Here is a 72089-nt window from a genome sequence, read left to right as displayed (position 1 = left end):
AATAGGGCACTATAGTGAGGGCGAAAGCTAAGTTATTTGTGCTTTAGGGCGAATTGAGACCGAAAGGAGATATTTACTGCTCCTTAGACTATATTTGCACTAACCTGAGACCTAGATTACTTGACCGAATGATCATGGTGAACCGTCTGTCTTAGCTGCTTCCTTTATCTATTTAATCCTTTTTCTCCGCCTTATTCTCTTCCTTACTTCCATTAGTTTAGAACAATCAATCAATTAAAATCCCCCAATTTGGTTACCGTGACGAACTTAGACAAAGCTGACATTTTCCCATCTCCCTGTGGAGATCGACCCGACTTCCGTCCCTAGCTATATTACTTAGAGCCAGTTGGTTATTTTTGATAGGTATACGACTGACCTGTCAATCGGCATACAAACTCACTAAACCATAGTAGTACTCCTCATAAGATGAAAATAAAACATAGGAGCAAAACCGATCTTATTCAATCAGATTTTTTTTTTCAATTTTGTCTCTTTCTTTTTCTTTTTCTTTTTCTTTTCTTTTCGGTTTTTTTCTCATTTTTCTGTTTTTCTTTTCGAATTCTGTTTTTCTTTTCAACCTATTTTTTCTCATTTCATCCTCCTTCTCTTCATAAATTACCAACTCCAAATCAATACAATACAAATGATATGTTCATTTTATATATACTTTTACCCCTCATTTTAGCTCGGTTTCTATTGATTATCATAGTTTAATTAGTATATTTTTGAGCTAATTTTGTGTTCTAGGTGTATTGTTGTGTTTGTTACGGTTTTGTAGGAATCTAAGCATTTAGAGGCTTTTTCCTATGATTTTGTACACCAAGTTCACTAAGCTAAACAAGGCCAAATATTGGACTAAGTGTGTGAAGATTGCTTGGGTTTTGCATGGAGATTAGTGGATTGAAGTAAGGAATTACAAATGAAGCCAAATGCAAAGTCAAGCCCAAAATGAAGGTCCATATCAAGGTGCAAGCATTGGATGCCAAGAGAGCTTAGGATGCTAGGAATTTAGAGCATTACCGGGTGATTAAGGAGCATTAAAAACGAAGCATAGAGATTCCTCATGTAATTAAATAAGAATTAAGACGATTGACCGAGGAACACACGACCCCGATCGGGGCCGCCCAACCCCGATCGGGGCCGCCCAACCCCGATCGGGGCTGCATGCTCATTCAACTCTTACGTTTTCTCTTCCTCTCTTATAAATAGGAGAGGTATTCCTAGGTTTTGGATATCCCATTTTTACGTCCAAGTTTACTACAATAAGCCTCAAGCATTATAAGTTTTCTCTCATTAGTTTTCATTTCAAGTTTAAGTTGTTTAAGCATTTCTTAGTTAATCTTTCAACATTTTGTATTTCAAGAGATTCTCAAGCATTTGTTATTCAATCTTTTGGTTATTAGTTGGTTGTTCTTTCATACAAGTCCTCCTTTATAAGGTATTTCTTATTACAAGTTTACAATTTATATCATTGCTTTAGTTATCACATAGTTATTATAGTCAAGTATTTCATATTTACTTAGCTTTGTTCTTTTCGTATGTTTTATCACCTAATTAGTATAATTCATATAATCATGTTCAACATTCCTTACAATTTAGTTTACATTTTACATCTTAGTATGAGTAGCTAAATTCTCTAGTCTAAAGGCTAGGGGAGCCATGCAAAATCAAACATATAATATGATTAAATAAAGTTCATAATAATATTGATCAATTGCTTCCGTCACATGTTTGCTTTGTTACGCTTAATCTTTGATTATCGGCCGTAGTCGTAGATCAAAACTTATTTATTCGTTCTAAAGTCGAGAGGCACGGAATTGAATTAGACTAAGCATGTGTGGTAGGACGACCTAGTCATGGACGAGAGTTTTTCTTGGACCCGGTCTATGGTTGATACTAATACCGTAAGGTGGGAATCTTTAAGCCTAAGTAATTGACAAGATTATTAGTATCAAGTTTATCATGTTCATATGTTTACCTTTGCATGAGTGACCCGAACCCTTTAGACTATCTTTTATCATATTATTTACATTGCAATTTTCATTAATCATCAAACCAAACCCAAATCGTAATCGACCTTGATAAAAATCCACCCATAGCATTTCACGACGTAATTCCCGTTTCCTTGTGTTCGACCCCTATTACTACATTAATTTGTTTCTAGGGAAATTATCTTTGCATAGGTACGCGATAACCTATCAAATTTTGGCGCCGTTGCCGGGGAAACGGTTTTATTGCTTTTCGAATTATCGATTTTTATCTTGTTTTCCTTTGTCTTGGGGAACACTTGTTCCTTAAGACCGTTACTTATCACTTCTCTAGAAATTGTTGTCTTATGCCCAGGGCCTCTCGTATTGGAGAATTGCTTTCACCGGATTCCGATCCTGAGAAAACATTTAGGAGAAGACGACGTTTTTGGAGGGAAGTGAAAGACGCCACTTCTCCCGTACAAGTTGAAAGTGCTAGAAAGTCTTACTTAGACGATATAGAAGCCCTTGAAGAGGAGGAGGTTTCAAGTTCATCATCTCCACCACCATCACCATCTACTACCAAAAAGATGGTGAAACTTTCCGATCACTCAAAGCCCACCGCGGCCATGCTTCCGGCCGGAATCACAACCACTCAAATCACCGCGCAGGACTTCGAGATCAAACCGGCTTTCATTAGCCTTGTGGAGAGGAAGCAATTTGGAGGAAGTCCTTTGGATGATGCCCAAAATGTCAATTCCCGAGTTGTGCCACCTAAAGGTAAAGAAGAATCCTCTAACAACTCTGTTTTGCTAGCTCAAATTGCTTTGCTCCAACAACAATTGTCGGAAAGGGATGCTAGAGATTCCATTCAACAAGTCAATGCCATGTCTTCAACGAGCCAAATCGTTGTGTGTGAAGGTTGCGGAGGTGCGGGTCATTATGCCGCCCATTGCCAAGCACCCATTGAAGAGGTAAATACTTTTCTAGCTTTAAGACAAAATGGTTATCCACCGGGTACATTCTCAAACACGTATAATCCAACCTCAAAATTCCACCCGAATATGTCTTATAGAAGCAACAATGTGCTAAGTCCTCAACCATAACCCCACCACAACAAAATGCCTATGTCCCTCAACAACAAAAATATATCCCTCCACCGGGGTATCAAAATCAACAAAGGCCCCCACAAAACAATTTCCAACAAACTCAACCTCCGCAACAAAATGCCCAACAAAATAACCAAGAGGGAGGTAAGCTTGAGGGTTTGATAATCCGTATGCAAAAGGAATTGTTGACTCAAATCCAAAAGAATGAGCAAGCTCAAAATGCCGCAATCAAAATGTTAGAGCAACAAATGGCTCAATTGGCCTCATCTAGCTCTTCAAGGAAATCGGGTCAACTACCCCCTCAAGGTGAGCAACCACATGCTACCCTTAATGCTATCTCCTTAAGAAGTGGTACGAAATATGATGGGCCATCCATGCCCAAAGATGATGAGGAGGTACTTGTTGAGTTGGAGGTCTCTCTAAATGATAAGGAAATTGAGGAAATTCCCAAGAAAGTGGATGACCCACTTGTTGTTGTTGAGAAAGTCAAGGAAGTGGAGGATGCTCCTCCAAAGAAAGATGTTGAAGCAAAGATTCCGGAAAAAGTCAAGGCGCCATTTCCTCATAGATTGGCAAAGCATCAAAAGAACTCCCAATTCGGTAAATTCATGGAAGTTGTGAAGAATCAACAGGTAACCGTTCCTTTTACCGAATTAATCACTCAAATTCCATCTTACACTAAGTTCATGAAAGACATTTTAACTAAGAAGAGGACTTTTGATGAGGTTGAAACAATAGCTCTCACCGCCGAGGTGAGTGCTCTTTTGCAAAACAAGTCCCCTCCTAAGTTAAAAGATCCCGGTAGCTTTTCTATTCCATGCACAACTGGCACCTACCAAATTGATAAAGCTTTATGCGATTTAGGTGCTAGTGTGAGTGTAATATCTTACTCTATTTGTGCTAAGCTTAATATAGGAGTCTTAAAATGCATTAGTGTCACATTGCAAATGGCGGACCGTTCTATAAAACGCCCTTTGGGAGTTTTGGAGGATGTTCCCGTTAAGGTTGGCAAGTTTTTCATTCCGGTTGATTTTATTGTTCTTGACATGGCCGGAGATGCCCAAATCCCAATCATTTTGGGAAGACCATTTTTACACACCGCGGGTGCGTTGATTGATGTCAAGAACGGTAAAATTACATTGGAAGTGGGTGACGATAAGGTCACATATAACTTAAATAGTGCTATGAAGAGTCCTATGATAGAAGAGTCTTGTTATTCTATTGACATTTTGGATGTTGTTGACATTGTTATAGAAGACTCTACACCTCGATCTTTGTCTAAAGATCCCTTGGAGGCACTCTTGCTTTTAGAATCATTTTCAGGTGATGATGAGATTGGAAATGAGGAGATTGATGCTTTGGAGCAAGAATTGGATGGAGAGGAGATATCATTGGAGGAGAGCTCGCAGTTTATAGGCTTGGTTGCTACACCTCAAGATGTTGAGGTACAAAAACCCGAGCTTAAGCCCCTTCCTTCTAATTTGAGGTATGATTTTCTAGATGATAAGGGGATGTGTCCGGTAATCGCTAGTGCTAAATTAGATGAGAGTCAATTGGCTAAATTGCTTCATGTCTTAAAGTCTCACAAGAAAGCCATTGGTTATAAACTTGACGGTTTAAAAGGCATAAGTCCCAAATTTTGCATGCACCGAATCAATCTTGAGGAAGATCATAAACCATGTGTTCAAAGTCAAAGACGACTAAATCCTAACATGCAAGAACTGGTAAAAAAGGAAGTGCTTAAATTGTTAGATGCGGGAATTATCTATGCGATTTCCGATTCTAAATGGGCGAGTCCGGTCCAAGTGGTTCCTAAGAAAGGAGGAACCACGGTAGTCAAAAATGATAAAAATGAGTTAATTCCAACTAGAATTGTGACGGGTTGGAGGATGTGCATTGACTATAGGAGGCTAAATCTAGCCACTAAGAAAGACCACTACCCATTACCTTTTATTGACCAAATGTTGGAAAGGTTGGCATGTCACAAATACTTTTGCTACCTAGATGGTTATTCCGGGTTCTTTCAAATACCCATTCACCCGGATGACCAAGAGAAGACCACGTTTACATGTCCCTATGGTACATTTGCCTACCGTAGAATGCCTTTTGGTCTTTGTAATGCCCCCGCCACTTTCCAACGTTGCATGATAAGCATCTTTTCCGACTACATTGAGTCTATCATGGAGGTGTTTATGGATGATTTTAGTGTCTATGGTTCTTCTTTTGATGCTTGTTTGACTAACTTGTCCAAAGTTTTGAAGCATTGTGAAGAAGTTGATTTGGTGTTGAATTGGGAAAAGTGCCACTTCATGGTAAATGAAGGAGTGGTACTTGGTCATATTGTTTCGGAAAGAGGAATTGAAGTGGACCATGCTAAGGTCCAAGTTATTGAGCAAATACCCCCACCGGTAAATGTGAAGAGTGTAAGGAGTTTCTTAGGCCATGCGGGTTTCTACCGCCGTTTTATTAAAGATTTTTCTAAGATTGCCAAACCCCTTACGGAGCTTCTTTTAAAAGATGCTCCCTTTGTGTTTACTAACGATTGTCTTGAGTCTTTTAATAGGATCAAGAAGGCTTTGATTTCCGCACCTATCATCCAATCACCGGATTAGAACTTACCATTCGAGATCATGTGTGATGCAAGTGACTATGCGGTAGGTGCCGTGCTAGGACAAAGAAAGGACAAGGTTCTCCATGCTATCTACTATGCTAGCAAAACCTTAGATGCGGCTCAAATCAATTATGCCACGACGGGGAAAGAACTACTTGCCATTGTCTATACCTTAGAGAAATTCCGCTCTTACTTGATTGGTTCCAAACTCATTGTTCATACCGATCATGCCGCATTGAAGCATCTCCTAGCCAAACAAGAAGCTAAGCCAAGTTTGATACGATGGATCTTGCTTTTGCAAGAATTTGATCTTGAGATTAAAGACAAGAAGGGGGCCGAAAATGTTGTTGCCGATCACTTATCCCGTTTGAAGTTCAAGGATTGAGGTATTGAGTTACCTATTGATGATTCCTTCGCCGACGATGTTCTAATGATGTTGGAAGCCAATAATCCTTGATATGCCGACATAGCCAACTACCTAGTTGGAAGAGAATTGCCACCTAACCTTTCATATCAACAAAGGAAGAAGTTCTTACATGATGCCAAGTTCTTCCTATGGGATGATCCACATTTGTTCAAACATTGCTCCGATGGGCTATTCCGGAGATGTATCCCACAATGGGATGTGAAGGTGGTGCTAGAAGGATGCCATTATTCTCCTTGTGGTGGTCATCATGGACCGTCCAAGACCGTTGCAAAGGTGTTGCAATCCGGCTTCTATTGGCCAACTATTTTCCAAGATGCCAAAAATTTTGTGATGGCTTGTGATGCTTGCCAAAGGACGGGTTCCATATCAAGAAGACACGAGATGCCTCTCAATGGAATCTTGGAAGTAGAGGTGTTCGATGTTTGGGGCATAGATTATCAAGGACCGTTTCCTTCCTCAAAAGGGAATCGGTATATTTTGGTTGCCGTTAATTATGTCTCTAAATGGGTAGAGGCAATTGCTACTCCTACCAATGATGCTCGCAACGTGATTAAATTGTTCAAGAAGATCATATTCCCGAGGTTCGGTGTTCCAAGAGCAATCATTAGTGATCGTGGTACTCACTTCGGTGAGAAAGAACTTGATGCTTTGTTGGAAAAATATGGAGTCTATCATAGAAGAGGCTTGGCTTATCATCCACAAACTAGTGGCCAAGTAAAGGTTTCCAACCGTGAGATCAAGTCCATACTTGAGAAAGTTGTTGCCAAATCACGAAAGGATTGGAGTATGAAGCTCGATGATACCTTATGGGCCTACCGTACCGCGTTTAAGACACCTATTGGTACTTCACCATATAGGTTGGTCTATGGAAAGGTGTGCCATCTTCCCGTTGAGATGGATCAAAAGGCTTTTTGGGCAATTAAGGAGCTTAACATGGACCCGAAGTTAAGTGGAGAGAAGCGGTTGTTGCAACTCAATGAACTCGATTAATTCCGCTTGCAAGCTTATGAGAGCTCCCGTCTCTACAAGGAGAGAACAAAGAGATGGCATGATAAGAAGATCTTAAAAAAAGAATTTCAAATTGGTGATAAGGTCTTGCTATTCAATTCCCGATACAAGCTATTTCCGGGAAAGTTACGATCACGGTGGTCCGGTCCATATACCGTCACAAATGTCAACAAGTTCAGTTCCGTTGAAATGATGACCACCAAGGGCGAAAAATTCAAGGCAAACGGTCATCGTTTGAAGCTCTACCATGAGAATGTGATCGTTGGTGTGATAGAGGAAATGACCGTTCAACCTCTACCAAAGAAAGCTTAAACCGACTCAAGCTTTTTCGTCGTGCGGGACGTTAAACCAGCGCTTCTTGGGAGGCAACCCAAGCTTTTTATTGCTTTTGTTTATTTTCTTTTTTTAATTTTCTGCAATTTAATTGTTTTTCGTAGATTAGTAATAAAATACTCAACTTAACGATTTTCTTTTGTGATTTCTAGGTGAAAATGAAGAAAGTAGAATTTGGAGTGCACTTGACACGCAACCCCATGCAAAACCCCGTTCGGGGACGTGATTTTCGAAAAGAAAGAAAAACAAGTCACCCCATATACGAGGAAGTCAAAAAGCGGATTCGTGGTCAACCCCGATCGGGGTTGGTGGCCCCGATTGGGTTCGTGGTCCTGTAGCTCTGTTTTGCTAATTGCGGGTGTGTAAAAAAAAAAGAAAGATTCTATCACTCTCAGCAAACCCGACGGTACTACTTCTTCCCATTCTCCATCTTTTTCTTCATTTTTCTACCTAAAATCACAAGGAAACTTCAAGTTCTTCATTGATTTGCAAGCTTTATTCATCCATTAACATCATCTTGGTAAGATCTCTTCTCTTTTCTCTTTAAATTCATCTATTACAATCAATTAATTGGATTATGCAAACCCTAAACCAATTTGGAGGAATTCGATTTTGTGCTTTTTGGTACTAGAAATTGGTTGTAGAATGATTATTACATGTTTGTAGTGTGAATTAGTTCACTAATTCATACTATTATGCCTATTAGGATGAATTTTGGTTTGCTTTAAAATGAATTTTGTCTTAAAATTTCAGAAATATGGCACCAAGAAAAGCTCCTTCACAAGGTGCTTCTAAGAGAAGGAGAGGTGAGGCGGAGCCTTCCAATGCAGCGGCGGATGTCCAAATGGAGGAAGTCCCACTATGGCATAACCCGGAATATCCAAATGTGATCTTTAACTCATTAGCTCAATACAACAATTGGTTTATTTTGAAAAACAAAGGTATGGAACCAACAAAATTCACCAACCAAGCATCTTTAAACAATATTGGAATAGAGAAAAATGTTAAAGCTTTGTTTAAAAATCTTGGCATGAAATGGCATGAAATCTTGTTATACCATGAATTATAAGACCTTCCCCGAACTCACCCTTGAGTTCTTAAGCTCTTTCGAGTTTCATAGGTCTAAGAAACCCGATTTCATTCTTTTTGTTACCTTTCGTTTATTTAATGAAGATCATAAGTTGGACTTAGCGGATTTCGCCGCTATCTTTGATTTGTCTCACAAAGACTTACCAACCGAATCACCCGATGATTATAACCCCGTTTCAACTTGGGATGCCATTTCTCACTTGACTTTTCCGGGTTTTGATCATACACCATATCAATTTATTCATTATCCCGACATAAGGATTTGGCAAAGGTTTATGGGATGGACCTTTTTTGGTAGAAATGAACCTCACTCGGTGAGGAAGATTGAGTTGGAAATCTTGGGTGCTTTCTTGAATGTTAATGGTGATGAGAAGTGGGGAATCAATATCCCCTACCACTTTGCGGTCCACTTGACCAAACAAACTAACACCAAGAATAATTGCATTGTTTTAGGTGGTTTGGTCACTAAAATTGCTCACCATTTGTGTAGGTTTAACCAAGAGACTACCGGTTTGAGACGATTGCTTGAGTCTAGGTCTAAGGGAGTTGGTCTTGATTATGAATATTTTCTTTCTTGTAATTGGTTTAAAGATGCTCATCCCAACATGATTTGGAAGATAGGTAGGCAAGACTCCATTCGTCTACCCGAGGAAAAGAAAGAATTAAACGCTTTGATTCACACTAAGCCTCGTCGTGGAAGTGACCCCTTTGTTAGATCGACCTACCATTTAGCCCTTAGAGGTGAGTCAACTACCACCGTTGAGAGACGTGTGGGAGGTCAATCCTCCCAAGCACGTCATTCCACCTCTAGCATTGAGTCACCATCTAGCATAGAAATGATGAACATGATGCAGAAAATGAACTTAGGTGTTAATCTAATTCGTTATGACCAAGAACTTTCATTACATCCTATTTATGATCATTTTGCTAGGCAAGGAGTTATCCAACCCGAGGGGCCACACCCTTCATTCTATACTTACCCTCCGGGTGGATTTCCTCCTCCATCTCCTGTTCCCCCTTCCCCTCCTCACCATGATGCAGGTACATTTGCTCATTATGAACCCGGCCCGGACTTTTGTGGTTTGGATTATGGGGTTGAGGCATTGCAAGGAGGCTATGAAGGATATGGTGGATATGGTGGCTATGGTGGCTATGGTGGGATTAGTAGTTATGGTGATGGTCTTGGTAGTGGCCAAGATACTGGTGAGTATGTCACTCCTCTTCAAGGGGATGACTCAAGTGGAAGTGGCCAACAAGGAGAATCAAGTGGTAGTGGAAAGAAGAAGAAGAAAGGGAGGAAGGGGTTCAATTTTTGGCCCTTTTCTTAGTTGATTGATGAAGACATCCCCCGAATTCATGCTAGCTTGGGGGGGGGGGGGGCTATCAAGTTGAGTAAGTTTTTAATTGCTTTGCACATTAGTTTAGATCTTGCAACCCATTAAACATAACCTCTAGTCCTTCCTGTTTTGTGGTTTGAGCCATTTTTATGGTTTGAGTGGGTGATTTGGATAGTTGGCACATTGAGGACAATGTGATGTTTAGCTTGGGGGGAGATTGCATTTGCATATAGTGTAGTTTGCATGTAGTGTAGAAATTTTGAAAATTTTTGAGAGAAATTTTTGCTTTGTGCTTGCTTGTTGCCTACTTTCCTCTTTGCTTATCCTATTAATAGCTTGTTGCTAATGATTTATTCTTTAATGATGGTATAGTAGCAACATGGGGATGTCTTGACATAGTAGGTGGGAGATGAAGAATGAACCGAATAGGCTTCATCTTGACTTGTGGCAAGCTACAAAATGGTAAGGTAGAACCTCCTTTAAGGCCATTTCATCTTTATTTGGTCTCACTTAGATGAGTGTAGGTATCTCCTTATAATGTGTGTTACATCAAAACACACAAGTATGGTCTTCATGTCATTTCTTGGTAAGCATGCATTCATTTGTTTTAGCATTTTGGAGCCATTCACATGATATTTTAGCCTTTTTTTGACCCCTTCACAAAATTTATCCTTAGCTACATCATTGAAATTGCCTACCTTTGTTAAGCTAGTAGCTTTATTGGATAGTGTTTGGGTGCTCATTGGGATATGTTTGGTTCTTTGAAATCATGTGAGCTTGGTCTTAATGCTCAAAAAAAAAAAATGGAAAAATTGAAAAATTGGAAAATGAAAGAAAATGAAAAAAATGAAGAAAGAAAAAAAATGAATGAATGATAAAAGCATGAAAAAAGAAGAAGTATGCATTGAAAAAGAAAAGAAAAGGAAGAGAAGAAGAAGAAAAGATATGAGAAATTCTCAAGTATTATTCATCATATTTTGGAGAAATTTCTTTGGTTTGAATTGAATAAATTGGGTTAGAATTGGGATTGAGCATCCTTGCATTTTGGTAGTTGCTAGCTTGACTTAGCTCCACATTACCATAACTCTTTTGTTCCCTCTTCTTACCCATGTTTATTTGCCTTCTTCCTACCCATTTGGCTTCTTTATCATGCTTACATTTGATTGTCTTTGCTTGCGAGTTTTGACATGTTTACCATATTAGATTGAGGGCACATTGTTATAAGTTGAGGATAGTTGAGTTTTCATTCACAAAAATTGTCCTTTCACATATAAAAGAGTTTGAGTGTCACGTGAGAGTCCATAAGTCGAAAGATCATGCAAGAGCTTAAAGGTTCATTTAAAGTTTTCTATGCTACGCCGTCGTGTAAATCTCATCCATGTCTTGCTCTATCCCTTGCCCATGTTGTTTCGGGTTTTTAAATCATTATGCTTAGCTTGTTTAGGATATAGCAATTGATGGGATTTGGTTTCTTGCTTGAGGACAAGCAAGGATATAACAATTGATGGGATTTGGTTTCTTGCTTGAGGACAAGCAAGGGTTTAGCTTGGGGGAGTTTGATATATTCATTTTATATATACTTTTACCCCTCATTTTAGCTCGGTTTCTATTGATTATCATACTTTAATTAGTATATTTTTGAGCTAATTTTGTGTTCTAGGTGTATTGTTGTGTTTGTTACGGTTTTGTAGGAATCTAAGCATTTAGAGGCTTTTTCCTATGATTTTGTACACCAAGTTCACTAAGCTAAACAAGGCCAAATATTGGACTAAGTGTGTGAAGATTGCTTGGGTTTTGCATGGAGATTAGTGGATTGAAGTAAGGAATTACAAATGAAGCCAAATGCAAAGTCAAGCCCAAAATGATGGTCCATATCAAGGTGCAAGCATTGGATGACAAGAGAGCTTAGGATGCTAGGAATTTAGAGCATTACCGGGTGATTAAGGAGGATTAAAAACGAAGCATAGAGATTCCTCACATAATTAATCAAGAATTAAGACGATTGACCGAGGAACACACGACCCCGATCGGGGCTGCCCACCCCCGATCGGGGCTGCATGCTCATTCAACTCTTACATTTTCTCTTCCTCTCCTATAAATAGGAGAGGTATTCCTAGGTTTTGGATATCCCATTTTTACGTCCAAGTTTACTACAATAAGCCTCAAGCATTATAAGTTTTCTCTCATTAGTTTTCATTTCAAGTTTAAGTTGTTTAAGCATTCCTTAGTTAATATTTCAACATTTTGTATTTCAAGAGATTCTCAAGCATTTGTTATTCAATCTTTTGGTTATTAGTTGGTTGTTCTTCCATACAAGTCCTCCTTTATAAGGTATTTCTTATTACAAGTTTACAATTTATATCATTGCTTTAGTTATCACATAGTTATTATAGTCAAGTATTTCATATTTACTTAGCTTTGTTCTTTTCATATGTTTTATCACCTAATTAGTATAATTCATATAATCATGTTCAACATTCCTTACAATTTAGTTTACATTTTACATCTTAGTATGAGTAGCTAAATTCTCTAGTCTAAAGGCTAGGGGAGCAAAGCAAAATCAAACATATAATATGATTAAATAAAGTTCATAATAATATTGATCAATTGCTTCCATCACATGTTTGCTTTGTTACGCTTAATCTTTGATTATCGGTCGTAGTCGTAGATTAAAACTTGTTTATTCGTTCTAAAGTCGAGAGGCACGGAATTGAATTAGACTAAGCATGTATGGTAGGACGACCTAGTCATGGACGAGAGTTTTTCTTGGACCCGGTCTATGGTTGATACTAATACCGTAAGGTGGGTATCTTTAAGCCTAAGTAATTGACAAGATTATTAGTATCAAGTTTATCATGTTCATATGTTTACCTTTGCATGAGTGACCCGAACCCTTTAGACTATCTTTTATCATATTATTTACATTGCAATTTTCATTAATCATCAAACCAAACCCAAATCGTAATCGACCTTGATAAAAATCCACCCATAGCAATTCACGACGTAATTCCCGTTTCCTTGTGTTCGACCCTTATTACTACATTAATTTGTGTCTAGGGAAATTATCTTTGCATAGGTATGCGATAACCTATCAACAAACCAAACTCGGCACGATAAATTATATATACCACAAAAACATACACTAAACTAGCTTGACAAGGCAGGCTGAATTTGGATGTAGTTAAGGGTCAGAAAGGCAAATTTGGCTAAATGTGGAGTTTAATGGGTAAAAGTGAAAGAAAGGGAAATTGTAAGCACCTCCCTGCATGTGACACCATCCACTAACCCGAATGCACTACAAGAAAAACTAAAACAGGCGACCGAAATTTGGTGACTGATATATTTAGTCGCCAAATTGGCGACTGATTTTCAAATTGCCGACTGAAATCAGTCGCCAATCTGGCAACTGTGTTTTTTAAAAAGGGAATCAAACTTGGCGACCGATATTTTAAATTTGGCGACTGATTCTTGGGTAGTCGCCAAATTGGCGACTGAAATTCGGTCGCCAAAATGAATTTCATTCGCCAATTGTTTTAATAGAATCCAGGCTATCTTTTTTAAAAAGGGAATCAAATTGGCGACTGATGTTTTTAATTTGGCGACTGAATAAGGGGTAGTCGCCAAATTTGGCGACTGAAATTCAGTCGCCAAATTAAAAACATCAGTCGCCAAATTTTTTAATACAAACCAGCGTTCCTCTCTCCTACTTTACTCTTTGCGGAAAAAAAAAGGGACGAGCGATTGAAACAGTGGCGAAGACACCAACGAACAACACCACACAACCACCCTTCCACCGCCATTTCCACCGCCACATCCACCCTCTTCAATTAGGTTAGTTTTTTTTGTTTAATTTCAGTTTATACAGTTTAATTTGTTAGATTAATTTGTAGTTAGTTTGATTAATTTGTGGTTAGTTTGTTAGATTTATTTGTAGTTTGTATGTTAGATTAATTTGTAGTTAGATTTAGTTTAATTTGTGCTTGAATTAAAAGGGAATGATTATGAGGTTTGTCTTTAGGTTTAGGGTTATTGGGGGCGCGGGGGAGGGGCCGGGGGGGGGTTCGGCCGTGGGTGGGGTTGGTCGGGGGTGGGCTGTGGTGGGCCGTGGGTGGGTGGGTCGTGGGGTGGCGGTGTGTGGGTCGTGGGTGGTGTATGGTGTTGGGTAGCTAAGTGATACCTTCTCATTATCATTAGTATTAAGCTAAGTGGAACCGTCTTAATTAATAATATTATTATTATTACTAAGTTAAGTGAAATCGTTGTATTATTATTAATATTAAGCTAAGTGAAACCGTCTTTTGCATTAATGGAATTAGCTAAGTGGAACCGTCTTTTGGATTAAGAGAAATTAGCTATTAGCTAAGTGGAACCTTCTTTAGGACTTGATTTTGATAAATTTAGTTTGATAATTCATGTTATTGATGAATTGAGGTAGAATAACCTTGTTATTTTTGTTTTTCTTGTCTCTTTTCAGGGTTGTCACATGTTTGTTAGGCACCACCGTGTGATGTATTGTTGCTTCTTGTTTTCTTTTCATTTTTGCTTTTACTTGATTAGGTAACCTCCTCTTACCAGTTACCTTTTAAATTTACTAATTTTAGTTCAAATTATGTTACGGACTTTAGGATAGAAGCCTTTATTATGTGGTTGAATTGGGCTATTGATTGACTTAATTAATTTAGTACTTGATTGTGTTGTTGTTTGATTTGATGTTGACTTAGTACCCGTTCAAGAATTACTCATTAGGAGTAATTCTTGAATAGTCCCCATTTTGGGACTGTCTTTGTACATTTCAAGTCATTTAGGTAGTAAACACGTACTTGTGATTTATTAATGAGGAATGAGTTTGGTGGCGATCCCTTTAATGTTCTCCGAATACATGTATATGTGGAGTAATTAGTTATTCTACATAGATGTGTATTTGGAGAATCAAGGGAATTGTTTTGAATTTTTTTCCTCATTAATAAATTACAAGTGGGTTTGCTAGTGACTTGAAACGTACATTGACGGGTTTAGGTTGGAGTGATAAGGACCCCATTCGAAGATGGATTACTTATTGACAATATTTATATATTGTTTTCATATGTTTATTGTATAATGTGGAGTATAATGTTTAAATTTTGTATGTAATATTATTGTTATTTTTTAAAAATGTTTAAATTATTGTGGGGTCTTCTTTAGATTAAAATGAAGAGATTGGAATGTTCATGGATGTATGAAGGAAGATTAGACCATTCCAATAAGAAAAGACGTCCTACCGGTAGATTTATAAAGGGTGTTAGCGAGTTTATTGAATTTGCTAAACAACAAGATGAATATGACTTGGTAGACAAAAAACTTAGGTGTCCTTGTGCCAAATGCAAAAACCTGAAATACCAGCTTGACATTGTAGTAGAAGAACATCTCATTATAAACGGGTTTAAGCCAAATTATTACAATTGGATTTCACTTGGAGAAGCATATTCTCCAATTCATGAACAAGCTCACACCCATCAAATATAAAATGATGAGAACCCATATAGAGAGATGGTTGTTGATGCTATGGATTCCACTATTTTTAATAGTGATGACCATACAACCATTTCTGAAGAACAACCGCCACACCCACAAGCAAAAGCCTTTATTGTCATGTTAAAAGCCTCAGAAAAACCCTTGTATGAAGGAAGCAGAATGACATTGTTACAAGCCGCTTCTAGGCTAATTACCTTGAAATGTGAGTTTAATATGCCATTTGTTGTTGTTGATGGCATTGCCTCGTTCCTTGAGGAATCTTTCCCCGATGATAATATCATGACCCGAAGTTTCTATACTACCAAAAAAGTAGTTAAAGGTCTTCTGTTACCGCATGAAAAGATTGATGCATGTCCTGAAAGATGTTTGCTATTTTGGAAAGATGATGCTTTGCTTGACAAATGTAAAGATTGTGGGGCGGATAGATATGAGACTAGTGAAGGAGATACAGTTTTGTTGTTGAAAAAAGGCAACGGTAGTAAGAGGGCCAAAAAGAGTAAGAAACCAATAGCATGTAACCAATTGTTTTACTTTCCTCTCGCACCAAGACTTCAAAGAATCTATGCCACCAAAAATATTGCCAAACAAATGAGATGGCACAAATAAAACCCACGTGCTCCGGGGAAGATGAGTCATCCTAGTGATGGGGAAGAATGGAAACGATTTGATCAGATGTATCCTGATTTTGCCAAGGAAACCCGCAATGTACGACTTGGCTTTTGTACGGATGGATTTGATCCTTTCGGTAATTTTGTGAGGAAGTATTCTTGTTGGCCTGTTATGGTCACACCATATAACCTACCACCTTGGTTATGTATGAAAAGATCATTTATTTTCTTGTCACTTATTGTTCCCGGACCAAAAAGCCCGAAACGTAATTTGGATGTTTATTTACAACCATTGGTGTAGGAGTTGAAATATTTGTGGGAAGTTGGGGTGGAAACTTATGATGTGTCTAAAAAACAAAATTTTCAACTTAAAGCTTCCCTTTTGTGGACAATAAATGATTTTCCCGCCTATGGTATGCTATCTGGGTGGTCTACACAAGGACAAAAAGCATGTCCTTGTTGCATGGAGGAAAGTAAAGCATTTTGGCTTCCCAATAGTAAGAAAATAAGCTGGTTTGATTGTCATAGATGCTTCTTACGAGAGGGAAATCCACATAGGAGGAACAAGAAGGCTTTCAATAAAGGTAAAGAGGTGGTTAATGCCCCTCCGAAATGAGTGCCTGGGGATGAGATATGGAAGACGGTATGTGATTTACCATCCCCTATTGATGGTACCGAAGAAGAATTTAAAGAATTGAAAAAGATGAAAAACGGTTGGTTTAAAAGAAGCATTCTTTGGGACCTTCCTTATTGGAAGACAATGTTGATAAGACATAATTTGGATGTAATGCACATAGAAAAGAATTTCTTTGAGCAACTAATTGACATGATCATGGATGTAGAAGGTGAAAAATGTGATAGCATTGCTTCTAGAAAAGATTTGCAGAAATTTTGTCATCGTCCCAAATTACACATTCGCGGCGACGGGTCTAAGCTAACATCCATTTTCACTCTCGACAAAGCTAAGAGAAAGGTATTGTGTGAGTGGTTACAAAATTTGAAGTTTCCTGATGGGTATGCATCATATTTTAGTCGATGTGTTGATCTTAAGAAGCTGAAGTTGCAAGGCTTGAAAAGTCATGATTGTCATGTATTCATGGAGCGATTATTACCCGTTGCTTTGAAACACCTCGTGCCGACAAACGTTTGGAATGCAGTTGTTGAGATTAGTCAATTCTTCCGAGATTTATGTGCCTCTTCAATATCTGTTGATGATATGATTAAATGCGGAAGAGCAAATACCACAGATATTGTGTATGCTTGAAATGATCTTTCCTCCTGCATTTTTTAACTCCATGGAGCATCTACCAGTTCATTTGCCATATGAAGCCAAAGTTGGGGGACCCGTCCAATATAGGTGGGTGTATCCATTTGAAAGGTAATTACGATTGTAATACCCAGGATATTTAAGAACGCTGTTGACCGATCTTGTTGACCAAACAGACCTTATGGATGAATGGGTGAGGGATCAGGCTTGTAACATAAGTTTTATAGGATTATTTACTCGACCCAGCTGAGGCTACTCGGCCGAGTATCACCTATACTCGACCGAGTAGAGCCTACTCGGACGAGTACTCCCGTACTCGATCGAGTATGACTGCTGTCGACCTAGCTGAGGCTACTCGGCCGAGTATCACCTATACTCGACCGAGTAGAGCCTACTCGGCCGAGTACTCCCGTACTCGACCGAGTATGACTGCTGTTGACACGTTAATATAAACGCAAGTTCGCGAGATTCATTTCATTTCTCATTTCCTCGACAGTTTCTCTTTCTCTAACCCTAGCCGACCTCCCTCCCCTATTACCCCATAGCTTCACACTCTAATGTATTTAGCCTAAACCTCCACCATGGGCATGACGGGATTCGCTGAGGAAGGATGACGTGGGTGGTGGTCGTCTATGTCACCATCGATGCGTAATGCTAGGTAAGTTTCTGCCTTGTGTTCATTTGAGTGATTCTTTGAGTATAGTTATGTAATAGGAGATGGTTATCATGGTTAGGATGCTTATTAGAGTCGTGCGTGGCTGTGTATGGAGGTCTTACATGCTTAGCGACAAGGTAGGGTTTCCCTACTCAGTTTACTGTAATTGATTTAAGATTGTGATTGTATTGTATTGTAATTGTTGTTATCTGCTGATCATCGGTGTATGGGTGCTGTGGTGACGGTGGTGATGTGGTTGTGTTGTGACGGTTGTGGTGTTGTGACGTTTTGTGATCTTTGTGGTGTGGTGATGATTGTGGTGGAGTCACTTGCGGGAGTGGCTTCACACCCTAGTTCGCCCTCCGTGGAACCCGTCACGGGAGGGGATGTGCACATTAAGGGATAGGGATTGTTAGTCGCTCGTTGATGAGCTGGACTAGGTGGGATGGGCTGCGGTCACCCACTGGCGGCGAGGATTACCTGTTGCGGTGGGTAATCTGGCAGGGCTACACTCTTCGGGGTGTAGTCGGTTACTGTGTGAGGTCGTGAAACTGGGATAGAGGATGATCAGCTGGTTACATTGTTATTCTGTCTTACATTTGATTAGTCAGTACTGACCCCATTGTTGTTGTTTTGTAAAACCCGCGGTGATCCATTCGGGGATGGTGAGCAGTTGGCTTAGCAGGTATTGTTGATTGTGACTGCTAGGATTTGAGGGATCGAGTCATCACGCTACCGGTCTAGAGAGGCAGTGTCATGAGTGTTATGGTTGTACCTTTATTATAAAGACGTTGTATTGAGTTATATTGTATAAGATATATTATTATTTACAATTGTTCTTTTATTGTCTAATTTGATCTACCTCCTCAGGAAACCGAGATGGTGACACCGTCATACACTGGGATGGTCCTTGGTAAGGCATTCTGGCGTACGAGGGTGTTACAAAGTGGTATCAGAGCCGACAATTTTGGAACCTGAACCAATGAATCTAATGAATATAGGGTGTCAATTAAAATGAACCTGGTGTATGTACGTTGGGAGCCCCAGCCGATGCTAGATTTTGGGTGAGTAGGCGCCCTCATTTCAAAATCATGGCCCCATCGGACTTAAGACAGACACGGGAAAAAAAAGGGTAGCTAGTGAGAGTCGTTGACTGCTTAGGGATGATTGTTGTGTGTATCTATTATTAGGGTGATATGTGTTTTGATGTATGTGTGGAAGAGTTGGAGTGAGTGATGGAATTATTGCGATATGCGACCAGTGGTAAGTTAACCAATTTGTTTCACGATGAATGTGTTGTGTTTTGAATTGCTGCTTTGCAAATGTGATTAAGGTGTATGGCTGGTGATTAGTAGCATTAGAGATGATGTGACAGAAGAGCTAAAACTTGCAGGTACCGTAATTAGATTGTTGAAGTATGCTATAAGGGTAAGGGATAATAGTTTCATGGCATTGTGAGGAATGAAGGTAGGAGTGATGATTGTTCTGATGATGGATGTACATATATACGTGTTGTTATGTGTTTATGTGGTAGAAATCAGCTTTAATAGTGACGAGCAGGTTGCAAGGAACTCCGAACGATATTAGTTAATTTTGCAGGAACAATGAAAAGTTATAACTTCCTCTTCACTTTCGGAAAACTCGACCGAGTAGGTGACTGTACTCGACCGAGTAGACCATACTCCGCCGAGTATCAAGCTACACAACCGAGTATCCGTTTTATGAAAATAAATATCGCTTCTGTTCTTCAATATTAGACCGAGTAAGAAGGGTACTCGATCGAGTAGTCCACACTCGGCCGAGTATTCCTAAGCACTCGACCGAGTAGTCGATACTCGACCGAGTATTCCCAATACTCGGCCGAGTATTACTGTAGCAGGACTTATACGGGTTATACAAAAACCCTATTTTTGTTCCTTTCTTTCTTATTTCCGCCTCCCATCTTCACATTCCCTTCTCTCTAAAAACTCCATATCTTTCTTTTCTCAAGCTTTTGGGTAAAATATTGGTGTTCCTCTTGCTCTTGCTTGCCCCAAATCAGTTTAAGGTAAGATGTAAACCTAATTTTCTTATCTGTTTTCAAAGTTATGGTATAATTTCATGTTATAATTCGGATTTTCTTTGTAAAATAACTGAAATTTAGTTTTCAAATTTATTGATTTTTGGATTCAATCTTATGTAGACCTTGTGTATACCTTGTTTAAGCGATTTCATGGTTGAAAATTCAATTTCTGAATTCTATGGTTATAGAAACAAAACTTTCTATGTTGTTGGTTGTTCTTTAATTGAAACAAATTAAAGCTTATAACCATATGAGTTGTAAAGTAATTGGTGATTTGCCGATAATTCGTCTTGAAAAGACCGCTCCCAAAATCGATACACAATTGAAAAACAACCCATCTTTTGCGCTAAGAAATTTTGTGTCAATCTCTTGTTAAAGATTGTTCTCTTGCAGTACGGTGAAAACCAGAGGCTTACCCAACAAAAGAACTTGTGCTAATGTCCAGCTTGAGACTGGTCAGTCAAGCAGTGAACCCGTAGTTCCGCCGGTGGAGGCACATCCATCGGTAATATTCTCTGATTTTAATCATCGTAAGGCTTTTGTGGCTCTTATGCATCGTCCTTTTTGCCCCACCCGCTGTGTTAACCCTGGTATCCTTGAGACTTTAGGGATCAAAGAGGACATATTTCATATCTTTCAGATTTTGGGTATGGAGGGGTTGTATCATCTGAGAAAGAAATCCTACCCCCACTTGACCTTAGAGTTTTTGAGCTCTTTTGTTTATGATAAGAAGGGAAAGACTATTTCTTTTCGTCTCATGAATGAAGATCATGAGCTTACCCTAGACGAGTTGGCTGAACATTTGGGTTTAGAGGCCGAGGGGGATGATTACCTTAGTGATGTGGCCAAAAACAGTGGTGCATCTCTTTACCTTACATATTTGACTGGCAGACCTGCCCCTAGTGCCAGTGCCATGCATATTAATGATGTTCAGCACATTTCCCTTCGTATGTTTCTGAGGATGATGACCTGTTTGTTGTACTCGAGAGATGATGTGAGCAAGCTTAATTCTCACGAGGTCATGTTACTTATGTCTTACCTCAACCTACACCGTTAGAAACCATTCTACTACAGTGCCCCTGGTGTAGTGTGCTCTAGTCTTGAGCGCATGGCCCAGTCAGATACCCGACACATTGCTTGCGAGGCCATAGTGACCTGCCTAGCTCAGCGCCTGACAGATTTTGAGGCCCCACCTCCTGAGGGGAATGAGTATGTAGAGATTGTGCCTACCATGGACGCTCAGTACTGGTGTCAGAACAGATGGTTGAGGAAGATGGATGACGGGTCTTATGCCTGGAGAGTGAGGGGAACTATGTGGATGGTGCTTCAGGACCCGGCTCATCTCCCTGTTGTTGATCATTTGGCTGAGTGGGAGACTTGTGCCATTCCTAGACCTGGGCCCCAGTCCTACCTGATTGACCCGCGGATTCTCTTGGACCTACCTGAGTCTGTCACCGTGCCTGAGGGACAGCAACATGCACCTCCCCCACCTCGGGAGCGTCGCGGAGTGAGGCAGTCTAGGGCAGACCCGGTTGTGCATGAGCCCTCTTACTCTGCCCCTGACTCCTACCCTTACCACCCTTATCGCACTCGCCTACCCCCAAAGCGAGTGCATGACCCCGGATGCGGCCGCATGACCCGGGCTGAGCGGATCTCTTCTACTTTGGTGCTCCGCAACCTACATGAGATGACCCTTAACCAGGGCATAGGGACACAGCTTGCACAGCTTGTCTGGTAGAGGGGACCGGGAGTGGATACGGGAGTATTCCACAGCTATGGTGTCGACCCGAGCTCCTGGAGACCTTCGGAGGAGGCGAGTTTGGCTACCTTGCGGGACCATGGGGAGCCAACTGCGCGATCGACTAGGAGGGGACTACTCCGCAGCAGCAGCAGGCTTTCCAGGAGCAGGGAGTTCAGGTGCAGGTACTTCTGGCGCAGGTGGTAATGATGACATGGAGGAGGGTCCCCGTTATTGATCTTGTGTTATTAGACTGTTTGGTTTGATTTTTTTTGATGTTGGATTTATTTGGTTGTGATGGATTTGTTTTGTTTTGTTGTGTTGGATTTATTACTTCTACTTTGGAGGTTGTTTTCGGAATTTGGTATCTTCTGTTGGATGACTGTACTTGGCCATAAGGCCGTTATTTACTTTATTTAGCATGAGAAGATGAATGTATTTTGTTATGTTACGCATTAGCTGTGGTTGATGTGGTGGTGAAAAGTTGAGTACAGGTTATTTAGTGAATGCTTTATGTGTGTCGTCAAAACGCCCACTGACTGTCTTAACTCGACCGAGTAGAGCTTACTCGGCCGAGTATATATATATGTACTCGACCGAGTAGAGCTCACTCGACCGAGTAAGCACTCCTACTCGGCCGAATGCAGCTGAAATAGAGACCTGATGTATAATAACGATGTGAATTGCACGAGTTATGTGAAGAATTGTATGAGGAGTTGGTTAGTCCTTATTTCGCCAGTTTATACAATAAGATTGATTATGATTATGTCACAGGTACATGATTATTGAGATAACCTATCAATTTAGGAATGTTTCGTTATATAACATTGGTCGGTAGACAGAAATTTAATTGTCAAGGGGAGGAATACCCGAGTCTTTAAATGATGTAGAAAGATAATACAATACCATACAGTGTTGTAACTGTTACCAGTCTTATGCGTGGATGTGTTTGGTGACGGTTATAATCGCCCCAGCTGTTCACGAATTTAGTTGCTATCTTGTGTTAACCCCATAATTCTTTTTATATGCTATTTAGTTGCGGAAATATTCGATTTGTACAAGTTGCAAGCGTATAATGTCATAAAGTAAGTTGTGCTACGAGAGTTTATGAGTAATGTCATGTGTGTAGTAGCTTTGGGCACGGGAAGTGGCTAGTGGTGAACTTCGGGGACGAAGTTCCTTTAAGAGGGGAAGAGTAATGTCGCGGAAATAAGTATTTATTTATGCATTTATGCCTGAAATACGTATTTAATTATACATATAATATTTGGAATCACATGTATGTTATGCATGTTAGCATTGGAATTTCATTATATTTGGAATCACATGTATGTTATGCATGTTAGCATTGGAATCACATCTAGCTACTTTTAAATTAAAATTAATAATAATAACTAATCTATTTATTATATGTTAACTTTATTATTAATAAAACTCATCATTAACTTTTATAGGTTTCTTAATCATTTGAAGAAAAAAATTGGTAATAAAGCTAGGGTGGAAGGTTCTATATGCAATGCTTATTTAACGGAAGAGATTGCAAACTTTTGTTCTCTTTACTTTGAAAAACATATAGAAACCAAAGCAAAAAACTTGAATGTTGAGAAACCGGATGAAATAGACGGAAGTTTACCCGATTTTTTTCAAACTCAAGATGATGAAGGGTGTTCATCAAAGGGGCAAACAAGATATTTGGATGATAAGGAGTATAATCGTGCCCACCTTTACGTGCTATCTAATTGTGAGCTCTTGGAGTCATACGAAACACAGTTTGTTAATGATTTCATTCAGAGGAATCCTAATATAAGTAAGGATGATGTTTGGGATAAACATGAGGACCAATTTCCAACATGGTTTCAGAAACATGTAATTGAGTTGAATATTCAAGATGATTTGATAAGAAGTTTGGCTTTTGGTCCTTCAAAAATGGTAAGAACGTGGAATCGATACTCGGTTAATGGGTTTAATTTTCAAACATTCAACCACGGTAAAGGTAAGGCTAGGTGCAATTGGGGGGTTACTATTTCTTCTCTTGATGACAACGAATACTATGGTATAGTTGAAGATATCTTTGAAATTAGTTATAATGGACGTGACCGAGCTTATAAAACTGTCTTATTCAAGGTTGATTGGAAGGATAATTCTGCCATTTGGAATGAGAGTACATGAACAATACAAGCTTGTAGAAGTGAATCGTACTAGAACATACTCTAAGTATGATCCATTTATACTTGCACATCAGGCTCATCAAGTGTATTTTGCTACTTATCCAAGCACAACAAATGATAGAAATCAAAATGCGTGGTGTGCAATCTTTAAGACAAAGGCACGGTCACAAGTTGATACAACTTTTTTCCAAGAAGAAAACGTTTCAAATGAAACACTTTTGTCTCCACCCGATGAAATCAACTATGAGCATGAGAATAAAGATGGTGAAGACATGGAAGAGGAAGAATATTATGATGTGGAAGAGAGACTGCCGGGGGAGGATGAGGCGGAGGAGGAGGAGAGAAGGGAAGAAGAGGAGGAGAGGAGGGGGGAAGAGGAGGTGAGGAGGAGAAGGGAGGAGGAGAAAAGGAGGAAGGACGAGGGGTTTGGAGATGAAGATGATTATGATGATGATGATGACGATGATGAGGATGAGGATGAGGATGAGGATGAGGATGAGGACGAGGGGTTTGGAGATGAAGATGATTAAATTGGTATAATTTTGTATTCCTCAAGAGTAAATTATTAAAATTTAGAAGTCTATATAATTTTCATTTATCATTATTTGTGTTAATTTTTATTTGTATTACTGCAGATGGCTGGAGCAGGTCGAGGTAGGAAGCGTGGAGGCGGCTCACGTTCTGGACAGAGTACGCGTCCGGAGGAGGAGGAGGAGTTTGTGCAAGAGGATCCGATGCAGACGGACGGTGAGGGTAACGGTGAGGAGACTGACGCTACCGACGATCCAGTACGGGTGCCGATACGGTACACTTCGGATCATCGGATGATTCTTGAGCCGGCAGGATTATGGTAAGTCTTATTATTTATTAGTCTACTATTTTGATTTTTTCTTTTTTTTTTGTAAAATAATAATTGTTTCTAATTTTACATGTTCAAAATAAATGCAGGTTTATGGACGATTGCGTGATACGAGGTGTCACGTAAAGCGCGAAGACTAATTTCGTGGGTCCAATTCCTACATCGTGGACACAAGCTTCTAATACACAAAAAGAGGCGTGGTTCAATAACTTTCGGGTATATATTTTCCGTAATTCGTTGTTTTAGAAACCAAATAATTAATTTTGATAAATTTTTTAAGAACCAAGTTTATACTTAATTAATTTTATACTAATATGAAATTTTGTCGCTTTTTTTTTATAGCTATCATTTGCTTGGTCACCGTCTCAAGAACAGGATGTTCGTAACAGGTACAACGACGTCGGTACTCGACGATATCGGGACGTGATCTGGAAGGTTATCAGGCGCCCGAAGGAACCAGAGCACATGAAAGGTATTTAATTAACTTGTTTTGTTATTTGTATTAATTGGCATATACTCTCTTATATTATAAATAATATCAGTAACTTATTAGTTATGATTTCATATGTGTAATTGCAGGTGACAAGTATGAAGGCTTAATAAAGCATACCAAAAGTGAAGCTTTTCAGAAGAAGTCTAAGCAAGCATCCCTCAACAAAACAGAAGGAAAGGAAGACGCCGTGAACGAGCCTACTCATTACGCGGGTTCACGATCGTTCTGGGATAAAGTATTGGGTGTAAGTTTGTCTATTATTTCACACTTTTTTTGTTTTCAATGCAACATGTTTATTTTATGTTAGATTTTTTGTTGATTTTCTAACATGTATGTTTTTTTTTTCATTCAGAAAGGAAATAAGAAGTCAAAGCCGATTGTGACGGTACCGGAACTATTTCTGGACACGCATTCCAGGGTTGATCACAAAGGGGTTAGAAGTTGGACTAAGCCAAAAGACAAGCAATTATATGTAAGTTTTCCCTAACAATTTATTTTTGTTAATTTATTCTCTTTTAAAATGTCGTATATAAGGTGGTTACCATATTAACCTACAACCATTTGTTTAATATTGTAGGAAGCATTTGAACAAGAAAAAGCCGCCAATCCAGAAAAACCGGATAATGACATATGGTATGAGTTGGTGGATGGCTTCAAGAAAGGGAACGTGTATGGTACCGGAAGTTCAATACCGGCTTTCTATGAGAAAACGCGTAGGAGATCGACTTCAACAATTCCCAGCAACACGTATCAACCGGGAATTATTAGTCAACTTCAAGGTCAAATAAGAGAGCGTGATGAACGTGATGCCAAACGTGATGAAGAATTCCGCCAAATGAAGGAAAGAAAGGAAATGTTTGAGAATTGGTGGCAAGGTTGTAACCCCGGACCTAGACCCAATTACGATCCAAATGATCCGCATGGTCCACATGGGGGGAGTGGAGCCGGTGTTGGCTTCCAAGTAAGATGATTTTAGCATGTAAGCTTGTAAAACTTGAACTTTAGACTTGAACATTAGAATAGCTTAGCTTGTAAAACTTTCATTTTCAATATATGAAATGAAGTTTGAGAAAATGGGAGGTGTTGGGTTGAAATGTATGGTGTTGTGTGTGTTGAAATTTGGGATGTATGGTGTTGTGGAACATCGGTTTGTATGTAGGTTGTAAATATTTGGCTAGCATTGAAACAGAAAAAAACCACAAAAACTTACCGCAACTTTGGCGACTGAAAGGCTTTGGCGACTGAAATTCAGTCGCCAAATTGGCGACTGATTCAATGTAGTTTCCAAAATGGCGACTGAATTTCAGTCGCCAAAGCTCTTATTCAGTCGCCAAAGTTTCTCAGTGAAACTGGCTACGTCACCCAAATTTGGCGACTAATAACAAAATTAGCAACTGAAATTCAGTCGCCAAATTGGCGACTACCTCAAATCAGTCGCCAATTTGGCGATTACCATTTCAGTCGCCATTTTAGTCATTTGGCGACTGATTAGGCAGTCGCCAAATTTGGCGACCGACTTTAGTCGCCAAAGTTAGAAAAGGCGACTAAGGTCCACGACTGACGTTTGGCGACTGATTTCAGTCGCCAAATTGGTTTTAACGACTGATTTCAGTCGCCAAAATCGGTCGCCTGTTTTAATTCTTTTTGTAGTAATGTATGCAGGCAAAAAGTAATTGAATTTCATAAACGTGCAAATTAGTGAACATGTTATGCAAGGAGTATACTACTCACAATCCTACATGAAACCGGTCACAAATGACACCAATTTATACGGCTCTAAAACTTAGAGTGTAAGTAGTTTGCTAAAATTAACAGGTCAAGTCTATTTGTTCAGCTAAATTTTAACATTAACTCGTGATCATGCAACAAGACAAAGCTAATAAGATATCAATTTATGCAAGGCTTAAGCAAAAGGACAAATAATAGTGCAATATCATCATTGAAATCTACCATTCCGACTTAACCAATATGCTAAAAGTAAACGTGATATTTTTGAAATTTTCTAATTTTCTAATTTTTTTGAGATTTTGATTTTTTATAAAAATAAACAACAATGCATACAAAAATTAGACGTGACAACAGAAATGCAATAAAAACAACATGCAGACACAGATATAAATGCATAACCTCCCCAAACCAAACCGTACAATGCCCTCATTGTACCAAAAACAGGGAAAGGAATGCAAACTGAAGAGAAAAGGGAAACGGAGGTCGGAAAACTTACAAGACGACGCAAAGGAGGGATCTCCCTAAACAGACCATGAACATGAGAGGTCACAAACAGCTTCACAGTGGCGTCATTGGAAACAATGCAAAACAAGCCTACTCGTGGTACTTCGATCGAGAAGATAGAATACTCGATCGAGTACAATCAGCTGCCGAAGTGTTCGATCGAGGAAGAAGAGTTACTCGATCGAGATGTATGTTTCTGTGGATGCTCGATCGAGGAGGATAAGCAATCGATCGAGGGAGTAGGCACTCGATCGAACAGAAAATAGCTCGATCAAAGGCTCCCTATTGCGGTACTCCTAGGCCACAGTGAAGCACCTGCAAAGACGCAAATAGCAACCACAAAAACGACCAAAAACCCAGCCGATATTGTTCGCAGTCTATGGTCGTAGAGACCAATTATTACATCTCCAACAAATACTGAAATGTTCGAAAAAACTACTCAAAAGAAATCTAAACTCCGGGTTGCCTCCCGTTAAGCGCTAGTTTTAGATAGGTCCCAACTCGACCTTGTCTTTTATTCAACAACCATTCTAATTGACCCCAGTCAAAACAGCTCAAAGCACGCAGCAGCCGACCAAACAACTGCGCATGCGCTACACAAAACTGTAAGTAGCACCATAATAAAGAAAGAGCATATGAAAGCAATATAAAGTACCGTCTCAGCCTAACAAGTTTTCGATGACAAATATGGTGAAACTTTATAAGCTTATTTATCCAACTAGGAGGGGGTGTAGTATTGAAATATATAGCATAAGTCGTATGCGGTAATTTACTTTTAATCATAACAATAATCATAAAGTTATCTCTAATTACCTCAGGTCGGTCGCTCCTAATATCGGAATCATTGATAAAAGAATGTATTACCTCTTCCGTGCTAATAGCGTTCTCTGACTAAGCTACCTTATCATTCCCCTCCTCTGTGGGTTCTATCCCGTAAATCGCAGCCTCTAAAGCATCCAACTCGGCTTTGAAAATGGGGGATTCACCATAACTATTGTCTTCATCCATATCGTCATCCAAAACGGACCAAAGTGACATAGCAATGCTCTCCGTGGCCATATCACTCGATCGAGAATGCATAGTGCTCGATCGATGAGTTTCTTCATCAAAACTTCTCGATCGAGGAGTACTTACCATTCGATCGAATTGTTCTTCCTCAGCAAAACTCGATCAAACACTCACATCTAGTCGATCGAGCAAATCTTCCTCCAAAGTGTTCGATCGAGGGGTGGAATCTGTTCGATCGAACTCCTTATGCTGAACCGTGGTGAATAATTCGAGAAAAGCTTCATCTTCATTAACACCCTCAATTTTCAAGTCATACATGTCTTCATCAATAGACAACTCAGGTCTTTCATGGGAAAGACTATTGTCGGTAAAAACAACATATACCGTCTCTGAGTCCCTTGAATCCGACTCGGCAGCTAATTGAGCTACTTGAGATTTAAGTAGCTTGAGGTGAGCTTCTCTAGATTTATCATATTCTTGCACTAGAAGTACAAGTGCCTTCACCAAGGACTTCAATTCAGCAACCTCTTCATTCTCTTCAACGAGAGGAAGGGTTTGTTGTTGCGGGGGCCAGATAAACGGATACTTTTGATAGCCTCATTACTGAAGCGGATGTGGTGGCACATATGTAAAGGAATGAGTGGCTTGCCTATGCTGCCTAAACGCATAGACTTCATCGCGCCAAATTTTGATATGGTCGTTTCCCGCTAGACAGATAACAACATTGTGCCCCGCAGCACCACATCTCTCACAGTAAACCACCTGATGCGCCATAGGATGGAACATAGGTGGAAGATCAAAGGTACTCAAGCCTTCCCTTTTATGATCTTTTACCCAGAACTGTCTAGGTAGGACCTTGAGGGCCTATCAAAACAACACTAGAGAAAAAGATAAGAAGTGCCTCAAGAAATAAATTCCTTGAGGCTAAAGATAGACAAAAAGAAACAAGTAAATAAAATAGTTGCCTCCCCGGCAACGGCGCCAAAATTTGATACCGTCGTTTCAGTACCAAAAATAAATACCTAAGTACTACTAACAGAAGTCAGCGGTAAGTAGGGTCGATTTCCACAGGGAGGCGGTCACTATCTACTTGTTAATTCTAGTCTGTCTAAGGTCACAATTGGGGGTTTTGTTGATTTAAACTAAACTAAATGAGATTAAAGCAAGAGAAAAGAATAAGAGAGATTTAACAAAAGAGAGAGAGAACTAGGATTGTCGGGTCATCAATGAATGCCAGATAATTGAAGCTAAGGTCACAGATCGGTCGCGTGTATCAGATTAAGGTACAACGAATATCTCCTTCCGGTCTCAATTCGCTCTAAAACACTATTAACTTAGCTTTCGCCCTCACTAAAGCATCCTAATGTTCACTGTAGGTCTCTCCCCTTCCAACCTTCCGGTCTAGGTCAAGGCTTACCAAGATTAATTATCTAATTATGTCGACTCAAGTAGACAAGAACAATTATATGCAGTGATTAACAACAAAGACGTGATTTTAGCAATAGATCTGCAAACCTAATTACCAATTAACAATAGTTCATTGAATCCCCTAAATCCTAGCGCGAGAATTAGCTATGCATAATGGTAAACAAAGCAAGAGCGAAAAGTAAAGAAATACTAAACATTGCAAAGTAAAGAGAGAAAAGAGAGAATTACAAGTTAAGATCCGGAGTAAAGAGAGGTAAGAACAAAGTAGCAGCAATTAAGAGAGAAAAACAGTGTTTTTGAGAGTGTATGAGATGATTATTAACCTAATGACGACTTCCTTTATATAGGGAAGTGATTATTAATATAAAATAAACCTAACACGGGATAAAAATCCCGAGTATATATGCTAATCACTTGATCGAACAACTTTATATCACTCGATCGAACAAATCCAAGCTAAAACCTCTTGATCGAGGACTTTAGGTAATCGATCGAACACTATCAAAAATAAGCCATTCGATCGAGTAGAAAAAGGACTCGATCGAACAAGATAATACTCGATCGAGTACTTTCCAGCGCACAATTCCTGCTTCGCGCACTGAATTCAAACGGCTGCGATTTCTTCGTTACTTGAGGAAACATAGCGTTTCCAGTGGCGTTGGAAAGTTAAGAGGACAAGATTTCATCTCCAATTGGAACCTAAAAATCAGTTGTAGAACTCGATATACGGCTCTTCAAAGTAGGCACTAATAATTTGAAGTTCTTCCTTTGCTCGCCTAGCTATCTTACTTCTTTGTGCATCACAATTAGTAGTTTCCAAACTCCAACTCAACTCATCTCCTAAATGAATGCATAGGGACATATTTTAAGCTTGATTATGCTCCTTTCCGGTTCATTCCTGCAAATAAGACAAGAGAAACCAAAGTAGACAATTCGGGGGACATTTGTAGCTAAACACTACTAAATATGCATAAAGATGCATGCAAATATGGTACAATAAGTCTATATAAAATGCACACATCATAAAATATATAAATAACTAATATTATTAAATTAGGTCGAAACCTTAACTGACCCGCTGGGTCATAGATTAGTTTATCTTAAATGGAATATAAAACATATAAGTCGCCAATATTATTAAAAAATTACCTTAATAGTTATATAGGCTAATTTAAAAAATTAGTAATAGAATACTTCAATTACAACACAATTAAAAATTCTGCTTATATTCCGTAATACTTTTGTATCATTTAATTTTAAAATAATTATTTTTAAAAAGGTTAATTTTTATAATTGTTTTTTAAAAAGTTAAAAATATAATTTAATTATTAATATTAAATTTAGATTATTATCTATTTTAAAAAATGGTGTAAAATATGGCAGCAGAAACTCACCTTGACTTGTACACTAATCCTAACTCGACCCGTACCTCATATGACCTTACTCGCTTACTTGTATTCTAATATGGCGCATATCACCCAATCTAAGGCGATTATTATATGCTCAAAGGCAAAACGTATAAATTCTACGGAGTAATAAATTATGGAGTAAACTATAGGCTAACACAAATTCTTGTTTTAGAAAGGGTCATTTTAGTCTAAAATAATAAGGCGTGATTTTGAGACCATGTTATGGTCAAGTGTGATCATAATGGTCCAGCTAATTCTATTTTAATTGAATTTTGGGTTATTAGACTAGTTTTATTGATAAATTGGTCGTATAATGCAATTTTTATTAAGCAAAATTAAGCAAAATACGTCACTTAAACATTTCACATAAACAATGGCTAGTAACAATCGTGTTTGGGCCAAACTTGCCAGCCCTTAACCATTACATACCCTATTTAAACCACTTTATAAATAACAAAAAAGAAAAACATCATATACTTCTCTAATGCAGAAGCCAAAAAGCTGACGTGGCATCATAATAGAGAAGCACTATCCTACGTGTCACAGCCATAGCATAGGTAGAAGGAAAAAAAAAAAAAAAAATCTCACCTAAAATCATACGTGATTTTAGAAAAAAAAAAATCTCATCTAATCTAAAATCCTATCCTATGTGATGGAATATTCCATATTCCATTCTATATATTCCATCTAAAATATCTAATCTAATCTACGTATGGCTGATGATTTTATTGACTGCAAAGTCAACGCAATAAGTAACTAAATCCTAATTCCTAAATTAGTTGAGTGGAATAAGGAATGAAATCAGACGTACGTTTCTTTTATGGAATGACATAATATATTATCTTCTTCCTTTTGCTTTGACCTATGTCAATCTTTTTCCCCAAAATATAGCTAATTAGTTCTCAAAATACCCTACCCAAATCACTATAAATTCACATTCAACATAGTCATCTCCATCCATCTCTATCGTTCATAATTTACAAAAAAAAAAAAAATTTAAGAACTCCGATATGGCCATCAACTGCACTCCCGTCGCCCTACGCCATTTGCAAGCAGATATGATCTCCGCTGAAATTTCCGTGCGTGTTGTGCACCTTTGGGAAAGAAAAAGCTTCTACAACAAAGAAGAAACTTTAGCATTAGAGATGTTATTATTAGATGCAGAGGTATTACATGTTTTAGCATTAATTGTCACTTTCTGATTTTAAATTATGCTGTAAAATTCTCTAATTACTATAATTTACAGGACAGTCTAATTCAAGCAACTATTCGCAAGCGCATCATTTTCAAATTCAAGGATAGGATCAGCGAGGGACATCTATACAAACTGTCAAGATTCACCGTGGAGGCAAATAAAGGCGTTTGAAATGGCAACTTCAAGAATTACGCATCTACTTTGCATATCCTACAGTTGTTAGAGAGGTGCACAATCTACCCATCCCAATATATGGATTCAGGTTTGTGGACTTTGGTGATATTTTATCTGAACGAGTATCTGATGAACATTTTATAGGTACGTCCATGAAACTCATACTTAATCAACAAATCAATCACTAATTGAAAATATTTACTTATTATATAATTTTGTAACATCTATTGGACATATTCACCCAGATGTCATTGGTAAGTTTTTACGGAGTCGGAGAAGTCAAACCAACAAAGAATGGAAATAGTTGGATGACAATATACATTGAGAATATTCGGTAACAATACCACTACTTTTAATATTCAACGTTATATTCCATAGCTATTCATTTAGAACAATCATTTTAATAACCTACTAATTAATAAACATATACCCAGGAAGGAGAAATTAGCATGCTCAATATGGGACGACTATGTTGGTTTAGTTCAGGCTTTTGCTGATGCATGTAAATCGTCCACTGAACCTGCTATCATTGTCATCCGCTGTGTTCAACGGTGTAAATGGGAAGGTATACAACTATTTGAGTATGCAAAATTTAATTGTATTAATCATTGACCTGACGGCATATGAAATTCGATGAACTATCTAGGTGAACCTAGGGTGACAACTACAAGACACGCCACCCGTTTCTACTTCAACCACGCAATCCCAGAGGTGGAAGCGTTCCTCGGAGAGTAAGCTTATACAACTACTATTGTTAAAATTCTTAGGACTTTGATAATTTCAGTGAAATAATACTAATGTTATATTCTAATGCAACAAAGACTATATGCCGGTCAAGAACCAAGTAACTCCAATGTTATATCCTATATTTCGAGTGAGTCGGAAGATATGCTCTCAGGAGATAACTTGAGTACAATTACGGAGATTAAGAAATGTCAAAAGGTAATATTGTACTTTTTTTTTGTTTAATCCTGAACTATGGACTACCGACTTTACAATATTTTTGAATATATTGTGAATATATTGAAAATATTTGTTGTCATGCAAATACATTTGGGAGATATGTGACACTTGCAACTATATATGATGTTGATTTGGTATCAAGTGGTACTATGATAGTTGCAAGCATTGTACAAGTAAAGTTGTGAAGAATGATTCAGGTAGGTGGGTTTGCAAGAAAGAAAAATGCATTGGCGGAACGGAAGGTCTCGAAATTAGCATACCAAGGTATTAGACAGACTCCTAAATGAATTATTTTAAAGCGCATTTTTCAGAATAGCATACCTCACTATTCTCCTTTTGCATTCAGGTATCAGGTAAAGTTTCGTGTCATTGGTGCAGATAATGAAGTCTCCGAATTTGTCATCTTTGAGACTCAAATCACAAGCTTCATCAACGTCTCCTTGTGAGACATGCTTGCTGCCCTTGAAGAGGTAATCCTTCTGTGGTAAATGATTACAGAAGTTATAATCAGTTATTAAACATTGGCACGAATATAGGTTAAATATCTACGACTAATTTCTTATCACCCTGCAGAATGGACGAAAGGATGATATGCCAGATTTCGACATTTTCATTGACAAGCAATTTATCTTCAAAGTGGAAATTCACCCAAAGTACAACTTGGAGCAGAAATCAAAATCATACACAGTACTTAGCATGAGTGATGATCAGGATATGGTGGACCGATGGAATGCCAAGTACTTGGCCTTGAAGGTGTGCCAAAATATAACTCCTTTATGAATATACATCATCGAAAATTCTGGGACATGGTCTCATATTACCTTTTTTAAACATTAATGCAGGAATCTGAAGTTGGCAGTGTGTACCATGATGTGAAACCCAACGGTAAAGTTGCATTGGCTGAAAATAAGGTATATTTTATTTCAACCCTTTGATATTCGAATACAGTAATTTCATACTCAGTGTTAAATTCAATGTGTGAAAAAATTAATAACATTAATTTCAAATGCAGGCATGTGTATCCGAAACTGAGGCCAGTGACAGTTTCATCACTCCACCCTTAAAGCGATCATTGTCAAAAATGTTAGATGCGACCAATGATGACGATTGTGAGGTTCGTATCATAGGGGATGGATTCTCAGCCACCAAGAAATTGCTATCAGTCAAGTTGGAAAAGGAATGATCGTGGTGACAATTGTGACCATACTCATCATATTAGACTTTGGTTTTTAGAACCCCAAATAATTAGGCCAAGGGTACTACGCCCCAATGATATTATGCTATTTTAGACTACGGTTTTTAGAACCCAAAATAATCAGGCTAAGGGTATTAGACCCCAATCATGTAATGCTATTTTAGACTACGGTTTTTAGAACCCAAAATAATTAGGCTAAGGGTATTAAACCCGAATCATAGAATATTATGCTATTGCAATTAATGTATGCGAATAAATCATGAACGTGTGTTCAAAATTCCTTTACTTTTGGTTTTAATGATATATTACCATTTATCATATGTCGTTATTGCACTCAATATGAAAAATCGACAAGCTGAGCCATGGCAAATGTCATAAAACTATTAGCTACCCTCACTGGGAATGACAACAACAAACTAAACATAAATTCGCCAAAAATTTACCTAGAACTTAACCTAACTGACTAAGAACTAAGAACTATATACAATATAGCACAATCAAGTCTTGAGAGACACATTCCAAGAAACAGTACATGATAAACATTCTAGGAGTATGCACATGACTCGAAAATTACTTTAAAAATTTGGAGTCTTAGAAATAGGAACCAACTAATCTGACTAAAAAATAAGGACTATCCTTACTCACCAGATTCTTCGAGACTCCAAATATTTGCAGTTATCACAATAAAAAAAAAATTCAAAAGTATTTGTGGCTGATAAAAATTTCATTTCAAATTTTTTTACGCCATTTTGATACACATTTTCTCCGTACATATGTTATTTCAATCTTTGCAGTTATCACAATAAAAAAAATTCATACTTGGCACAAAATGAAAATTTAAATGAAGGTACTCTTAGTATGTTAGACTCTAAACCCTATATTCTATCAGATTTTGGCTCAACCACCTAGAAGATTGAATGCCACAAAAAGAGGAAATCCTTCTCAGAATCAGTTAAAACAACACTCTAAACAACACTCTCTAAACAACACTCTTGCTATTAAAAAAAACTTTCACCTAGCAGACTCATCAGAGGATTCAAATAAGAGCATGGCTCCAGATACTCCAAACACTAATTCAAAGAAGAGGAAAGCAACAATAAAAGATCGCAATAAAGGTAATACAATTTACTCCACTTTGAAAAAACGTGATTATTCCGTATCCTATATTAAAAAAAATGGTTGATAATTGACAAGAGTGTATTGTCTTGGACAGAATCAGTGCGGAAAGACTTACCCCAGAGTTCATCCGCCAACATGGTCAATCCACTCAGTGATGTAACGAATCTGGTGAACAATAGACAATCATGTCATTCCATAGAAGGTATATATTTATGAATCCGTTTAATTTATAATAATCTGTATTTTATAAGAACATAAATTTACATAGCTATGAAATTCATATTGTAGCCAATCCTCAAATCAAAAGCACAAACGTTATACATCCACAACACAAGGATAACAAGGGTATGCATGTAGTACAGTTCATTTTCTAATTTTGCACACTATTGTCGATACTTCAATTATACATGCTGAACAGTACTACTCAAAGTACAGAGAATAGTGTTCAAGGAAAGAGGAAATTCAATACTCAAATCGCCCTAACCAATGTTCGTGGAAAGGGAAAAGCCATTACGAATAAAAGAGACACAGACACAGGTAAAGATATAGGCCATTATTTAGTGTGATATTCTTATAACCATTTCTTTAATTATAAGAAAAGGAAGGCAAGAATCAAAAATCAAAACAAAGGTAATACAACTCAGTCAAGTTAATGAACTTGAAATTTTTACGCTCAAAGTATTTATAAAACTTTTCAATCATTTCAGGAAATGAACGGTCCTTCACAGAATCGGAGCGGAAAGACTTACCTCGAGTTCATCGCCAACGTGGTCAATCCTCTACGTGATATAACGAATGGGAAAACAAGAAACAACCATTTCATTCCATAGAAGGTATTTATTTATTTATTTATGAATCGTTTAATTTAGTACAATCAGTATTTTATAAGCACACAAAGTTACATTTTAGCCAATATTAGAAACAAAGGCACAAATAATTAAAATCCACTGAACATCCACTGAACAAAGGTATGCATGTAAGCACTATAAATTTCAATTTATAATTTTGCATCACACAATTGTCTATCTTTGCAAGTATACATGCTTTGAAAAAGATAAGCAAACTCTCAAAATACGAGAGACCAATGTTCGAGGAAAGAGAAAAGCCAATACTCAAAGCGCCCTAACTAATGTTCGTGCAAAGGGAAAAGCCATTATGAATGAAAGACACACAGGTATAGAAATAGGCCATTATTTTGGAGCAGTGTACGTATAACCATTTATTTAAGTGACCACATGAAAATGTGCCTATCTTGAAAAACATACACCACATATCAAGTCGGAACGCAACTCCGTTGTTAACAAAGTATCACCCCGACAAATTACGGATCTAATGCATTGAATAATGTTATCCGTAACGATGACGTCATTCGAATCCATTCATTTTGTAAAAGTTTTTCAAAGAAAAATTGTGGAATTTATCACTCTGATCAATCATCTACTTAATTTATACCAGGAGCTATTCAATATCAATATTTCCAAAATTGTCAAGTATGCTCTAAAATCGCAAGACAAAAGCGAAAGTTGATTACATCCCAAAGGAAAAAAGGAAATAAAGCGACCTTTGAATGGCTTACTTTCCATGCTACATGCCCATTTCACCAAAATGTCTTTCACACGCGCACATCACCACTTAATATACTTCAAGGTAATTTTAGAGTTCACTTAATTGTAAAGCCACTCATGATTCTGTTTTGTTACTTTTCAAGTGCATAATGTATGGGTCATAATATGCTTTATATTACATCTTTTAGCACCACATCGAACAAATGCAACCAATGCAAGACAGAATAGAAAATTGATCTTAACTACAAAGAGGATGAGCAACAGCACATCACCTGGCAGCGGTACTCCTACTTCACTGCTGAGTTGTGGTGCCACCGGTACAATTCATCACCTTACCTGTTCATATGCATAAAGCACCATCACTGTGTTAGTGTTTAATATTAACAAAAAAAATAAGAAGACGTGTTATTAAAGTATTATAATCAATACAAATGCAGGTAATGCAGATGATATTAATAATGGTATTCAGTATCAGACGAATCTGTATACGAGCTCAAATCACTTTACTCCTCCAATTGGTATCAACACGAAACTTCAGAACTACATTTCCTATTTTTTTTTTTTCATATCATCAAAATTTCTCATAATTTTCTTCTCTACTAACTATGCTATCTACTTAAATATAGTTGACTCTTTAAAAATGAATATTATCTCCACATATGAAGCATCATCAAGTCAGAATGGTATGTATAATAATATATGTTAAACATGTATTTCATCTTCTCTTTTAGCATAATATTTTGCATTTCGTTCTCTCTCTGATCTTATTACAGCATTAACTCCAATGACCTCATTCGTAACCTCGAAGCAACCTGCTTACTACAGTAGAGAAATACTGGAGGAATTGACTAGGAATATTTGTAACGCATATGAAGGTATATATACATATATATATATATATATATATATATATATATATATATATATATATACGTTTCATTATCTCACCTCTTTTTCTATATTCTACCTATTTTGCCTTTGCTTATATACATTTCGTTATTGCAGCATCTCGCCAAGTGACTACATTCACTTCGGAGAATACAAACATATCTCAAAGCCTGACTAGAAATATGTGTTCCCCATATATAGAAGCGCCATCAAGTAGAAGTGGTGGGTATAATATATATGAATTTATGATTATTTGTTTTATTTAACCACCTACTCTACTTTGGGTAATTGACATTTCGTCGTCGCAGAATCAAGAACTATGCACACAGCCAATAAACAACAACAATTGACCAGATGCGAGGCATCATCAAGTCGAAATGTTTTTGATATTGGCGAGATTGAGCAAGGTAATTTTAGAATGAGTCATTTATGTAGCTATGGAAAAAAAAAAGTAAATGGCAATGTTTATAAGCCTATGAAAATTATTCAACCATTACTAACATAATGTTGTAACCTAACTTAATTAATGCAAATGAAACACCTTGGAAGAAACACTGGAAGATACACTGGAAGATACACTCGAAGGTTACTGGGATATTGGGGATAAGGATTACAGTTGCAAACACTGTCATGCAGAAATGTGGTACGCAGAAAGAGTACGAAAGAATAGGACGCAAAAAAATCCAACTTTCTCTCTGTGTTGCATGGATGGAACCATAGAACTCCCTATGTTGAAACATCCTCCTGAATTATTAAGAGATTTGTTGAGTCAAAGTCATCCGCAAAGCAGGCACTTTATTGACAACATCAGAGCATATAATTCTATGTTTTCATTTACCTCAATGGGAGGAAAAATCGACAATACAGTCAATCGAGGTCGAGGACCTTACACTTTCAAAATGGGTGGTCAGAATTTTCATTTAATAGGGTCTTTGTTACCACCAGAATCAGCTCCCCCAAAATTCTGCCAGCTTTACATTTATGATACGGATGAAGAAATCCAAAGCATAGGAAAAATGTCGGGTAAGAGAAGCTAAAAATATTTCAAGTAGACCCCCGATTTTATGTTCTAATGAGACTCACTTACTTATATATTTATGTGATATGCGGCCCACAAATCCCGAACAATTTAATGATCAGCTCATAACTCGTTACGAGAGATGATTGATCGATACAATCCCCTAGCTAAAATGTTCGTAATGGTCGGGAATAGATTGAGTTCGGGAATGGAAGGAGAAGTTAAGATGAGGTTAATCAAAGAAAGCAGAAATCGACGGAAGAACGTACAATCTCCCAGCCTTCCGAGGTTGCGGCTCTTATTGTTGGGGACATTGATGAAACATTAGAGAAGAGGGACATAATTATTGAGACGCGTAGTGGCCGATTGCAACGAATATCTGAGTTGCATCCTTGCTACCTATCATTGCAGTATCCTCTCCTATTTCCATTCGGCGAAGACGGTTACAGACTCGGCATCAAGCACAGTGAAAAATCAATTTCTAAGTCAAGCAAAGGTGAAAACGCACGAAATCAGCTAACTCTTCGTGAGTTTTTTGCTTTCCGTATATCTGAGGATCGACCGTTGGACAAAGAACCTTCAACGTTATTATCATCGGGTAAAGCATTCCAACAATTCTTGGTTGACGGCTATATGATGGTGGAATCACAACGGCTTTCCTTTATCCGTTACAACCAGCCAAAACTTCGATCAGAGAGTTTCAAAATTCTAGCCGATTCGGTAGCAGGGGAGAGACCGAACCATCTTCATCCTGGGAGCCGTATCATTGTACCACCATCATTTTTAGGAGGTCGCAGTTACTTGAAAGCAAACTATCAGGATACCATGGTTATTTGCAAATGGTGTGGTTACCCCGATCTGTTCATCACATTCACGTGTAATCCAAAGTGGCCAGAAATAACCAGGTTCCTCAAAAAGAAGGGACTAAGGTCCGAGGACAGACTGATATACTCGATCGAGTTTTCAAGATAAAGCTACAAGAGCTCATGAAAGACTTAAAAGAACGTCATATTTTTGGGCGCACAAGAGGAGGTTATTTCTTTACCTTTATAACTTTGTAATGTAATTAGGCTTTTATAATCAAACGAATTTAACACCAACAACTGAACTAATCCACGATTTTATATATTTCTATTTTCACAGTGGTATACACAATTGAATTCGTAAACGTGGCCTACCTCATGCTCATATATTGCTCTTCTTGCACCGAGATGATAAGTTCCCCGAAGTTGCTGATGTGGATAAATTGATATGCGCAGAGATACCAGATCCGGCTACAGATCCTGTTCTGTATGAGGCAGTTAAGGAATACATGATACACGGTCCGTGTGGGGATGGTTATCCACAATCTCCGTGTATGGTTGATTCCAATTGCTCTAGACATTTTCCAAAAAAATTTAACGACCGAACAATTGTCGACTCTGAAGGATACCCTCGGTATAGGAGGAGGAAGAATGGACGAGAAGTTGAAAAGGGTGGCAAACTTCTTGATAATAGCTTTGTAGTCCCATACAATACCACATTGTTGCTTAAATATCGCGCACACATTAATGTGGAGTGGTGCAATCAGGCGAGGTCTATCAAATACTTATTCAAGTATATTAATAAGGGCTATGATCGAGTCACAGTTCATCAACTCACTAAGTCGTAATAATCAGAATCCAGATCGATAGACGAGATCCAGAGGTATTATGATTGCAGATATATTTCACCGTGCGAAGCTGTTTGGAGAATTTTTTCGTTCGACATTCATTATAGGACACCACCCGTTGAGAGGCTAGATTTTCACCTACCAAATGAGCAGAGGGTTGTTTTTAATGATGAAGACCACATCAACACGGTCCTTGAAAGAGACAATATTAATAAGACAATGTTCTTAAAGTGGATGGAATATAACAAACACCATCCTGAAGCAAGAGAATTGACATATGCTGAGTTTCCGATGAAGTATGTGTGGAAAAGGGATAAAAAGAGATGGTCCGAAAGAGAACGGGATTCTCCTTGGAAGGATGCACCATATGTCCCCTGGTGGTGGTGAACTGTATTATATGAGAACACTATTGAATTTTGTCAAGGGTCCTACATCATACGAGGACATACGGACGTTTAATAAGGAAGTTTTTCCAACGTTTAAAGAAGCGTGTTACGCTCGAGGCTTGCTTGGTGATGACAAAGAATATATTGATGCTATCATAGAAGCGAGTGATTGGGGATCAGGTGTATACCTAAGACACCTCTTTGCCACCTTATTAATTGCTGGCAACTTAGCTAAGCCTGAGTTAGTATGGGAGAAGACCTGGCGTCATTTGACAGATGATATTCTCTATAGAAGACGTTTAACACTACGGAATGAAGGTATTTTAAAACCATACTCAAATTTTATATAATGTAAGCTTTATGAAATAGTTTGATTACATTTTTAAGGGTTCGTGTACAACTGTGCAGATCTACAACTTAGCGAGAGAGAGCTGCAACAATATGCTTTGGCAGAAATTGAAGCATTGCTCAAAAGCAATGGTAGCACCCTTCGTAGGTTTGAAAATATGCCATCCCTTGATGATTCATTCACATCAGGAGACATAAACCAATTGATATTAGGTGAGTTGTCTTATGACAAAGATGCACTAAAGGAGGAGCATGTTAAACTTATCACATCTATGACAGATGAGCAAAGAGCTGTGTATGATGAAATAATGGATGCGATCAAGGGTCAACGAGGAGGGTCTTCTTTGTCTATGGATACGGCGGATGGGAAAACTTTCATATGGAAGACGTTATGCGCCGCCATAAGAAGCGAAGGAGAGATTGTACTTGCTGTCGCTTCAAGTGGGATTGCAGCAATCCTACTTCCAAATGGATCGACAGCTCATTCAAGATTTGGTATACCAATCAATGCGTCCGAGCACTCCACGTGTCCGCGCATAAAACCGGGTACTGATTTAGCGGAATTATTGATAAGGACTAAGCTTATTATCTGGGATGAAGCACCCATGGTCAATAAAAATTGTTTCGAGGCTCTTGATAAGAGTTTGAAGGATGTGATGAGGTCCTCGGCTGGTGGTGACCAGAATAAGCCATTTGGTGGTAAAGTTGTCGTCTTTGGAGGCGACTTTCGTCAGATTCTACCGGTGGTGCCGAAAGGGAGTAGGCAAGATATCGTGGGCGCTTCGATCAGTTCTTCATACTTATGGTCTGAATGCAAGGTAAAAAACTATACTTTATACGAATTTACTATTACCTACTAACATATATATATGGTTTTATACTCCATTTCTGATAAGCTATTTTTTTTTTAATATAAAGGTGTTAAAGCTTACAAGAAACATGCGTCTCCAAGCTGGAGGTTCTAATTCCAATGCAGATGAGATCAGGCAGTTCTCAGAATGGATATTGAAGGTGGGAGATGGGTTACTCGGCGGCCCTAATGATGGGGAGGTTGATATTGAGATGCCAGAGGACATTCTCATACCCCAAACAAGTGACCCTATTGCAGCGATTGTCAATAGCACTTATCCATCACTGGAAGATAATTTAGGGAACCACGAGTACTTGCAAGAACGGGCGGTTCTTGCTCCCACGCATGAAATCGTTGAGACAGTCAATGATTATATATTGTCGAAGATTCACGAGATTGAAAAAGAATACTTAAGCTCAGATGAAATAAGTAAAGAAGAGAGCAATATATACATGCAAGATTTGTACTCTACCGAGTTTCTCAACACTATAAAGTGCTCTGGTATCCCCAATCATAACCTAAAGTTGAAAGTCGGTGCTATGGTAATGCTCCTTCGAAACATTGATCAAACCCGTGGTTTATGCAACGGCACAAGGCTGGTGGTTACTAACCTAGGGGAACGCGTTATTGGCGCCACTATCATAACCGGTAGCAAGGTGGGGGACAAAGTATATATACCTAGATTATCTTTGTCTCCTTCAGATGAGACTAAGTTCCCCGTTAAGTTCGTAAGAAGACAATTTCCAGTCACCGTATGTTTTGCTATGACTATTAATAAGAGCCAGGGACAATCTCTCTCCCATGTTGGGCTTTACCTCCCTAGGCCGGTGTTTAGTCATGGACAATTATACGTTGCAATCTCAAGGGTAACAAGTAAGAAGGGATTGAAAGTGCTTATTTGTGACCAAGAAGGGGTCACATCTAATGTGACAACAAATGTCGTCTACAAGGAAATATTTGATAATTTGTAACGGCATGTTGTCAGCGTACATTATTTCCTACTATTTGAACTTAGCTCAATAAGTTAGCGACTCTTTTTACTCTTTAATTTCAATACATTAGCGCAAAAGATTTATGTTTCGAATCATAAAATAAAATAATAAATGCTGCGTATAATATTAACAGCAGATCAAACAGTATTTTTAGAAGTAATACAATCATATTTCATGTTCAATTGCAGCATGTATTTTCAGTACCAACAGCAGCATGTTTTTGTTAGGCTCTTTTGATTTTAATTTTTATTTCATTTGTCCTACCATGAATTAGAGTGCTACCTGCTCAAATATGAAGTTTCTTAGAGATGACTAAGAGACCCCCCTTTTCCAACTACCTGCTCAAATATCACGTGAAATCTACTTCTACTTTTATTTTTTGTTTGTATTCATAAGATTTTATGACATGCAAAAAATAATATTTGAGCGTATAAAAAAATATTTGCAAATTTCGTCTGTATAAATATCATTCAAATTATAATATTAGGTATACCTGTGATATTTTTAAAATAAGAAACAAAAAATTACTCACTTGCTGAAACGTATGAAACAATGAAACATAATTTTTAATTCCAACAAATAGTTTATACAAAAAACCTTTTAAAAAGGAAAAACACATTTTATATATAAACAAGGTCAAACACCCCCTATATCTTATCAACTTATCTTCTCTTAAAAAATTATCTTCTCCAATATAAATATATATCTTATCAACTTATCTTCTCTTAGAAAATTATCTTCTCCAATATAAATATCCCTAAAATAACTGAACTAAAATGATATGCGAAATATACGACCTAAAATAACGGCAATTAGGCCACAAAAGAAACCCTACAAGAATCACTATAAAATCGACAATACAGCCCCAATCATCTCCATTGTTCACAACCACAAAAAACTTAAAAAAAAATTAAGAATTCCAGTATGTCTAAAGACAAGGAGACAGAGAATGGATCACAGAGTTTCAAAAATATAGATAATTGTGTAGTGAAGGCAGAGACTGAACCATCTATATCTAGGAGCCATATAACTATATTGTCATTATTTTTAGGAGGTTGCAGCTACTTGAAAGCAAACTATCAAGATTACATGGTTATTTGCAAATACTATCAAGACGCAGACCAGATTTCAAACACCAAAGAAGTCACTTTGCCAAAGTGAAAATGAATGATAGTGTTTTAATGTTGAGCAGGTAGCACTATTTATCTTATGCTGTTTTAATTAAATGTATTCGAATAAATCATCAGCGTGTGTTCAAATATCGTGTGACGACCGTTTTTAGAAACCCAAATAATTATGGTAAAAGAACTTTTTTAGTGTGGTTCATTTGTTGTTAAAATTCCGGTGAACAACAAAACGACTGATGTTAAATATTTGTTCCCTAATGTCAAATTTACATTGCTTCAGAAAACTCAAATGAAATCACAAGTATCATCAAATTAATCACGAATATAACAATCAAGGTACAAAAACTCACCTTAATTGAACAATCGAACATCAAATAATCAGCGTGATCTGAGTTATCACTCCGCCCTTAACATCATCACGGCTGATAAAATACGATTCCCAGCTGTGATTCTTTTCCCTCTAAATACAGATATGCTTCCTTGACAACATATAAATCACAAGTAACATCAAATTAAACTACCATCACAAAGCAATCGTTAGCATTATATAATCAAAATATCTGATACAAAGGTAATAATTACTCACCGAGGACGACATCCGCTGATGCTAGATGATCTGTGACATAATTAAGAAAGACGATCAATACTCAGATTAACAAAGATGCGAGAGACGATTGTCCCCGGTCCTACTGATAAAGATTCTACGGCGGCCATTAATTATATATGATGACGGATTTACCTTAACATTTCATTCAGCGGCCTATATATCAAAGAAGCGGGATCGGAACCACCCCTTACTGCCAGCGCGCAAAGCCAAGGGAATCCTTTGCCTGAGAGATGATGATGATGATTGAGGTAGAAGATGTTGGGGTGTGACGATTGAGGAGATGATGAAATCAGTTGGACGATGTTAGGTGAGGAGGTAGAGGTGTGTGAGAGAGTTGGACGGAGTATTCTAGATGTCTTACATCTAATTTTTGTTTTACGGTTTATTTTTGTTTAGTGAGTTTAGTGAGTTTAGTGAGTTTGGTGAGTTTGGTTTGTGGTGGTCGGTGGAGCATTCCAGATCTTAGAAAAACATTTGCCACTCTTTTTTTTTTGTGTGTTTAATCTTAGAAAATTATTATCAGACTAAATTAGCCTTTACTCGGTTTATACATTAATGTGTGCGCGGTAATTTACTAGAGTACATTTTCATTACAATGCAAGACGATTCTACATAAAAAGGTGATTCATTTTAATAAGAAAACTTTTTCATTAATATAGTAAATGAGTAGTCCTTTAATAAATTTGGATTGTCTTAGTGTAAGACACTCGCACACAATAACTATTGTTTGCTATATGAACATCTTTAGTAAATATAATCAACTTTATGTTTTTAAACCAACTATCTATTTACTACATCCGTCTCAATAGATCATTTACGTTTGCTATTCAAAATATTCATCTAAAATTTTAAAAGCAGACCCGTGAATTTCACGGGTTACAACCTAGTTCAATCATCAATTCATTTCACTCACCCGCCCCTCACCTTCTCAATTTCTCATTGTCACCTACTCACCTTTGCCAACATTTATGAATGAATATTCTTCCTTCTCATTCATCATGATCATGATCATCTTGCGTCCATATTATACATCTTTTTCACTCTATTTTTATACTTACTTCATTATAAAAACTTTCCCCCCCTATTATCAGCTAATTTTTGTTACATTTTTAGTGTGTTCTTATTATAAATATTCTCCAGATTTAATATGTTTTGTGAGTATATTAATTGTTTCTATATTAATTTGGTTAATTATTCTAAATTTCTAAATATAATTGATTGTTTTTGTTTTAATTAAAGCTTGAGTTTTTTTTTGTTTTAATTAAAGCTTGAGTTTTTTTTTGTTTTAATTAAAGCTCGAGTTTATGCCTTTAAATTTTTTGTGTATTTTTAGATTGTATTTTTCAGTTGATTTTTTTTTAACCTAAGTTAACAATTAAAATTATTAATAATTATTTTACCGAAGTTAAATGGGCGATGTACATTAATCACATATCAGATAATGGGTGAGGTTGATTGTTGAATAGTTGTATACAGGGATACGGAGTATAATTTTGTAAATTGAAGATGAACACAATTCTGTAAATAAAAGATGAACACAATTCTCTGAATAATATCATTAGATTTGTGTAAAAAAGAGTTTCATTGAAATAAAAATTTCATGCCATTAACTACTTAATTTTTTTGATTAATTTTATAGTTTTAATTTGTTGTTTTCAAATTAAAATATAAGAATGAGGCACAAGAAATTAATGAACGGCTAATTTAAAATTTATAAATAGTACCCTAAAAAAGTAAAACTTTATATATACTGTGCATGGATTGCACGGGCTCTAAACTAGTTTTAAATTAATTATGAAAGGAAATTCAAAAATTGAAAAAATAAGTTTGAATCACCATTTTCGATTATGTAACAGCTAATTAGATACGGTACATTTTAATGATAATTGCCATATTATTGTCCAACAAATAATTATGGGGTAGAAAAATAAGGAAACATTCACGTCATTAATGAGCTTCCTTCACATATATAAACTTGGCATTTATTATTGCATATGACTATAGGAAACGAAAATGAAATCCCATATTATCAATTTACTCAATATATTAATATTTTGACCTTGATATATATGCTAACATCATCCAAAAAAAAACCTTCGTTAATTGGATTGGAGTACTCCATATTAGTCTCTCCATTCCAATCATTTGTTTACCTTTTATATTCTTTTGTGAGGGTTTTTTTTTAATAAAAGATAAACAAATTAATGAATTAGACGAAGAGTGTATCTTTCAAGCTGGTTGTGGGTTGTGAGAGTGACGTTTCTGAGCCATCGACATGGGAACAAAGGAAATGGATTTGGAATAACCTTTGGAAAGTTCAAGTGTGGCCACGGATCAAGCTTTTCTTCTGGCAGCTGTGCAATGACGCGCTAGCAACCAAGGTAAATTTATCATTTCGGGTCGGTAGGGAGGATGTTTTGTGTCCTCTGTGTCAGTGTCAAGTTGAGTCAAGTCTTCATTTATTTCGTGACTGTGGTTTTGCTAGCGAGGTTTGGAACGGATTGGGAATGCAGGTGGAGGAGACCGTGGGGCTTGGTGGGATAAGGGACTGGGTGGAGGGTTGTTGGAGGGAGATGGATAAGAGGGATTATGGGTTATTGATGGTTGGGTGTTGGGCGTTGTGGGAGATGCGTAATCAGGTGGTGTTTGCGGGGGAAAAGGGAGAGATTGAGAGGGTGGTTAGTCGGGTTCAACGGGTTCTGGAGGAGGTTGAGGGGGATAGGGTGGCTCAGTCCAAACGGGAGGGAAGGTTGGCTGAGGAGGGGCAGAATGAGCACGGCAGGGGGTGGATGGCTCCTGGTGAAGGTTGGGTTAAGTTGAACGTGGATGCGGGTGTCCAGGAAGGTGTTGGCGTGGGGATAGGTGGAGTGTGCAGGGATAGTGCGGGGAAGGTACTATGGAGCATGGCAGCGCGGAGATTGGAAGTGTGGGAAGCCCATATTGCGGAAGCGGTAGCAGTGCTCGAAGGTCTCGAAGAGGCGGCTAAGGCAGGTCATGATGCGGTGATCGTCGAAAGTGATTGCTCTCAAGTTATAGATGGTCTCAAGTCAAGGAAAAAGGGTCGAAGTGTCTTCGCTCTTGTGTTGGACGATATTTTGCGTCTTTGTACTTCTTTTGGTTCGGTTGTTTTTTCTTATGTGTCTCGTAAAAACAATGAGGTAGCTCACGCTTTGGCTCATGCGCTACCGGTAGTTTCGGGTCGTACTGTTTGGTTGGAAAAACTACCTGAAGTAGTAAGTCGCTATATTTCGATTGAGTAATATATTTACCCAGTTGGGTTTCAAAAAAAAAAAAAAAAAAAAGAGTGTATCTTTCAAGAAATGTAACTAACGCAAATTGATTGAACAATTTATTGGGGACGAGTTAGATAGAGGTTAATATTGGATTCGTATAAAATTGATATGTTAATAAATTATCCTTTGATTCATCATTTTTTATGCTCTAATTTACTCTTCACAATACTTCTTTCAATAGGTCTTGGTATAGACGGGTGGGGCGAACAGACGGGTAAAGACCTCTAATAAAATGGGTAGGGGGGACAAGGTGGGGCACCCCCATGTGCTTTCCACTTTATGGCAAATGGGTATTTTGTGAGGGAAAATGGTATCCGTCTATACGTATAGACGGATAGTGTCCGTCTATAATGAGAATTTGTGTACTTCTTTTAACTTGTAGGTACTCTAAGGTTGATTTAAAAAATATATCTACCATATAATTTTAAACAAGTGACAATACAACACTAACCAATGACTTAGAAATTTACACCGGTCATGTTTGTATTTACCACCATTTTGATACTTCACATTATAAATGTATAGTTGGTCTTTTTTAATATGGGGTTAAATAACACCGTACTTGGATGGATAGGACAAGCTTATTATTAATCCCAAGATATTATAACCATGAGTACTTAGATCAAATGGCAAGGGGTTATTCTAGCTTAACCAGAGGCCTCGTGTTCGAGCCATGGGAACGCAACAGTGTTAAAACTCATGAGGGAGAGCTTTACCACCATAGTGGTCCTACCCGGCTCGAATCAGGATTAAACCGGATGGTTTACACCAAAAAAAATTAATCCCTAGATATTATGCTTTTGTCCTATGTATTTCATTTGATTCGTTATAAGTTTAAGACGCGATATTAGAGCGTAAACATTGATATGTCAACGGGCTAGGAAAATCATTTTATACATCCTTAATCAAATGCGTATTATAACGTAAACATTGATATGCCAACAGGGTAGGAAAATAACATGTGTCGCATTACAATAGTTCCAGTTTGAGTAATAACAATTGGGTAAAATATGAAGTTTCATACTCCGGAGTGGCATCGGTTCTACTAATAACCGATGCCAAATTCAATTTAAGGTAATATTGGCATCGATTGTTACTAAATAACCGATGGGATTATCATTTCTTTGACAGTGGCATCGGTTACTTAATAACAATCGATGTCAATTTAGTTAGGGTTATACATTATTCATTTGTTCCCCTTCCCCTCATTTCTAAATGGCCCTTCCTTACCCACTCCCCTTACAACTGCCACCACGCACAACCACCACCACGCACATCTCACTCCCTTCACCGCCTCCCCTTACCCTTACCGACCACTTGTACAACCATCATTTCCTTCACCATCTCACAACCTCTCATCTCCTTTCAGTTCCCCAACCACGCATGTGTGATCCTCTTCTCGCCACCGTCGCTAATGTTGTCGCCGCTTCCATTTTGATGCTCTGACCTTGACCATGGCTACTACTGCGCTCCCAATCAGCTTGCCGGTAAAATACCAAACCCTAATTTTCTGTCCCCAAATTCGAATCCTAACTAATTTTGTTTTTAATCTAATTTGTTTATTGGTAGTGTTAGTCTACACTAACCCTACTTCTGGTTATCGTTTTTTTTTTTTTAGATTTTCTAATTTGCAGGTGGTTTTTAATATATGTTCTGCTAAGTTTTTATCTTTTTTTTTTATTGAATGCTGTAATTAGTTTGTCGTGTCATTCATGATGGAATTTGGTGTAGTGATTTATGAATTACGAGTTTACTACAGATGTAAAGCGGCGGATAAGGGTGAGTTTGGGGCTATTAGAACTAGAAGCTCGAACATGATTCAATTTACTCGTATTTGAAGCGGGTTTAAGCAATGGTTTGATTTACTCGTCGAGTTAAGGTAATGGGATTCCATCAGCCCTATGATTATTACTATTATTCATTGTTAGTTTTGTGCTAATTGCTGAATGTTTAGTTATATGTATATTTTCTTATGTTCATAAATTGCGATAGCTTATTCTAATGTATGAAAGTTTTATTAGTACTTATATAGTTAAACAATAAAGATTTATTTGTGTGATGGACAATAGATTATCTACTAATATTTGTAAAACATCATATTTTGCTTCATCTACTAATATTTGTAAAACATGACGAGAGATGGAACATTGAAATGCCAACAATAATAGTAAAGGGATCCATATCTATGTTTAGTCTTGGTAATGCCTCTACACTATTTAGAAACAAAAAATGATACTTAGTATACTACGATATCAACAAATGTTACTAAATTTATTACATGGAGAAGAACTAGGTCATTAAACTTTGTTTTGGTATGGAAGTGGGAGAACAAGGTTCTTCATGGCGTTGCAACCAAAGATAATAGCATGTGGAAAATGAGTAGCGAGTTTTGCCATTGCAGTCAGGTTCATGACCGCTGCTACTTCTATTGTTGTTGGCCTTCGTGGTAATCTTTTGCATGCTTCCATTGTTGTTGGCCTTCGTGGTAATATTTTGTGTTGTGATTTTGTAGTGGGTTTCCTGTATGGCTAAAGTATGTTCCAGGCATCAGCTTCAGAACTGACAATGAACCTTTCAAGGTCTGCTACTCTGATTTTGAACACTTCACTCCCAAAATACGGATCCTGTTTGCTAATTTACTAGTCGTACAAGGATTCACATTTTATATAATTATTTGAAATGTGTACTGTTACTATACAGATAGCAATGGAAGGATTCACTGAGAAGATAGTGAGCTTGCTCAAGAGTCATAACTTATAGCACTCTCAGGGTGGACCGATTATTCTGTCTCAGGTAAAAATCTAGAACCATTCCCATTAATTCTTCGGAGAGCGGAGAGCAGAGGGCTTGTACTTGTAGCCAATTGTACCTAATAGATAGAGTTAGGTGGCAGACAATGGGGAATCCAGAAAGTAATCTTTTTTGGAGTCCTTTTAAAAAGTTTTATTATTATACAAAATTAGAATTGTTTTTATTTTTTAGAATGAAAATGGCCGAACTGAACAAAAATGATTAGTGTGCGTTATGCTATTTTGAGATCCCAGATGCTAGCAAAATGCATCAATCCCTCAAATATGGTTTTGGATCCCTTATGCAAGATTGAGAATGAGTATGGGAATCTAAGAACACATCTTGGCTAAGAGGGATATAATTATATGAGCTGGGCTGCTAAAGATGGCAGTCAGTATGCAGACAGGTGTTCCTTGAACTATCTGCAAGGACGTATCAACTGCTGATCCATTGGTAAGAGCCTTCTTATATCATGGATACAAGATTTCTGGTTTAATTAAGCATCTGTATTCTTGTTGCATTCATCATTATGATGACCCAAGGGACTTCAACTTGAAGCTCAGGTACCCAAGTCCGACACTTGGTATTCGGACATGAGTATTCATACTGGAGGTCTTAATTTTAAACAGAAACATGTGGATATTTCATATAGAATAGTTGAGCTCGGCCCATTTAGTCACACACCCTTATCGGACACTTGTAGAATGAGTCTAAGTAACATAGCCCATTAGAGGAAATGGGAGTATATGAGACGACTATTTGCCATTTTAATTTACAGTCATTTGCATTCTAGTTTATATTGCTGCAAAACATACTGAGATAACTGTGCATGGTGGAATTACTTGTAGTGTAAAAAATTATTTTCCAAATTCTCATGGTAGGGTTTTGTGCATTGTTCTTGAGGACAGATTAATACCTGCAATGGCTTCTACCGTCATCAATTTCCACACTTATAAAGTTGAAAGAGTCACTCACACTAGACTTGATAAATCTGAGCAGGTTCAGTAAGTTTGGTAAGAAGAGCTCACAAAGACCAGTACGAGATTTGGCTTTTGCAGTTGCACGGTTCATACAGACAGGAGGATCCTTGGTGAACTACTACATGATCGATATGAATTGTTACTTTGCGATTGTCTTGGCAGTAAAAAGTAATGGAATCAAATCTATTGTTGTCGGAATTGTGTGATTAAGTGTTATTTAATTTTTTGGAAAGAGTCTCAAGTTACGGGGTTCTTGGAGAAGTCTTGTTCTTGTGGGGCAAAATTTGATTTTTTTGTTGGATGTTTGCGTAATTAAAAGAGTCAGTAGTTATAAGATTTCAGTGTTTTAGTATTGAAAGAACTTGACGATTTGTTGAGAAACTCAAATTGGTTTTTGTTATTTAATGTGTGGTCAAACTTTACCATCGACTTTGTTGTGTTGGGGTTGCAATGACAAGGGCTAACATATTTCCTTGTGTGTCTTAGCAGTGATTGTGATTGTTTGGCATGAACCTAAATCTCAAACAAGAGCATGGGAGAAGTAGATGTGATCTTGCGTATGCCGGAAGCATTCTGACTAAGAGTCTACATTAAGGTAAGAAATGCTCATTGTTTATGTATTTTTATTGTATTAGTTCTGACTAAGCGGCTACTAAGAGACTAAACTGAAATCATTTCAGTAACCTAAAATTAAGTAAAAAAGAACGAGGTCTGCAGAAATACAAGCATTGTTAGTTTGTTATGTGTGTCTCTTTTACTTGATTATTCTCTAAAGTTGTATGCACACCTTTAATATTCTTTATGGGGGTATCACAGAAGAACAGATGCTGCAATACATGGGGCCGAACACACGCATGATAACATCACAAGCAAAGTAGCTTATTGAGGTCTATATATGAGTGAACGGTTGATCTAGATACTCGAATAGTTCAGGGTTTATATGTATGTGATTTTGTTGCCGGATACAATTCCTTGAATGGTTGTATTTTATTTGGATTTGTTGGTATTGAACTTATGAAATTTGGATTGCTCAATTTATAAATTCTCGAATTTTCTATACCGTTTAGAAAATAAAATAATGCGGGTATGATTGTCGAATTCCTATAGCCAAGAACTTATTTATTGGCTAGGCACAAATTTTTTTTATTGTTCTAATTGATGATTGACATCGGTTCCTAAGTTACAACCGATGCCAATAATGCAAAAATTGACCTCGGTTTTTATGGTACAACCGATGCCAATATGTGTAAATTGCCATCGGTTAGAGCCGATGCCAATTGAATAACAACCGATGCCAATATGTGTAAATTGGCATCGGTTCATGAACCGATGCCAATTCAAAAAAATGTCATTGGCATCGCCCGCATTGGCATCGGTTGGGAACCGATGCCAATCACTGTTTATAACCGATGCAAATTGCATTAATTGTACTAGTGGATCCCTTCGACCCGGTCATTTATTTGCCTTTGGTTTAGGCATAAAGACCAAGAAAAGAGGAGAGGGACAATTATTAGATAACAAATGGATCAAATTGAGTATGGAGTATTAAATTGCCCATCAAAGGCATTCCTAAAATAGAAAGGCAAACAATTGACTTAGACACCCCAAAATGGAATAGGCAAACAAATGACCGAAATAAAGGGAGTATCATATAAGGAGTTCCTTATCTTCCTTATCCATTGTTTTACACAATTCGGGTTCATATCAGATCAAGCTTGGGTCCTGAAATTGGGTGCCGGGTAGGGTTATTTGGATCATGTCAATTTTGACAAGTCTAAGTTACCTCAATCTACTTCAACTACTTGCTAACCATATATATGTACCGTGTAGGATTCGAAAAAATTCGAGGGTATTATATATGTAGAAATACCCTTAAAAAGAACATAATGCATGTAAATCCATAAAAACATATTTAAATTTGTAACACGGGTTGAACATGTCGGGATAAAGACGGGTCATTACGATTTGAGACAAAATTCGAGCTGAGTCGAGCAGCCAGATGAACTTTGATGTATTGGAAGACAAATGTTTGTTAAATGCATTTCAGAAATATTTTTGGATAGTGATTGGAGAATAGTTTTAAATTTTGTTCCGTGGTGAATGGTAGCTCAAAAATGGGTTTTACATCGTATGAATCGTATCTATAATATTCACCTCAAGCCCTCAAGGATTTTTTTTTTTTTTTTTTTTTTTGCTGATATACATGAAGATAAAATGAGCGTGATGCACATCGTGTATGCCTTTAGGGCATGATAGTTATTATATGATGTTGGATATACAAATAGTTATTTGTTTATACTCGATTAAAGGCACATACATGAGTTTTTTTCCATATATAAACTATGAGAATTACAATTAATATAAATATTATTTATATTGCAATTTTGAAGATCGGTCCGTGCGAACACGGGTTCAAAAACTAGTTAATTTTAATATTGTCGTGTCTAGGTGAATTAATATTTTTTGCACTTTTGCTGGGCCGTTAGTTGAGTTGGGTAAAATGTGGAAAATGTTTAACCAGGTCGGGTGTGAATACAAATATACAATTGCGGTGGGTATTGAATATTTGACAATCTACAATAGGTGGTGGTGGTGCGAGGTAGAGACGATCACGAGTCATTTTGTACATTGCATCCGATTTGTCCAACTCTTAAAAATAACGACAACGCATATTGAAAATTTACAAAGGCTCGACTTCTAAATCCTGATTCCCAAGCCAAACCAAATAACCTGCTTGTCCTTGAGCCAATGTCCACAAAAATAACTTCCCCTGGGAAATAAATCATCTTCATTTCTTCTCTTAAACTCATTTAATAATATTTGGTCAACCAAACCTCATTATCCCTTTATTTTTACCCATAAATTTTGAGCCGTTCAATGATGCCAGAATACGATCTAGACCATCGAAAGGAAATGACCTCTCCATTTCTTTTTAGGAAATAGAGAGAAACTCTCCTCAATAATGGGTATTACATTTGCTCACTCCTACATTTATTGAGTAATAGGTAAGAAAAGGACCTGCACTATGCTTTTTTTATTCCAGATAAGGACCTCAACTTTCAAAGTGTACAGTTAAGGACCTCAATGTTAAATTTAACGGCAATCACACATACAATATATATAACTGTTAGTCTCGTTTGGTTGATCCAAGAATTAAACTAACACCGAAAAATCCAATTCTTGTGAATTATTTTCCTATAGACAAATTCACATGAATTCGGAAAATTCGTTTGGTTGCGAATGTTGGAGTTGAATTCCAAGGAGTTGCCAACTACCTAGAGGGATGTAGGTAGTTCAATTCTCCCATTATTTAGGCATTCAAAACTCTAAGGAATTTTGAATGCCTACATTTTGCCAAAAAATTGACAACCAAACACTCCCCATCTTTTGTAATTCATGGGATTTTGCAATTTCCATGATTTGTTTGTGAAATATTTCTTAGATGAACAAAAACAAAATATTAACTGTTGCTTCATGAACGATGAATAAACAATTCATGCTTAATAAAAATGGAGTCAAAATATAGATTAGTTTGCAGTTTTATTCATGAACATGCTCAAGGAACTCCCCAAATCTGTTTGCCTAGTTTCAAAAAAAAAGGGTAGCCCGGTGCACGATAGCGTCTCCGTTAGGCGAGGGTCCGGGGAAGGGTCCCACCACAAGGATGTAATTGGGGCAAGTCTTCTCCAAGGACTTGAACCCGTGACCTCACGGTCACAAAGCAACACCTTAACCGGTGCGTCAAGGCTCCCCTTATGTTTGCCTAGTTTCAAATATAAAATAAAAATTTGGAAGCAGCTGATAATAACCTATGTGATGAACGACGATGCTCCCAGTTCCAGTCATATTCCACAAATACAAACATGTGAGAAGACTTTATATATACTCCGTATTAGACTTACTGTTAGTATAAAGTCAAAGTAAGCTTATGCAAACCAAAATCAAGCCCTCGTTAAAATAAGTTTTACAAAATAAAATTGTTAAATACTCCATCTAAAATCATTGAAAACATATACAACCCACATTTGACTAATTATCCTACTTCACCTATAATTTAGACCTTATTGTATGCTAAACATATATAACTAACCCTAACAAATTTAATAGGCATGAGTTTGTGCATATTTGATTATAAAAGCAAATACAACTATTGTTGTTAAGGAACGTAATACTTCCTAAGGAATATTATTTAGCATCTTATCTTTCCTATTTGTATTCCTATGTAATCTATATGTAACCATATCTTGTTGACTCTTCTTCCTAGTTTAGTGCAATTTGTTACTAGGTTTAGGTTTAACTATGGTTGTAATCTTAGTATATAAATCCTTGTAAAGCTTCACTAATTAATATACAATTTAAAACCTCATTCTCTCATCTCTTATAATTGTTACATAACATCATAATGTTAATTGATAGCAAAGAGATGAAAAAATTATGCAAATTAAATTATTGATGAAGAAAGAAAATCCTACCATAAAAAATTCAGATAGATGAACATCACAAGGAGGAATTTGAATTGACAATTAAAAGATATCACTTGTTAGTTGTTACTCTATCACCAAATGAGTTTTTCAGAAATTTATTTTATTTTTAGATTTAGATGCGCTTTTTCGTTTGTCCTTTTCGGAGATTTGTAGAAGATGATCACATGAGCAGTATTTTAAAGTTTATTCTTTTTTTTTATAATTAAAAATTTGTGCTTGCATAGTTAACTGACACCAGCATTCTTGTGGGTCCCGACAACAATTACGATTTACGCATAATAGTTAACGGCGTTACCTTTTCAAGTCCTTAACGGTATAATTTGAAAGATTAGTCCCTTATCTGTAAAAAAGTGTATAGTTTCGGTCCTTGTCTTACCTATTACTCTACATTTGTTCATCACCTCAAAATTCACCTCTATTAGAGATGATCATATATAACAATAATATATTTCATCATGATCGAAAATGTAATTTTTAAAAACTCTATTAAGAATAATGAAACCAAATTTTCTTACTTGCATTCTCAAGAAACAATGATTTTCCTCACATCAAAACAACGTGCTCTAGCGTTTTGGAGGAGCATAATGTTTGTGCATGTTGGCGTCTAATTTGATGGGTTTAGAAGATTGTTTTTTTTTTTTTTGGTACAATGGGTTTAGAAGATTGTTATTTCGGCAAACAAATATACTCATGGTATCCCACCTTTTTTGGCGAACTACCGCACAAGATTGCTGCCTAAAAAAATTATTGTTTGCCGAAATAACAATCTGTGTTATGCTATAGTTTTTAGTGATCAATATTTTACTGAATAAACAATATAAATTTTTTCTCACACAATTATTGTACATTCGTACACAACAACTAATTAGAAAACAAAAGCGAATAAACATATGCAATCGATAACAAAACGAAGGATAATTTAAGTTTAACAAGAAACACTCTTATAGTATATATGGTAAGTGAAGATCAAAAATATTGGGTGCACTCTTATATACGGATTACGGAGTATATGGTATATGATCAAATATACTGGGTGCAATCCTACATTCTTTACAAGGAATAAAATTGGCAAATCTACTAATACTCCGTATCATATCAAAAATTCTACCCGTGCTCCTGGAGGAATGTACTCCTCACACACAAACGCAATCCACCCAAGTGAAATATTATAATGACTTGTGTGTGAGGAGTAACGTCCTCCAGAAAGACGGTAAAATTACTCCGTATCATATATGGACATACCGCATATCTGTCATTGTGCCAATTCATTTTCCTTTTATATATTATCCGTTGTCAAATACGGAGTAATTCTACCGCACAAGATTGCTGCCCAAAAAAATTATTTCGGCAAACAAATATACTCATGGGTTTAGAAGATTGTTATTTCTGCAGCCCCACATTCGCCACCTTGCGTTGGAATATGTGTCATCTGACAATAATGCAATTACAACTGTCGATCAATCACATGTTTAAATCTCATTTTAAGAATACATGTGGGATGTAATATTTTACAGTCAACTGGTCCACACATATCGGTAATGACTGGCTGACTAGAGTTTGACATTCTGCATTTATTGACGGTGGTGATCAGTTGATCCCTTAGGTCATACCTAAAGGGTAACACTCTTAATTGATTATTTAATTGATCGTATGACGATACAGGTTAATTAAATTGCTTAAAATTGACGGACGATTTTGTGAGTATTATTGACGTGTCTTATTGTAATTGAGATTAAATAAGATACGGTCTAAGTAATCAAATTGTTTTATTACTTGGATAAAATTATTGTTTACGAAACAATTGAAACTGAATAATTTATTATAAATACAAGACGTTGTGATTTATAATTGATAAACCATTTTTGGTACAAGTAATTATGAATTACTAAGTCGATTTTTGTACATGACGTATTTTTATAAATACGTTGATTTTTAATATGTTAAAAATACATTACATTGTGACATGTCATGTAACATGTAACATATGACAAATTGACAAATGACAAAATATAAAATGGACCTCCCATTTTATGTAAGTGCCGAAAAATGGAGGGAGTATAATGTTTAAATTGTGTTAAATAATTAAGTGGAATGCAAAATGATTGCACACCTATTTGTAGCCATGCAAGTCTATTTTCTTGGGAAGAAAATGAGCTCATGCATTGGGCACTAGACACCCCTCCCCACCGGTTTTCAAAGGGCCATTATAGAGGTTTTTCTCTCTAATAGTTCATTCACTACTTTACATTGTAATTCTAGTGTAAGAAATATAATTTCCTCTCTACATCTTATGAAAAATTAGAGAGATAAAATCTCCAAAAATCCTTCCTCTTGACCGAAATTGCAAGAGATCAAAATAAATATTTTGGGTCAATTTTAGTAAGATTATTATTATTCTAGATCAAGTAATATTAATCTATTAAGAGGTTATCTTGGGTATTCATCTTTGGGAGGGATTCTATCTTTGAATCCTTGTTCTTCCATTTGTAAGGAAAGCTCAAGAACAAGTAAGAAGGAGATCTTACTTGTGCCCTATAATCCGAAATTCCATTGTAAGAAAGACGATTTCTTCTCTATTTCTATTTATGTTTGCATGCATAAGATCTAGATTTAATTTTATGACTAAATTAAATGTCACATATATGAATATGTAAATAAATGAGAATATGAATTTCTAGCAAGTGGTATCAGAGCCTTAGGTTGTTTGCATGCAAATCGGTTATTGTTTTTTCGAGTTATAAGATTAACAAACAAAACTTATAAATTTGTGTTTATTATGAAATATCACGAAATTTATTTGCATGTTAAAGTTTCTGGTCCTAAAATGTATTTAGGATAATTTGGTTTATTTATGGTTTTTTATTGTTCATTTTATATAATAATGGCATTAAAATGTGATTTTATGATAAAAATGTCATTTTTGGACTAAAAATAGCTAAACTTCGATTTTTTTCAGTGGTTTTTGGATATGTTTTCACATATATTATCTACTGATGGCCTGTAAAGTTTCATAATAAAATGAGTTGTTATGCTCGAAATATGGATTTTTCAAGTTAAAATCGTATTTAAATGGGTAAATAGGTTAATATGAGTTATATTTCGAATCTGGTCATGGAAATTTATTATATTGTCACATGCAATTTTACAAGATGTGTGTAAAATATTTGGATATAATGAAGTTTTTATGCATGATTTATGAATTTTTGATGAAAAATCACATAAATAGTGACTTTAATTAGTTAAAAATGCTAAAACATACTTCATGACTAAGGAAAAATGTCACATGTTGAATTTTATCATATGTTTCAGATCTAAAAGTGAAAAGTCGATGAATATAATTTTTCTAATATTTTTAGGGTCAAAATTGATAAATCCGATAAACCGCAACATTGTTTTTCTCGATAAATTTTCAAAAATTTTAACCTATGTTTTTGAGCATTATGAGTGTCATGGTATTTTTCAGAATGTTCATGAGTTTAAATTTCAAAATTTGAAATTCTTTGAAATTTTTATGATTTAATTTGAAGTTTATGGAATAATTTTTTATTTTAGGTCCATTCATGAACAATATTAAGAAATATAGGTTAATTATTGTCAAATGTTAGTGGAGACTAATTTTGAGTCCTAAGTTGGTTAGGGTAATTAACTTGTACATAAATATGATTTTATGTAATTATTGTGATTTTAAAAGGTTAAATCACGCAAATCCGTAAAAACCGATTAATATACGATATTGGCTCTTTAAAGGCGATTTAGAATAAAATTGGGCATGTTCATACGTATTATAATGCTGCATTTTACTTATGATTGTCATTTTTAATTTTATGTAATTTTTGAATTATGTAATTTTACTTAGTATGGCCTTAGTTGTAATTGATATTACCCGAAATGTATGGGAATATCGATTCGGTTGTAATTTATTGTGATCTCGTATCACCATTTTGTAATTTAATAGATTTATTTTTTCATTTTTAATTACAAATGTATAATAGGAAATTATGTAATTTATTTATTCCGGAGTACCTTGAAGACGGTGCCACTCGAGAAGGCGATCCATCAAAGAAAGTATTGCCTTGAAATGCGTGCCAAGACCGAAGTTCAAGGGACCAAAGGAGTGTTGGAATATCCGTCCTCCGACAATAATGCGATCACAACTGTTGATCATGATGATCACATGTTTAAGTCTCATTATAAAGAATACAATTGGGAAGTAATATTTTACTGTCAACTGATCAACATATATCGGTAATGATTGGCTGACTAGAGTTTGACATTACTGTCGTACGACGGTGGTGATCAGTTGACCCCCTAGGTCATACCTATAGGGCAACACTCTTAATTGATCATTTAATTAATCGTATAACGTTGCGAGTTAATTAAATTACTTGAAAATTGACGGACGATTTTGGAGGAAAAATTTACGTATCACATTGAAATTTGATTAAATGAGATACGGTCTGAGTAATCGAATTGTATCATTACTCAGATGAAATTATTGTTTAAGGAAACAATTAAATTTGAATGAATTATTATAAATACAATTTATTGTGATTTATAATTGGAGAAATATTTTGGTACAAGTAATTATGAATTACTAAGTCGATTTTTGTATATGAAGTACTTTATTAATACGTTGATTTTTAATATGTTAAAAATACATAACAAATTTATGTAACATATGACATGTGACATATTGACAAATTTGATAAAAATAAAATGGGTTCCATTTTATGAGTGTACCGAAATTAAGAGGGGATTAGGCAAAACATTGTGTTGTTTAAATTAGTGGAAAACACAATCATTTGCATTATAGACTAGCCTTGCAACCTATTGCTTATTGTAAAGAATAATACAAGCATGCATTGGCTCCCCAAAATCCCCCCCTTCCACCCGGTTTTTGAGATGGAAAAACCATTATGGTTTTTCATCTTATTTACCTAATAACACACTAAATGTTGTAGTGTATCATTCATTCTTTACTCATCCAAAATAAGAATTCTAGAGAGACAAAAAAGCTCTCTTCTTCTTCTCTCCCAAAACCGAAAATATTAAGTGTGTTATAATATTTTTGGGTCATTTTTCTACAAGATTAATATTGTACTAGTAACTATAATATTAATTTTAATTAAGAGTAAGCTTTGGGTATAAATCCTTGGGAGAGATCCTACACTTGGGTCTTTGTTCATCCAAAAGGGAAAGCTCAAGAACAAGAGAGAAAGGTGATCTCTCTTGTGCCCATATTAACCAAATTTCCAATGTAAGAACAAGTTTCTTCTTTATTTTGTTTAAATGTTTGCATGCATAAGATCATTAGTTAATTTTATGACAAATTAAATTAAAACATATATGAATATGTAAGTATATAGATCTACTTTTCCTTCAATCGGTATCAAGAGCCATGGTTGTTTGCATGCAAATCGGTTAAAAGTTTTTCCGAGTTATAAGAATAACATATAAAACTTGAATAATTTGTGTTATTATGATATATCACGAAATTAATTTATGCATGTTAAATTTATGGTCCTAAAATGTTTTAGGATATTTTGGTTAAATTTACGGATTTTTATTGTTCATATTATACAATAATGGCATTTAAATATGATTTTATGAGTAAAAATGTCATTTTCGGTCTAAAATTAGCTATACTTCGAATTTTCCAGTGACTTTTGGATATGTTGTCACATATATTATTTTGAGATAACCTATAAATTTTCATAATTTTTGGACATGTTATGCTCGAAAAATGGATTTTTCATTATTAAAATCGGTTTTAGGTGAAAAATAGGTTAATATGAGATAAATTTCGAATCTGGTCATAGAAATTTAGTATGATGTCACATACAATTTTACAAGATGTGTGTAAAATAATGGGCTATAGTGAAGTCTTTTTGCATGATTTATGGATTTTTGAAGAAAAATGGCATGAATAGTGACTTAATTAATGAAAAATTAATAAAACATACTCTATGACTAAAGAAAAACATCATATGTTGCATTTTATTATCTTTTTCAGATCTAAAATTGAAAAATTAATGAATATAATTTTTCCATGTTTTTATGATTATTTTGTTAAAAACCGATAAACCGCAACATTGTTTTTCCGGATAAAATTAGAAATTTTTAACCTAAGTTTTTTGAACATTATGAGTGTCATGGTATTTTTCCAGAATGTGCATGAGTTTAAATTTCAAATTTTGTGATTTATTTGAAGTTTATAGCTTATTTTTGAAATTTTTAGTCCATTAATGAACAAATTTATAAATATGAGTTAATTATGGTCAAATTATTAGTGAAGACTAAATTTTGAGTCCTAAGAGGTTAGGGTAATTAACTTATGCATAAATATGAATTTATGTAATTTTTGTGATTATAAAATGTTGAAATCACGCAAATCCGTAAAAATCGAGTAATATACGATATTGGCTAATTAAAGGCGATTTAGCATAAAATTGGGCATGTTCATACATATTATAATGCTGCATTTTCTTTATGATTGTCATAATTTAATTTATGTAATTTTTGAATTATGTAATTTTACTTAGTATGACCTTAGTTTTTAATTGATATTTCCCGAAATGTATGGGAATATCGATTCGGTTGTAATTTTATTGTGATCTCGTATCACCGTTTTGTAATTTAATAGATTTATTTTATTTTATCTTAGTTACAAATGTATAATAGGAAATTATGTAATTTGCTATGTAATTTAATTTATCTCGGAGTTCCCAAAGACGGATTTCTTCAAGATGGCGATACATAAAGACGGTGTTACCTCGAGATGCGTGCCACAACCGAAGTTCAAGGGACCAATGGAGTTGGTTTCCGAATATGTAATAGTTAAATAGTTTTTCTATTTTAGGAAAGGCCATACTAGGATTTATTTATTTTATGCTTGCATTTTATTTTTATGTCACATGCATCGCCAAATCGCCATAACTAAAACATGCATCCTCATTTTATCGAGTTTATCGACCGTGTCAATTAGAATTATCGTAGTTCACCGCTTTAGTTCACTTAAAACGTGATAGATAATAAATTGACATGACCTCTCGCTAAAACAATTAATTGAGACATAGCCTTACCAAATAGTAGAAACCATGAAAACCTATTTCGCGAGGGAGTGCACTCGGCCCTACCGGGGTACAAAACTTGTTACGTAGGGGAAGTGGGTGATAAATGTCTATCCACCGAATTCATGTTGATAAGGGATGAATCGGCCCTACCGTGCCCGAGTTGATGTGGATTTGGATCATGGACACATTTATTCGAAATTTGGATTGAACTCAACAAAAAAATTTCGATAAGGGTTTCATCGGCCATACCGTGCCCTTGTCGGATGTGTAGATAATTATTTGAGTAATTTTATCGACCAAGAGTTCTAAAAGTAGAATCGATTAAACGTTAATCCACCGAGTTATATTGATAAAGGATGAATCGGCCCTACCGTGCCTAAGTCGATATGAATTTTGGTCTTGGAATCATTTATCTAGTTGGTAGAGATCACTAGAAAAATGCATAAAACTTGTTTAAATTATAATTTTTACGAGTATTATTATTAAAACGACATTTGTTTTACTCCTTCTATTTTGTTTTGTAGACCACTTTTTTCATAACAAATGGGAACACCAACCCCATCTGCAACGCCTCTCGCTAGTTCATCATGGCTCCGATCCTTCATGGATCGATGTAAACTTGAAAAGAATGGGTCAAATTTCTCCGATTGGGATGCCCAACTCAAATTGGCCGCCCAAGGTGACGACAAGCTTCGTTACCTTACCGAGGCCTCTCCTCCGGAACCTACTACTAGGTCGACCGCCGGCACTAGGGAAGCATATGAGGCTTACCAAAAGGAGTCCGCCGCAATGAAAAATGTCTTGATATTTGTGATGGAGGCAGACCTCCAAAGGAGAGCCTTTAAAATGGGCAATGCTAATGAGATTTACTCCAAGCTTGTGACAATGTTTTCACAAACTCCGCGGATCGTCCAATATGAGGCGGCCGCGGCATTCTTTGATCTCGACTTCAAAGAGGGCTAAAAGGTTAGTCCTCATGTGCTCAAACTTATGGAGCTTGTCGAGACCTTGAAGATTCAAAAGGTTGAAATCCCCAAAGAACTCATTGTAGATAGGATTCTACACTCCTTGTCCAAAGTGAAAGCGTATGTTCAATTCCGGATGAATTTTAACATGCAAGACAAGGATGTGTCTCTTGAAGAATTGCACAAGTTACTTGTGCAAGCCGAAAGGGACATGGGGTTAAATGTGAACCCACCCAAGGATGTGCTTAACATAAGCACTAAGAGTAAGGGGAAGTTCAAGAAGAATGGGAGGAAGGGTAAGAAACAAGCTCCCACATTCACCAAAGCTAGGACTTGTGAAGCTAGCACTTCAAAAATCAATAAGGGTCCTCTTGATAAATGCCATTACTGTAATGGTATGAGACATTGGAAAAGAAATTGTTCCAAATACCTTGGTGATATTAAGCCTGGAAAGATTACTTCAGTAGGTAAATGACTATCCTTTCTTTTATGTTTCTAATTCAACTATGGTATTATGATACAAAGTTGTGATAATGTATCTCCCTTTTTATTGTAAATAGGGCCTCCACCAAGCAAAGACAAGGGAAAGGAAAAGCAAGCATAAGATACCATCAAGAAGCTAGGAAGAACTCTTATGGAGCTTTGCTTTTTATTGTCTTATTTTATTCATGTTATGGATTTTAGAACCTTAAGTTTCCGTGTTTGACATGGAAAGGTATTTTGGATAATGGTTTGTATTTTGGATAATGGTGACTTGGTTTGCAACCCAAGTCACCCGTTTTATCATCTTATCCTTTTGTTCTAAAAATTCATGTTTAAATGCTTACTCTTAGAAACATATAACTTACAGTGATCTAATAGACAAATATAATGACGGGTTTCATTATATGTCCACATGCTTAAGGCTTGTGTATGATCATTTACAAAGTTACCTTGAGTCTACGAAGTCTCTTAAAGGTATGTCAATCACCAAGTACACATCTAAAACTATTAGTCAATCTATGAGATAGTTCTCCTTATAACTTCAACATAATTATTTGTGTCTCATATGCTATCTTTGAATCTATAGTGTATTTATTCTAAAGATAGAGTGGGAGAAAAATGAGGACACAACACACGAGACAAGAAAAATTTGTGTACTTGTGTAAATGAGATCTACGCAAGGTAGAATGATTTGAATAAAGGGTATATCTATTCACATAGTATACCAAATAGATGAGATCTATGGTCTCAAGTAAGTTCTATATGACTAAAGAGACCAAGTGAAGTAATCATAAGAGCATATTCTTAAGATAACTACACGAGGAGACCAAAAGAAAGTTTTGGAACAAAATGACTAACGTAAAGTCTTAACTAGAGTTTTGACTAAGTTTATGAATTTTTGACCAATAGTTTCAACCTTGAGATTTACTTAAGAGCCTAAATGAATCAATGTAACATCCTAGTAATAAGCGATATTTATCACTAGAAGTTGCAAGGATTGATATACCGATATCTCCAATAGCCAAAGTTTTAAACCACGCAGATGTCATTACTCAACCTCATTGTGAAAATGAATTGGTTAAACATCCTTCTAAAAGGGATATTTTGAAGGATGTGTATTAGATATTACTTATATTTAATAAATGACATTGCCACACATCATTATGACATGAGTGTGTTAGAGATTTAAAATCTCTTTCCATAAGGTTAAAATGAGACCTCTTAAAAATAGGAATTTTGAAAGGATATGATGGGAACATATATGGTTTCATCTTAATAACTTTGCAAAGCAACATACATTCCAAAATTTTGATATGTGTTCAATTGAGTAATCAATTTCGAAACATGTGGAATTAAGTGGGAGTTTACAAATTATCATGTGAAGACATGGGATTTAGTGGGAGTTGTCATCCCTCGAATGTTTACAACTCATTACTCATTAGGAATGACGAGCTAATATCTTCTTTCATAAAGAAGTATTTGAGTTTTCAATTCTGGATGAAAATGGACTATGATGAATCCAATTACATCAAGGGATGTTGGATTAGTATTAAGAGATACACATCGTATCAACATTCACATAGGTTATTCATGTAGATGAAAATGGAATTGCCATTAGCAGTCATGGTCGTTCATTGAACCTATGAACGGTTGATCTCATGATTATTAGTAACTAGTGTTTCCGCCATTAGAATAATCATGTACATGTCCAATTATGAATCATATGCATAAGAACATGATGATTGATTGGGAAGCCATAATAGAAACGTCATGAATTCTCAAGTAGAATCCGATGAGCGATTTCGGTGTTTAACAGAATACTCTATTATGTGTTAAGAGGTTGCACATATTATAGAAAGTTCAAACACACGTAAAGATTTATGAAAATCCTAAACTTTTCAAATCAAAAGGAAAAATAAGAGGTTATTGGAAAGATACTTAGTTGAATAAGAAGTTATTCAAAACTAATCCTTCCTAATATGCTAGAACTTGTGAGAAGTGCTAGACCAATCGTCTTGATAAATTGTTGTAAGACTCTACAAAACATATACCTAGTGCATTGTGTGTGGATGGAGTACTTGATCAGTACAAGTTATATCATTCACCACAAATTCGTTCGTTATGTGATAATCGATAAGGAAGTTCTTTTAAGATAAAGAACCAAAACCGAGGTCGGGAACCTTGATGTGTACTTGGTAAGATTCATGCTATGAGAGAGAACATGAATGTAAAGGAAAATGCGATTATAAGAAGTTTGAACACATGGACACATGGCATGTTAAACTTCTATTGCAATCAATAAGTGTTTACACTTACGATATACATCACAAGGTTGTAATATGGTATTGACTACCCAAGTGTGATGTCGACATTTGTCGTTTGAGTTATTATTAACTCACCTTGTACATTGTTATATCCAAACGGGTTGTGGAGACAATTGAACCCCGTTAAAGTGAACATGGATTAACATTGTATTTGCCCATAGTTACTTACATGAGGTGACGTCTCGAAGTGACTAGAGTGTGATGCGATTGATGGCAAGTTCAAGTGCCACAGAGTCATGTGAGATGACTAGTCGATCACATAGGCAGACTGTTAGGAACATTTTGTCGGGCCTAATGACCGCTTATAGAGTTCTGGCAAATTTATATAGCCTGGTCGTGGCGAGAGCTGCTATAGTATTTAAATGAGTCGATTCTTTTGACTAAAGACTATTCGCCTAAGATGGCACAGTTTCAGATTAACTTTGATTTGTGTTACTACGACCTTCGTAAATGGGGTCAAATGGGCATATTTTGGGTTATGATGGCTGTGGCTAGTCGAAGGGAATGAGTGCGATAGGAATTGTCCATCCCTAGTCAGGGTTATAACAATATCTCAGGGCCACTCGAGGAGTAATGAACTGGAAATGCGTGGCCACGCTCGGAAGGTATCTATGATAGATAAATTCGGTCAATCAGTTATTCTCCAGATCGAGGAAACCACTCTCGATATGATCACTTGCAAGTACGACCTGAAAGACACCTTGCATTGAGTGGGAGATAGTAATAGGACAAGAGAATTGGTGACGCACACTTGTCGAGGACAAGTGGGAGATTGTTGGAATATGTGTCCTCCGACAATAATGCGATCACAACTGTTGATCATGATGATCACATGTTTAAGTCTCATTATACACTACAAGAAAAACGCGGGTTAGCGACGGCCCTACCGACGGAAAAAAGAGGCCGTCAGAAAACACGGGTTACTGACGGATTTGTGACGGAAATTCCGTCAGTAACGTTTCCTGACGGATATCCCGTCAGTATCTATTGGCGCGTTGACCAAGTCAAAGGCGCCAAAAAAGATGTGACGGAATTTCCGTCAGTAATATCTTAATACTGACGGAATATCCGTCAGTGAGCTTCACGCGTTAAATTGGTGTACAGCTGGAAACAATTAATGGACCACTGACGGAATATCCGTCAGTTTTTTCAAAATACTGACAGAATATCCGTCAGTGGGCCAAGATGTTTGAATGCTATGTTGATGACAGGCTGTCACAATAATTGGCCAACTGACGGATTTTCCGTCAGTAGTTTGAAAAAACTGACGGATATTCCGTCAGTAATCCAATAGTTGTGACGTGTACTGTCACTTGAATTATTGGCGTATAAAGTAGGCGACTGACGGATTTTCCGTCAGTTAAATGGAAATACTGACGGAATTTCCGTCGGGATTCCTAATGTACTGACGGAAAATTCGTCAGATGCCTTTATAAACTCAAACACGGGAACACTTTCCCCTCACTTTACCAAATTTCCCCCAAATCAATTAAAAATCGTCAACCCTCCTAACCTCCTTAAAACCCGACACCACCACCACCCTCCTCCACTTCCAGCGCCACCACCACCACCACTACCACCACCACCACTACCACCACCACCACCACCACGCCGTCGCCATCACTATAAGGTAATTAACTTTATCTTTTTTTTTTTTCTATTTCCTTTATCTTTTTCCTTCTTCTTCATCCTTTTCCTTCTCCTTTTCTTATTTATCTTCTTTTTTTGTTAATAGTAGGCCGCCGCCGCCAGCCGCCGCCGCCAGCAGCCGCCGCCCCCTGCCGCCAGCAGCCGCCGCCACTTCCCTCTTTCTCATCCTTCTTTTTCATTTTTTTCTTTGTTGAACTAATTAGGTATTTTCTCTTTTAATTTTTTTTTGTTTAATTATCTTAATTGAATTAGAATATTAGTTATTGTTTTATTTACTGTTGAATTATTGTTAATGTTGATGCATGTTGACTTAGGATAGAAGCCAATTTTGTTTCAATGTATGTTGTGACGGTTTTATTGTATGCATCTAATTTTTTTGTTAATTAGATTATTGTTAAATTTTGTTAAATGTTAATGTTTTTAAAATGATAATTAGACTAGATATGTAAATTGAAAAATTATTGATGTTAGTTTTTAAAATGATAATTAGACTATATATGTGAAATGAAAAGTAAATCATGTTAGTTTATGTTAATTGAAAAAGTAGTCATTGTTGTATGTTTTGTTTTTAATATTGTTAAAATTATTATTCATATTGACCTAGTACCCGTTCAAAAATTACTCACTAGGAGTAATTTTTGAATAGTCCCCGTTTTGGGACTGTCTTTGTACGTTTTAAGTCACTTAGGTAGTAAACATGTGCTTGTGATTTGTTAATGAGAAAAGAGTTTGGTGACAATTCCTTTAATGTTCTCTAAATGCATATGTAGAGTAATTATTTATTCTATATTGTGTATTTGGAGAACGGATGGGAATTGCTGCCGAATTTTTTTTCTCATTAATAAATCACAAGTACATGTTTGCTAGTGACTTAAAACGTACATTGATGGGTTTAGGTTGGAGTGATAAGGACCCAATTCAAAGAAATACAATATTTATATTGGTTAAAATGTTAAATTATTGTTTATTATGCTTGATTTTGATTGCTGTTAGGTTATTATCTTTTTTAATGACATATATAAATGTGTAGATATATAATAACATGAAAAGATTAGAACGGCAGTGGATGTATGAAATATTAGACGAAAAAAAGAAACCCAAGAAAGCATATGCAGAGGGGGTGAAAGAGTTTATTAAATTCGCGGAAGGAAGTAGTGAGTACAAGAATTTAGGTGAAATAAGGTGTCCGTGTAAGAAATGCAAAAACCTAGGTTTTAAAAGGAAAGCAGATGTTCAAATTCATATTTGGTCGTATGGTTTCGCCGATAATTATTATGTATGGATGTATCACGGTGAGAAACTACCTGGTACAAATGCTAGTGAGAATCCTTACCGTGAGTTCGTGGAAAATGCATTGCGTGATACTGTTGACCAAATTTTGGAGGATCGACTTAATCCTGATGACCTTGACGATGAAGAAGTGCGTTATGAAACCCCGAACCCCCAAGTTTCTTCGTTCTTTAAAATGTTAGAGCAAGGTGAACAACCGGTGTTTGAGGGAAGTGATATGAGTTTGTTGCAATTTTGCTAGGTTGTTATCACTCAAATGTGAGAACAACATATCTCTTAGATGCGCTAATGGTTTTGTGTCGTTCGTTGGTGACATAATTCCAAAGGTAAATCAAATGGCGCGCAATTTTAATGAGATTAAAAAAGTTCTGAAGGGACTCCAAATTCCCCATGAAAAGATTGATGCATGTATCAATGGATGCATGCTTTTCTGGGAGGAAAATTCTAATCTTGAAGAATGTACAAAGTGTTGTGCATCTCGGTATAAAGGTAAAAAGAATTCAAGTGGGAGGCGAATTCCATGTAAACCAATAACTTATTTCCCGCTTGCGCCAAGGTTACAACGACTATATGCAACCAAGCACATAGCAGGTGAGATGAGTTGGCACTACAAAAACTCTCGATTAAGAGAAAGGGGGACAATGGCACATCCAAGTGATGGAGAAGCGTGGAAGCATTTCGATAGAGAGCATCCAGATTTTGCAAGTGAACCCCGGAATGTTAGGCTAGGTTTGTGTACGGATGGATTTCAACTTTTTAGGCAGTTTGGGACGAAATACTCTTGTTGGCCCGTGATTGTGACTCCGTACAACTTACCTCCTTGGTTATGCATGAAGAGACAATTTATGTTCTTATCTGTACTAGTTCCCGGTCCTAAGAACCCGAAGTCAAATTTAGATGTTTTCCTCCAACCGTTGATCAAAGAGTTGAAACAACTTTGGGAAACCGGCGTGGACACCTATGATGTCTCTAAGAAACAAAATTTTCAATTAAAGGCTGCATTAATGTGGACGATCAACGATTTCTCGGCATATGGCATGCTTTCTGGTTGGTCCACAAGTGGATATCGTGCCTGTCCTTATTGTCCAGAAAATGATCATAGATCTTTTTGGCTTAAAAATAGCAAAAAGGTTTGTTGGTTTGATTGTCACCGTGAGTTCTTAAGACCTAATCATCCTTTCCGCGACAATTGTAAGCATTTTCTTAAAAACAGAAAAACTGAGAATCGCATAGCCGCATCGAAACTAACGGGTGATGAAGTGTGGGAATCCGTAAAAGACTTGCCTAAAATAGTTGATGCTTCTGATAAAGAATTGAAAAGATTGAAAGATCAGAATGAAGGTTGGTGGAAACAAAGCAT

The 72089-nt window shown here is 36.7% G+C and overlaps 2 protein-coding genes and 4 long non-coding RNA genes across 6 annotated transcripts; 4 read left to right on the top strand and 2 right to left on the bottom strand.

The window, feature by feature from the left end:
* Positions 1-32306: 32306 nt before the first annotated feature.
* LOC141626910 (uncharacterized) lies at positions 32307-36167 on the bottom strand. The gene is made up of 3 exons (XR_012536474.1): positions 36081-36167; positions 33973-34130; positions 32307-32433 (listed from the first exon to the last, which is right to left on the bottom strand). It is a non-coding gene; the product is annotated as an uncharacterized LOC141626910 (long non-coding RNA).
* LOC141626907 (uncharacterized) lies at positions 32698-33627 on the top strand. The gene is made up of 4 exons (XR_012536473.1): positions 32698-32776; positions 33123-33253; positions 33335-33419; positions 33510-33627. It is a non-coding gene; the product is annotated as an uncharacterized LOC141626907 (long non-coding RNA).
* On the top strand, positions 34031-35164 carry LOC141626908 (uncharacterized). The gene is made up of 4 exons (XM_074440493.1): positions 34031-34121; positions 34225-34404; positions 34494-34562; positions 34664-35164. The coding sequence occupies exons 1-4, from the start codon at positions 34101-34103 to the stop codon at positions 34832-34834; spliced, it is 441 nt and encodes a 146-aa protein (XP_074296594.1). The 5' UTR covers positions 34031-34100; the 3' UTR covers positions 34835-35164.
* A 1167-nt stretch (positions 36168-37334) lies between the features above and the next one.
* Positions 37335-45850, bottom strand: LOC141626906 (uncharacterized). The gene is made up of 4 exons (XR_012536472.1): positions 45530-45850; positions 45377-45406; positions 45141-45269; positions 37335-37866 (listed from the first exon to the last, which is right to left on the bottom strand). It is a non-coding gene; the product is annotated as an uncharacterized LOC141626906 (long non-coding RNA).
* Positions 45851-47904: 2054 nt separating this feature from the next.
* Positions 47905-48657, top strand: LOC141632710 (uncharacterized). Its single transcript, XM_074445229.1, has one exon. It carries the CDS (start codon positions 47905-47907, stop codon positions 48655-48657), a length of 753 nt encoding a protein of 250 aa, XP_074301330.1.
* A 2539-nt stretch (positions 48658-51196) lies between these two features.
* Positions 51197-51858, top strand: LOC141626987 (uncharacterized). The gene is made up of 3 exons (XR_012536550.1): positions 51197-51269; positions 51391-51483; positions 51789-51858. It is a non-coding gene; the product is annotated as an uncharacterized LOC141626987 (long non-coding RNA).
* Positions 51859-72089: the final 20231 nt, after the last annotated feature.

Source organism: Silene latifolia, chromosome Y (genome assembly GCF_048544455.1).
Source record: "Silene latifolia isolate original U9 population chromosome Y, ASM4854445v1, whole genome shotgun sequence".
NCBI classification, from domain to species: Eukaryota; Viridiplantae; Streptophyta; class Magnoliopsida; order Caryophyllales; family Caryophyllaceae; genus Silene; species Silene latifolia.
This window is presented reverse-complemented; position numbering and strand designations above follow the sequence as displayed.

Bases quoted from the DNA above. Each gene is read 5' to 3' on its own strand.
- LOC141626908 (XM_074440493.1), top strand. From the start codon at position 34,101: ATGCTTGCTGCCCTTGAAGAG. The intron at 34,122-34,224 runs GTAATCCTTCTG...ATCACCCTGCAG, and splicing joins TGCTTGCTGCCCTTGAAGAG to AATGGACGAAAGGATGATAT. The intron at 34,563-34,663 runs GTATATTTTATT...TTTCAAATGCAG, and splicing joins TTGCATTGGCTGAAAATAAG to GCATGTGTATCCGAAACTGA.
- LOC141632710 (XM_074445229.1), top strand. From the start codon at position 47,905: ATGCAGGTGGAGGAGACCGTGGGGCTTGGTGGGATAAGGGACTGGGTG.